Source organism: Podarcis melisellensis (genome assembly GCF_964234715.1).
Source record: "Podarcis melisellensis genome assembly, chromosome: 1".
Lineage (NCBI taxonomy): Eukaryota > Metazoa > Chordata > Lepidosauria > Squamata > Lacertidae > Podarcis > Podarcis melisellensis.
The window spans coordinates 92,678,045-92,750,133 of record NC_138528.1 but is presented as its reverse complement, the minus strand read 5'-3'; the positions used below and the strand labels follow the sequence as shown (position 1 = coordinate 92,750,133).

General features: G+C 42.7%; 1 protein-coding gene across 1 annotated transcript; it reads left to right on the top strand.

The window, feature by feature from the left end:
* Nucleotides 1-12,796: 12,796 nt before the first annotated feature.
* Nucleotides 12,797-39,154, top strand: MARCO (macrophage receptor with collagenous structure). The gene is made up of 18 exons (XM_081926590.1): nt 12,797-12,936; nt 15,983-16,326; nt 17,495-17,596; nt 20,640-20,864; nt 21,766-21,810; nt 22,657-22,689; nt 23,344-23,397; nt 25,251-25,295; nt 27,195-27,302; nt 29,881-29,988; nt 30,795-30,830; nt 32,395-32,487; nt 32,573-32,626; nt 33,883-33,927; nt 35,168-35,275; nt 35,767-35,879; nt 37,386-37,662; nt 38,861-39,154. Exons 2-18 carry the CDS (start codon nt 16,227-16,229, stop codon nt 38,989-38,991), a joined length of 1,677 nt encoding a protein of 558 aa, XP_081782716.1. The 5' UTR covers nt 12,797-12,936; nt 15,983-16,226; the 3' UTR covers nt 38,992-39,154.
* The last annotated feature ends 32,935 nt before the right edge of the window (nt 39,155-72,089 follow it).

Genomic DNA, 72,089 nt, shown 5'->3' with positions numbered 1-72,089 from the left:
GTTTGCACATGGTTTTTTGTGCGCTGATAGACTCTTTGGATAGCTAAGGTGGTGCCTCCAAATATTCTTTTGAAACATGGAATAAACTGGAACTTAGCGTCACAGCCTGGATACCGTGAAGTGCCTCTTTTGTGACTAGTTACTATGTCAGTGTGGGGTTGTGACTAGAATGTTGGACTAGGACAGGGTTTCCCAAACTTGGGTCTCCAGCTGTTTTTGGACTACAACTCCCATAATCAGGGATAATGGGAACTGTAGTCCAGAAACCCTGCACTAGGACCTGGAAGACCGAGCTTCCAATCACTGTTTGTCCACAAAGCTGACTGGGTGAGCTTAGGCCAGTCGTTGTGTCTCAGACTTACCTGCCCACACTGTTGCTCTGAGGGTAAAATGAAAATGGGGACCAATCTTGAGCTCCCTGGACAAAAGGTGGGGTGTAAGTGTAATGATTAGAATAAGTAAATATGAAACAACAATCCACATGCCACTACTGCTAGAGGTTCATGTAGATGAGCACATAGTTTCTAAAGACCTGCTTTGTTTTGCCTTTTGAATGAATAGCTTGCCCAACAGCACAGGCTTCACCAGCCAGTACTTTGGTTTCTTGCTGCTGTGAGACTTCTGCTTCATATTAAATAACCAGCAGGTTGAGATTAGATGTGTTTTCCCAGGAGAAGCAATACTTCTGAAGAGCACACCTGCAAGCTGTCCCCTCATTAACACACCTCCCATCTTGACTTTAGAAGAAGAGGGCTCTATGTTCCTCCTCCTCCTCCTCCTCCTCCTCCTCTTGGGCTCCTGATGGAAATGGTTATGGGCTGTTTTCATTGCAGCAATACCTTCACAGCTTTTATAGAAGCTTAAAGAACAGAAGGGACACAGCTGTGTAAATCGGGTGCTGGCTAGTTAAAAATCATGGGCAGCTTGTTTCGATATTAACGGTGAATAATTCCTGTTGGTCAGGTGGCAGTGGGCTCTGTTATCCAAACAAAACAACACTAGGAAGAAGCCGGCTTGATCTTCAGGTGGTGTCCATCAGCTAAGCCCCATAATATAAGTGTTGTTGTGTTGATTTATGTTGACTTGTGTCTGTAATAAATCCATTTCCAAAGGTCAATAGTTCTTTATCCATGGCATCTTTTCTGCAGTGGCGTATCAAGCATAGTCAAAATGGATGAAGTCTAACCAGTGCACTGTAAGTGGGGCCACCTTTGAAAAACAACCTGGAATCTTCAGCTTGTCCAGAACAGTGGTGAAAAACAGTTTACTGGGACTTGACGATTTGATCAAATTGCAACAGTGCTTTGTCTACAATGGCTTCCAGGATGCTCCTGGGCTGAGTTTAATAGCTTCCAGGATGCTCCTGATGCTGGTTTTAATCTTATAACATCCCAAACTCATATCATATCCTCCCAACTGCTTTAGATTATCTTTTAAGGCACTGCTCTTAGCTGTGCCAAGTGAGGTATAAAGGGCAGCTACTGGGATGAGGGCCTTTTTAATGGTGACACCCCAGTTGTGAAATGTCCACCCCAGAAAGCCTTGCCTATGCTGTGGTATCTTTGGCACAAAGAGAAGAACGTTTGGCTTTTTAAGGCTGGAAACAACCCCATTTAATGTTTTAAGGGCTTGGTTTTTTTAAAAAAAATAAAAATTTCTGAATGTTTCAAGATGTTTAGGCTTCTGTTGTGCTGTTGAGAATATTGATTTTAGTCTTTGCTGGGAGATGAGAACAGCAACAACAACAACTACTACTCTCCATGACATGATGACTGGGGGTCTCTTCAGAGAATACTGCCTCTAATGCACTGGAAATTTAGAGTAATCTAATTCATCTGAAAGTCTTTTTGCTAGAGGGAAAAGCTAGATGTAACTTGATTCATGAACTAATTTGAAATTGGGGTGAGGATAGCAAACTGTGAATTATTTGTATTACTTGAATTGTCCAAACTCAGATGATTAAAATGGTTTGATTTCTTCGAAGTCCATCAAGTGTACAGTCATTCACAGTCCTTCTGACTTCAGCTGAGCTTTTTCATGAGCAACTGGTTGCTCTTTAAATATCAATAACTCATGATCCCTATTATTTTAATTTAGCTCATCAGTACCAAATATCAACTTCTGCTGTACATTTTCAGATGAGGAATGTGATAGTTTTCAGGTATGTAGAAAGCTCAATTGTTTCTCTCAGTACAGTATTTGACCAACCACACGCTTCAGATATCATGTGGATTACTTGATTCATATAGCAGCAATATACCTTCAAAAGGCTCAACATTTATTTGTCAGCTTTACTGGTTATGAGGTGTTAAGAAAAAGCTTCAGAGATTCTTTTCATTGCTGATTTTGTTTGAGGAACAAGGGAGTCATTATTTGATATGGCACATGTCAATATTAGCCTATCGAAATATAGCGTTGCAGCAGCAGCAGGATCATGTGAATTTGGTAATAATCAACATGATACTCAGAGTGGAGGCTCTCAGCATCTGCTAATGCGAATCAGCAAGGGACAAGGCCCCAGTAATTTTCTCCTACAGAGCCAATGAAATTAAGCTGCAATCTGAAGAAGGACACTTCCTCTCCTCTCAAGTTTTCAGAAACTGGTTTGATGTGAAATGCAGGGTTTGCAGCTGATAGAAAGCAATCCACAGTTAAACCACAAGATGGAGATAGAAGGCCTTTTGCTAGGCATCCTAGATCTTCTCCATAGTGATGCAGAAAACGACCCAAAGAAGTGAAGGCCAGGGGGTCAATCTGGTTAAAGTCAGTAGTCGTTCACAGTGCAATCCTAAGCGTGTTAAGTTCAGTGAGGCTTGCTCCCTAGTAAGGCTATTTAGATTCACTGCCTTAGGCTGAAAATACTGTGCACTTGGTAGGATGTTCCATTGACCCAGGGGCTGGACTGCCTGTGGCTGTCACATTAATTTCATGCAGACTTTGGTCTAAGTTAATATGGGTGGCAGGAAGAGAGAGGGAGGCTCTGATCACACCCACTTTTGTCTCTGGCCCTGCCTACCCACAGTGTGTGGATCCTAACAGATTACCCCTGTGGGAAATCAGGCTCCAACAGAAGCGGGGGGGGGAGGTTGCCCACTTCTGCATTGGACTCAGCAGGACTTCTGTCTGGGAAAACATGCATCAAGCTGCTCTCTGCATGTCCCACTGAACCAATGAGTCGTGGCTATGGATGGAGGAGAAATTAGATTCAGTTCACATTTAAAGGCCAGCTTGGCAAAGTTGCACTTTCCAAAGCAATATGCGAATCAAAAGGCAGCCACCGTTCGAAATTTGTGCCTTTCTGAATTTTGCAGCACAGTTCTCCGGCAGACCATTATACACAAATATGCATATACTGGAGTAACACATGCATATGAATGCATACGTCAGTGAAAACAGCATACATAAATTCATTATATTGGGGAAGATTGTTTGCAAAAAAAAAAGTGTATACAAGGAGAAATCCACACTAAAAGGCTGGGGGTTTTTTAAATTAAGAAAAAAATCACAAATTGCTGCAGAAATGTGGAGAGCTGAATTTAAGACAGGTAAAATGAGAAACAGAGAGAAGCGATAATTGACAGATTTATCCATCCCAGTTGTGACAAACCTAACTCCTGTGGAGAACCTAATGAGAACTGGCTAGCATCACTTTCTCTCGATCTTCCCCACCCTTCCGCCAGTGAATTCAGGGTTATATACACAACCCCCCACCTTGTACTTTATCCCCATACCTAGAGGCAGAGAATCCTTCTCTCCCCTGGTGATCAGGCCAAAATGATAAAAGGTTGGGAGGCAGGCATCTCGTTCTCTAGGACCCAGCAACATGCTGCTGAGCCTTGTTCACTTTGCCTTGGAAGCTGTTTGTTTACTGCAAACAGCACCTTCAGGGACATAAAGCACCCATGGGGAGGTTTTTTTTGGCAGGAAACTGGTGTGGGGCCCTGAGTGGGAGCAGGACCATGATTTGGATTGGAGACCCATGGCTACTTTTTCTTCAAAATAAAAGTTCCCTGTATGATCACACTTTTGGTTATTATTGAACGTAGTCTGGTATTTTGAGCAAAGCTGAGCGAGAGATATTAGACTTCTTTCAGGCTCCAGTTACACCCAGCTGAGATTGATAGTGAGTTCTGAAAAGGGAGCTTCCATTTTTTTTACCAATCTATACTACTCATGAACTCACTTCTATCTCTTCAGTACCGTTGGGATCACTCTTGTTTTTAAAATAATATTGCCCCAGTTTACAGCTTCCCTCACCTTTTGAAACAGAGCAAACTTATTATCTAACTGCCTGATCCTAAGCGTTTTTATTTAGAAGAAAATTTATTTTAATATTAATGTCTGTGTAATTTATAAGAACAAGCCAATGCTTTGATTCCTTTTAGGTCAATGTAAAGAAAAAAGGGAGGGAGCTTATAATGACCGCTTCCCACATTAAATGGGGGGCGCCCTTTGTGTGGTCATGCTCAGCCCCTGGACCCTATGCAGCAACATTTAGCACAGGCTTGGCTTCGCCTTCCCCCAGGTGGGATACCTGGAGGTCTCTGCCTACCTCAGTCAGTTGCCCAATCCCGCCTGGGGAAGCGTTGCCAAGGTGATCAGGCCAGGTAGGGGGAGGGACCACCTGCCCACATAATAGAGGGAGGAGCTTACCTGGGAATCTTCAGTTGGCTCCAGAGCTCCATTATTTGCTTATCAAATAAGCAGGTGTGAATATGTTCCTGAAAAGCAGGCAACATTAATCTCCATCTATGACACTAATACACCTCCCCAATCTTAAATGTACTTCAGGGATTTGTGAACTTACAAGAACCCAGTGAGATGGGTTAGGCAGAGAGAGAGAGAGAGAGAGAGAGAGAGAGAGAGAGAGAGAGAGAGACTGGTTGGCTGCATGTCAACCAGTGAATTTCATGGCTGAGGCAGGATATGAAATGGAACTCCATAAAGGTGGGGTTGCCACGCTTAAACATAGATGACACTAATAGATTTGGGGTAAGCCCAAAGGAGTCTATGAAGAGTTCCGAAAGATTTCTCCAGACTCCAAAACCAATTTCGGGGAGAAATGAGATCCTCCCTCGATAGTGGACACAATAGCAAAGTAAAGCACATCAGGCCTACTTTCCTAAGTCTGTTCTTCATTTTTGTCAGTTAGGCAAATTATACGTTCTAGGCCACAAATGAATGTAACTTTCCAGATCTTCTTTCCCTTGAGGCTGACTGTGAACACGAATGACCCTTTGACCAGCTGCATAGAGAAGTGCTTCATTTACTTCATTTCCCCCTTACTTAAGAGGAAGGCTCTTGCCCATGCCTTCCTCATAGAGCGGTGGTTCTCAGACTTTCTACCCTTTCTACCTTGAGGTAGCTAAAAGTCATTGAAAGAGAATAATAGTCAGGGACAGGAGGACGAGGTCCTAACCAAACGGCAATGTGCAAATATTTCCAGAAAGGCCAACCAATTCCCCTGATCCGATCTGTGGCCCGTGTTTGTAAATACAGATCAGACCTGATCCAGCCTGGACTGATCCAGACCTCATTTGACCCAACTTGGATCTGAATCCAAATAAGACATCGTATTATTTGTGCGTGGCCCCCTATATTTCGGCACAGCAGCTCACAGCATTCTGCCGAGGATAAGCTTTCAGTTTTATAACTTTTATTATTTATTTATTTATTTTATTTTATTTTATTTTTGTAAAAGGACACATGTGCACTGGAACTTGTTCCCTTTTGGACAAGCTGCACTAGAATTCGTTTCGTTTCAACGTGAAATTTCCAAGCATTACTCCATTGTGAGCGCTCTGAAAGTCCTAAATTTCCCAGAATGTCTGTGGCGTAAGTGATTTGAGGACTGTTATTATCGGGAATCTGACAGAAAAGATCATACTGACTTCAAAGACTCTGCATCAAGCCCCAAATTTGTCTCGGAAAGGCAGCATTCCACACGGGAGTGTCTGCGAACATCTGCTAAGCTAATTTAAACAAAGGCATGGCTATAAATCGCCTTCCTTCATGCAAGGCCTCTTCATTCCATTAAGATTATTGCAGTGATTTGCAAATATTAGATGCTGATTAATAAAGGTAAACAATGACAGTCTAGAATGATTGCCTAGAGTTCAAACATTTTACTAATAAGCTGCACATTTGCTTTCCAAAATGTGTTCCCCTTTTCCACTATTTCATTGTCATGCCTTTTAAATTCATTCCTATCAAACTTTATTGGCTGTTTAAAGAAAGAGACCACATTGTCCCTGTCCCCACCCCTCCATCTCATCTGCTTATGTATGCTTTGTTCAACTTTGGTTTTTATTCCAGCATTTTAAGACACATACAGGTATGATATAAAGGCTTCTGAGTATCCCATCATTTGTTCTCATTCATAACAATTCATCTGTACTACCCTTAAGAGGCAATTTATTTCTAAGATTTCTTACCCACTTTTCACCATAAAGTCCCGGGGTGGATTACAACAACAGAATATAGAATTATAAAAACAGATGAAACCGTGATAATTATAAAACAAGCAAAGCTGTTCCAAATGGAATAGGGGGGTATAAATTCTTTCTTTTTAAAAAAATGCTTTACTGGTTGAAAACTTTATAACAGAAATATGCAATAGATGTTACAGGCAAAATAGGAAATACAAAATAAACAATTATTCATTCTTTAACTAATACTTACTTTGTACATCCATTTGTGCTTAGATTTGACAAGACCTCCAATCATGCCCTTGCGTTCCCGAATTAAGTTCCTTAAATACGTGCTTAAGCTTTACTTTCTCTATGTTCTTTGACTTACTATAAATTTTGTTTTATAAAATTATCCTACTTACAAACTGAAGCTCAATCAAGACCTGCCGACAGATTGATCTTTTGACTGTTCTTTTACATATACGCTGTATATATCCCACTCTCTGATAATTTTTTCATCTGTGATGTCTCTTAACCTTGCTGATAATCTCACCAGTTCAGCGTACTCTCTTATTTTGCTTTGCCATTCTAATTTAGATGGAATATCCACTCCATTCCAGCATTTTGCGATTAGAATTCTGGCAGCAACAGTAACATACATAAAGACTCCCCTGAACTTTTTTGGGGTTTCATTACCCACAATTCCTAGCAGGAGGGGGGTATAAATTCATCAAAAGAGGTGGGTTGCAGAAAATAAAAAGCTTTAACTTGTAAAAAAAAAAAGCCATGGTAAAGATGTAGTATCAGTATGGTTTTATTTTATTTTTAATGGACAAGCAAAATACATTTGCTAACAAAGCAATGATTAGATAAAGGATAAGGATATTGCTGATTCAGTGAGCTGACTAGAAACCTATCTCCATGATCAGTGGAATTCTTCTATGCACATCTGCCATATCAGATGTGTCTTTGAGTGTATGTTGTTGTTGTTTAGTCGTGTCTGACCCCATGGACGCCAGAGCACGCCAGGCCCTCCTGTCTTCCACTGCCTCCCGCAGTTTGGCCAAACTCATGCTGGTAGCTTCAAGAACACTATCCAACCATCTCGTCCTCTGTTGTCCCCTTCTCCTTGTGCCCTCCATCTTTCCCAACATCAGAGTCTTTTCCAGGGAGTCTTCTCTTCTCATGAGGTGGCCAAAGTATTGGAGCCTCAGCTTCAGGATCTGTCCTTCCAGTGAGCACTCAGGGCTGATTTCCTTCAGAATGGATAGGTTTGATCTTCTTGAGGTCCATGGGACTCTCAAGAGTCTCCTCCAGCACCATAATTCAAAAGCATCAATTCTTCGGCGATCAGCCTTCTTTATGGTCCAGCTCCCACTTCCATACATCACTACTGGGAAAACCATAGCTTTAACTATTCGGACCTTTGTTGGCAAGGTGATCTCTCTGCTTTTTAAGATGCTGTCTAGGTTTTTCATTGCATATACCGGTATATATATATATATATATATATATATATATATATATATATATGCTTTCGTAGATTTTCACGGGTACAGGAATGCAGGTTTTGGTGTCCTCGGGTGTCTTCCCGTGTAAAAGTTGGGGTGTCTAGGCGACGTTTCGACGAGGTCTCACTCGTCATCTTCAGGCTGGTGCTTTCGGCTTCTTGTTACTGGAACAGAGCAGGATCTCAGTGTTTGAGTTCCTATAAATACTGTTGAGGGGGTGTGGTGTATAGCCTCCAATGTTCTGGGCAGAGAGGAAGTTCCCAGGCTAGTGTGCCTTTTCTTCTTTTGTTCCTTAATTACTTGAGGGATGTGTGCATGTGTTTAGAATTATTTTCTAACTTCAGGACATTTGGAGAGGGGTTTATTGTTTTGTTTTTGTTCCCACTTTTGCTATATATTTTGTGTTTTTATTTTGTGAACTGCCCTGAGATCTTCAGGTGACTCCACAATGTGTGCTAGAAAATCAGCGTGCAATTCTTTAACTAGTTAAGCAGTTATCTAGCATGGATGGATCTGTTATATTGTGATCACCACCACCACACTCAGCTGAAACACTGGTCCTAACCACAAATACGATGTGGCAGAGAACTGAGGGACAGAACATAAAAATACCCGGATAATTCTTGTAGTTTCTGCATGCCGGTATAGAGTGGCAACAGAATAAAGCTGCTGAAGGGAAGTATTTCTTGGTGTTGATTCTAGCAAGACCCCACCCATCCTGGCCATCAGATTGAGCAACGAAGTTCTAAAACTCTCTTCCAGCCTTATAGGAAATGAGAACATTTTGTGAAATGTAAGTCTAAAATCTGCAATGGAGGATATCCATGCCCTGGAGGTCATCACAATCTCGTGATCCTTGCCTGAATTAGGAGAAAGGAAGGGAGGACAAGGGGCCTACCGGTAATAAGCAAAAACTGGAAGTCAAGAGGCAGTTGCACCATCATGTACAATTGCTAATAACTTGAAACTGCAAGAGTCATATAAAGGGGTGGAAGGTTTGCAAGGATTTCCCCATTTTCCTCAGTAGCACAACCTCTGAATTGGCAATTCTTGTCAATTCTTGTGTAAGTCTGGAAGAACAGAGGACCCTCCAGATTGGTGGTGGTGGTGTTTGTTGTTGTTGTTGTTGTTGTTGCTGCTGCTGCTGCTATCATTGTTGTTTTGCTGATGCATTCTGCAACATGTCACTGATGAATAAATAGTGCATTAATGGTGGATTGATGCTAGACTGCCCACACGTCATTCCACCTTATTCATTCTTCTGCACCCCCAATGTCATCAAGTTATTGCTGTCTTGAGAAACGCTCTTGTGCTCTAGTGCAACAAAAGTGTTGGGGGGGGGGGGAGAAAGCATGGGGTCTTAACACCACATTTGAATCCCAGGACTAAAAGCACCTTCTAGTCCTGACAATCCGTCAGAACACAACCTTGATATGAACAGCACCATATCTCTCCTATGTCTTCCTGTAGCATTATTGTGAACAGAGAATGGTGGATTTGGAAGGTGTCTCTCTATACACATCTATTCTCTCTATGTATCATATTCTTGATTGGCTGAGGGAAATAATATTATCTCTCTTAAGCTCATATGATATGGGGAAGATGACTCAGAGAATCATTTCTGTCAGACGTGCCTGCTTTGATGCAGATAATTTCTTCTCTTCCTCTCCCTTCCTCTCCGTGGTGGGGCCCCTTCCCACCCCACTGATTATTTTACCAGGCCACCCCAATTTCAGTTCAGTTTCTGGGCTGGAGTCTTCAAAACACTTTCCAGGTGGTTTTTTGTATTGGTAGCACAGCTGGGATTGGAATAGAAAGCACCAAAAAGTCCTAATGATACAGGAATGATCATAACTCAGAGCTTGGCTTCATTTTGTGTGATAAAGCCAAGCAACTTGTCAGGACTGGATGGAGATATGTCAGCTATTCAGCATCTGTTTTTTTACTGCTTTTCAGCAAGGATGTATTCACTGAGGCCAAGTAAATGTATGTATCTATTTTGCATTGCAGGGAGTTGGACCAGACAACCCTTTGTGTGCCTTCCAGCTCTACAACTCTATGATTCTATTATGGGGAACCAACAGAGACAGGGTTCCTTGCGCCCCAGGCCTAAGCCCTGACAGTGTCACAGATATGTTTCACACGATATTTTCATGCATGTTCCTGGATTACAAATCATGTCCAGTCCCAGGAGCCTTGGGAATCAAAATACTAAAGATCAGTGAGCTTGAAGAAGTATAGGTACTCAATCAAGAGTGCATTCAAAAGCTCTTGGTTGTTCCTTTGCAGCCACGGCTTTATCCATGGATGTTGCTTGCCCAAAACACCAAAGTGGGAGCCCTGGCAGGCTGAATTAGGCCTCTGGCCACCACTGCAACAGAGGAAAACAGAAAGGGTTGCACAGGGAAGAGAGCGCAGTTTCCGATCAAGTACTATTATCCTTGTGGCAAGTCCTCTCCCTTTCTTAGGACTACCAAACATAGTGTGGCTGGGTGTGCTGCTTTATTGAGAACAGTCACCTGTCTGAAGAAGTACAGTGGTACCTTGGGTTACATACGCTTCAGGTTACATACGCTTCAGGTTACAGACTCTGCTAACCCAGAAATAGTGCTTCAGGTTAAGAACTTTGCTTCAGGATGAGAACAGAAATTGTGCTCCGGCGGTGCGGCGGCAGCAGGAGGCCCCATTAGCTAAAGTGGTGCTTCAGGTTAAGAACAGTTTCAGGCTAAGTACAGACCTCCAGAATGAATTAAGTACTTAACCCGAGGTACCACTGTACTGCTTTCCCGCCTCTGGGCTGCAGCTACATATGATATTAATTCCTTAAAATACAACCATTCTGCCAACTATAAACCAGAATTTGTTCTACCTTCAAATCCAAGTATGACAAGATCAAATTCTCTTTCACACAAAAAGTCTATAAGGAATTTCCAATCCTTAACCAGTGTCAGTAATAATTTTTTCTCTAATTAAACATGTTAACTTGGCTATCTCAATCAGGTCCAATAGTTTTATCAAATGGTAGAGTTACAGTAAGCATTTTTTAATTAGCACCTGTGCTAATTAAGACATGCAAGCTGGTGTCTTCTTTTTGTGGTGATGCATTTCCTCATTAATTGATGATGCCTAAGTGGACACCCTAATCCAGGCATAGGCAGACTCCAGCCCTCCAGATGTTTGGGACTACAATTCCCATCATCCCTGACCACTGGTCCTTTTAGCTAGGGATGATGGGAATTGTAGTCTCAAACATATGGAGGGCCAGAGTTTGCCTATGCCTGCCCTAATCAATATCTGAAGTCACACTTTTTAACCTGAGAATGAAGGACTCCAAACTATTTTATACAGTCCCTGGTTTTATCTCTAAAATTCATAACCTTCCGAGCTTGGCCACCTGATTCATTGGAAAAGATACTTGTCAAGGTTCCCCACAATCTACTTCAGTTGAGCTTTTCCTCCGAAAGGGCAGAATGCATGTTTCAACCCAGTACAAAGTGGGTTATACAATTACTGTACTCAGATCCATCTGCAGGGAATATGGAAAGTGTCTCATAGTATTCCTCCATCAAAGCATCACGCAGCCCCTCTCTCTAATCTTGGAAATGTCGAGCTGACTATACTGTGTGCACAAATAAACAAGCTAAGGAAATGGGAATGCACACATCTCCCGAAAAATCAATGTGAGCTTCAAAAGCAAGTAAAAACCTAATGACCCTGGTAATTAACATTCTGTAAGAAGGTTGGTGAATTTCTCATACAAGCCTAAACAATGTGTGACTCGCTAAGTCTGGGGTCACCAACTTTTTTAAGGACCATGGCACATTTGGATTTCTTTTTTTAAAAAAAAAAATATTTTTATTAAAGATTCATTAGTTTACAAGAATACGTGCATTGTCTCTTCTTTCAAGTTGTGTTTTCTACAGATGTTACATTTGTTGTGAGACATTAGTGTCATATACAGTGTTAGGTTAGGTAGAAGAGGGGGAGGAGGGAATGGTGGGTGGGGTTGGTGGCAATGCTTCTATTCTTCTAATTAGTGTATGTGTGGGGTTTTGTGTCAGCGTCACTTGTGTGGGTTTTCGTACTATTCACTTGTATTTCTTTGGTGGTGAGTGAGGTTGGGGGTGGCCTAGGGTGTGGTTGGTTGTCTTTGATTGGCTGTAGTGAAATTTGTTTTTGTGTGTGAGTGGGGTATGTGTGTGTTTTTGGATCAGGTTAGCCAGATGGATTCATATGTTGTTGGCCATGGGTAGGCAACACTAAAGCCCGGGGGCCAGATCCGGCCCAATCGCCTTCTAAATCCAGCCCGCGGATGGTCCGGGAATCAGCATGTTTTTACATGTGTAGAATGTGTCCTTTTATTTAAAATGCATCTCTGGGTTATTTGTGGGGCATAGGAATTCGTTCATTCCCCCCCCCCCCCAATATAAACCGGCCCCCTATAAGGTCTGAGGGACAGTGGACCGGCCCTCTGCTGAAAAGGTTTGCTGACCCCTGTAATGTTGGCGGATTTGTCTTGTTGGGCTGTGTAGCACATTTGGACTTCTGAGTAAGTAACATCAGTGCCAGCACCTTGGTCACTTTTCTCCCACTTTGCCAGATCAACAAATACACACACACACCAGAGATGAAAAGAGAGATATTGCATGCAGAAACATTCACACTTTGCAAGTGTATAATATGTATAATATGTCCATACTGTTCATATTGTGTGTATGTCGTGTTCTTAGTTTACACATTTCTGGATTTCCCATGGACTGCTCCCTACCACGGATACTTCCTCTCAGGGGCTGGTTTTTGGTACTCACAGAAGATGCAGGAAGCTACGATGCTATTAATAAGCTTTCTGCTTCCACAAAACCCTACGCCTAAAATCTCAACCTGAGTCAGCACATTTTCTTCCTTTATTTAGCAACCCATTTCACAACAGCAGTCAATGAGTTGCTGCGAATGCTTACGAGAAAACAGATTGTCAAACCAGGCTGCAGAGGAAAGACTACACATGCAACTTGAATGTGAGATTAATCTGCTGATCTCTTCCTTCTCTCTCTTAGTGGAGAAAGGTTGTTTCTTTGGTTACATCTTCTTAGTATTTGAACATAAAGGTTGGTGTGCTATTCAAGCAGCTTCCATTGTATTACAACTTCAGTATGCATTTCTTAGTTGTCCAAGCACACATAGAGAGAGATTCCTTCAGTTCTGGCAACAGAACTGCATCTGCTTCAAGCCACGCAAATGCCACATACAAGCCTCATTTCTTCCACTAAACCCCTTTGTCAGATGCAATGTAAACAACAACTGGGTGCTTCCAGATTGTGTTCCTTGTGGGATAAGTGATCCTCATGCATGGTTTTTCTTCTTCTTCTTTTCAGCACCCACATGACACCATTGCTATCAAAATGCCAACCCATATTTCCCCTTATTTAATTGACATTTATCCTTTCAGACAGGATGGGGATCTGATAAACAAAACTACAACTGTTGCCAATGAACACTGTTTATGCATTGAGCTCTGTGAATGTAATAATAATAATAATAATAATAATAATAATAATAATAATAATAAATTTTATTTATATCCCGCCCTCCCCAGCCAAAGTTGAGCTCAGAGCGGCTAACAACAGCAAAAATAGCACAATTTACATAAAACAACATTCAATTAATTAAAATACATGTTGCTGCTTTTTTAAAAAATAGATTCCAGATTCAGCTCCAGCGCACAGGGTACCGGCTAGGTTTCTGCATTGCTTTCATTGTTTTCTATAGCAGTGATACCTCCTGTTGTGCTGCTTTTCATTGGGTTTCATTCAAAATCCACTTTGTTAAATTCTGCAAAGCTCACTTGAAAAATGGGGAAGTGGCAGGAAGGGTTGTGGCGGGGGATAAGGAAAGGGGCTTCCACAAATCACTTTCTTATTACATTTCTCCATCACTGTCCACATAACAGCCAGGTTTGATCAGCCTTCTCCTCTGTGGAACCGATTGATTTGGTTTATTCTCCAAAGGCCCTCTTCTAATTGTCATTAGTTAGTTAAGCAATTAATTTAGAGCAGTATTGGTCGAAATGTTCAGAAACTAATCTGTTAGAGCCACAGAGAGGAAGAGAAATCAGGCAAGGTGGTACTTATTAGGGGAGCAACATCTGTTGCTGCCAGGACACCAAATTACAAAAGGCAACATGGACACAATTACCTGAACTCCATCAGAAATAATAGGCAGAGGTAGCAGACAGCAGAGGTTGAAAGCAATCTGGTTTGACTTGGGGAGCCCTGCCAAACACCCCCATGGGAAAAGAGAAAGCAGAGCAGGGAGCCTTTTTCCACGTAGATCTTTGGCCTTCAGGAAGAGTTGAATGTGGGCTGCATTTGGGGAAAAATATAATGGAGGAAAAATATTAAAAATCTATAGGAAGCTAGTCCAGCTTTGGTAGCAGGAAAAGTTGGCCTATATAACCTATACATTTTTGGTATGAATTCTTATTTTGAATAAATTTTTACTATTTTGCAGAGGTTTAGTCTTCTTGTGCCATTTATAGGATGAGACAAGGAGGTAAAAAGGTTGCAGAATTCCCCACAGTCATACAGAAATCCCCCAAAGAATGTCCATAGCACAGACAGATGATGCTGGCTGGTACCTCTTTCTCCCCTTCTGCTTTAGCACTAAAATGCTAAATCAGCTGTGTAAGCTGTTGTTGGTTCACAGTCTTCCATTATGTGCTGTGGGGCTAGTTTGGCACACCCTGAAATTTGGAGGTAATGTCACAAATTCAGGAGTAAAGGATACGTTTTCAATTAAGGGACATGTAAGAAGTCCAGTCCCATGAGTCCGTTCTTTCAAATCCTCATTGATTCTATCATCAGCTCAGTCATTTTACAAGAAATGGATCATTGTCTGAGAGTAACCTTTTGCTCTAGCCATTGAATACTAAAATCTTTCACACATTAGTCACATGAATGTGGTTCCAAGTATAGAAAGGGGCAGGCACAGTGCCGGATTTATGCATAAACTAAACAAGCTATAGTTTAGGGTCCCACTCTCCTGGGGCCCCCCCAAAAAATTAAAGGGGGGGACACTGGATGTACATTTCCAATTGTATTTCAGTTCAACAATTAACTTTGATAAAATGCATATTATGTGCAAATGGCTTTAGATACCTATTAGGTCCATAAATGATCATATATTCAACACAAAAAACAGTGACAATTTGTTGTTGACAAAGGACAGCTGGACATATGAAGGGCCCCATTACCTTCAGTAGCTTAGGGCCTCATCAAACCTAAATCCAGCCCTGGGCAAGCAGACTGCCACACAAAATGCATGGACACGGCGGGGGTGGGAGTGAAGCAGGCACAACAGTGCAGCTCCCCCCTCAGCTCCCTCTTCTACATGTGGAGATCCCTTCACATAAATGGGGAGCCTCAAGTTGGGGGGGGGGTATGGCCCAGTTTTGCACCCTAAACGTTTTTGCCTGCCCCAAACAAAGCCCATTTATTTATTTATTTATTTATTTATTTATGCTAATTTCAACTAATAGTATTTTAATATTAGTTCAAAGGGTAGGTGGGCTGATCCAGAGGGAGCATAAATACCAGCCTGTCCGCAAAGTCTCTGTTATGCTACATTAATTATGTGAAACCTGCAAGTTAGGCCAATCCAGCAATAATGCCTTTTGAAATACAATATATAAATTGTCCAGTAGCACCTTAAAGACCAATTAAGTTTGTTCTGGGTATAAGATTTCATGTGCATGCACACTGTGTATCTGAAGAAGTGTGCATGCACACGAAAGCTTATACCCAGAACAAACTTAGTTGGTTTCTAAAGTGCTACTGGACAATTTTTATATTTGTTTATTTATATATTTTATATACATTACATTACTATATAATATTATATTATATTATATTAATTTTGACTGCATCAGACCAACGCGGCTACCTACTTGGATCTGGAATAATGCATTTGTTACCTGAAAGTTTTATAAAATGCTATTTACACTGAAAAATCAAATTCACATCACCGTCATTTTTAACACACATCTTTTTTGCTTTCTGTATTAAGACATGCATTGACCAACCTCCTTAGAAGTTTTGGAGGAAGTGCTGAAGACACCACATCAGAAAGTTGCTGGGTGTTTTTTTGTTTTGTTTTGTTTTTTGCAAGTCTAGTACAAAATAACCCGAAGCCAACAGAAAAGGTTTGCTTAATAGCACACATTCCCAGCAGATAAAGCTCAGAAACCTCTCCTTCTTCAGTGCCTAAGGTTATCCTGGCAAGATTGTAGTGTGGCTGTCAAAATTTGATCATGGACAACCTTGCTGGAAGTGACAATGATACTGGATCCTTTACATTTTCGGACAAGATGAAGTTTTCAGCATCTAGACTTACACCCCTTGAAATAGATGGTAAAGTATTTTCACTGTTTCATAATGATAGAGACTTTTAAAAGCACAGTATCTCAAGGCATTTTACTAGTGTTCAAAGGTGCTTTTCTTTTTAAAGGTTTAATTGGGATCAGTGGCGTAGCGTGGGTTGTCAGCACCCGGGGCAAGGCAAGTAATTTGCACCCCCTAACCCGTGGATTTGTGCCCCCTAACCCTAACCCCCAGATGTTGCGCCCGGTGCAGCTGGGGCCCCCCTGCACCCCCCACGCTACGCCACTGATTGGGATTCAATTGCATTAAAACCATTGTCTTATTTAAATTTGTGCCATTGACAAATTTAGCAGAATATGGCACTGAATGGTTTAACAGCACAACCCTAACCATGTATACTCAATAAGCCCTATTGAATTCAGTAGCCCTTACTTCCAGGTAAGTGAGGTTAGAGGATTCCTAGGGACCACTACTCACTTTATTAATGTCTATGTGCTTCACATTAGTTAAGAATAGCATGCACGTATTTTAATCCGCCCCTCCCCACAGCATAACACACAAAAATCACACTTATGCTATTTCTGAATATTTCACTAAAAAAAGTGTCAAGTTAAATGTGATTACACAGCATGCCAACTGACACAAGCTGTGTATATATTTTATACTGGGGTATTCCTGCCTGCAAGCAGATGTTTCACTGTGCTTTAAGGGAAGAATTAATTTGTCTTGCATTTCAGAATATACAATGAAGGCTATATGAAGATGGATGCTTCCATAAAACAAGCTTTTAGTTGCCTTTGTTGTATTTCTGTGACCAGCAAAGGGAAAGAGGCGAAGGACTTGAGTTCACACAATGGGTGTAAACATTAGCTAAACATGCTTTTCACTCTGCACAGCCCTATTTGCCGTTCTGAGAACCCAGCAAATGGCAAGTTTGTCTGGAAATGCAACCAAGTTGAACAAAGTTATTAAAAAGTACTATATCACAGCCTGCTTCTGCATGAATTCACTGTCAGCTCCAGCCATACAGCTTGATAGGATCCCTATTTATTCAGAAGCAAGTCATTGATTTTAACTCTCAGTACTTGTGCGTAGGGCTGCAGCCTTAAACAGTAACACAGCACATTGGTCACTCATTTGCAAGCCAAAAGGATGGAATATCAATTCTTAGTGTGTTCTTTCCTCTCCAAAACTTTAGAACCCAACGGCCAGAAAAAGACTTGCAAAAGGTACATTTCGGCTCTGGTTACAATATACCTGATTCTGCTCACTGCAGGCTTTGGACTGTTGGCCTATAAAGGTAATTGATTTTAAATGCTATTTCCTGTCCTGAATCTAAAGATAAAAGATTGTGCACTGGTTATATTTTAAATATCCATAAGTAAATTTGTTTCCAGAAAGGAAACAACCACCAGGACAAGAGGTTAGATGGGGATGAAAGCTGCATCATTTGCTGAAGACCTAAAATGTGTGTTCTCATTTTTAAAAAGAGTTTTAGTCAAACCTTTAAAAACTCAGAAAGAATGGCAGTATAAAACACAAACACACACACAAAAGAGTTGTTATAAGGGTTGCACCCAGGCACTCACCCAGGGTCATGTTTCCACTGGGAACCAAAACACAGTGGAGACTGTCATGTCTTTAAGAGATACGGTTTATTAACACGTATTTACAACCAGGGTACAGGTGGAGGGAGTGCAGAGTTAACAGCATTCACATCCCAAGAAGGGCTTGTCCTTCACAGCAGCTGGGCATTGCATCCAGAGGCTTTCTAAGCACCACCTCTGTGCCTCTGCCCCACTTGTCTCCAGCCAGCCCCTATGGCGCCTGCCTTTCAGCTCCCTCCCCAACATAGGGTTGTCCCCACCTCCTGCTTCTCCTTCCCAGAAAACCCCTTGCCAAGCAACTCATCCCCCTTTCCCTGCTGTTCCAAGCCTAGTTTTAAAAGGTGATGATTTCCCTGTATCCTATGTGATCGGTTGGCAAAGACCCATCAACATCTTTTGTCATGCTTAATGGCTTCCATCCCAGATGAGGCCTTAGCCTGGAAAGGGAGCTTACCTTGTATTTTCCCACTGGCCTGCATCTTCCCTTCAATACTTCACAAACCAACTAATTCTTACCCCTTAATTAATTTCTAACATTCACTAACTCTAGCAGTTATGGGTTCCCTTCCACCCTCAAACTCTTGTTACCCCAGATCTGTAACAATATATTACAACTCTAAAAGTCCCAAGCATGTAACGTGTTTGTGAAAAACAAACACAAAGGCTGCTCAATTCACAGAGGCCAAATTCTGTACATGCAAGTAAATAACCCTCAGACCTTTTGTCTCCCAAGCTATTTCCTCAGATGTTCTCCCATCCAGCCACATGTTGGACAAATTTGTCATCTTAAGGACCCTGGTGACAGCTTGGGTAGAAGTGCGTTCAAGTGCTTCTTATCCTACAGGTTGCTAGTGACTTCTTCATTCTAATGCAGAGCTGTTCAGAATATACTGCTGGGGTAATTAGGAATTACAATATTGTAGAAGCCTATTCATCCAAATGGCATTAGGCACTGGTCTTGAACTGGTGGCTTCTGTGACCAGATCCTATATCATAGCTGGATATAAAGTGTGTCAAGGTAGTGATATCACCAATTTTTCTTTCTTTTTGGTTGACTTTTTTGAAATAGAAAGAGGGTGAGAGAGAAAAGAACACGGGGAAGAGGGAGAAAGGAGCAAGGAGTAAAAATGATGATGAACAGAACATGCCTGTCTTGCCATATATGGTAAAATAGTCAAAGAGGACCCCATACTGTGGGTTGAGGTTAAAGTTGGGTCATGGGACTCAAAAGGTTGAAGGCTGCTTACCTCGGGGACATTGTAAATGTCCATAAAGCCACACAAACAAGAGCCAGCCCCAGCTGCATGTGCTTCATTTGATTCCTTACCACTTAATGCCTCACGGCTGAGGCCTGGAGTATCCGTCACTTGCAACAGCAATGTGGCTGCTCCAATATTGCTGTGGGTAAATGTGTGGAACAAATCTATCATGTGTGTGATGGGGATGACCATGTGGTTTTCTACCATGCCAGCATCTGGTACTTGAGGGGACTGAAAATGCTGGTGTGTGTGAGAGAGAGAGACAACCAAATTGCCAAATCTGACCACAAGATTGTTGACCTTCAAATGTTACCTTTGCACCGCAGTGGGTCAGAGTGCGTGAGGTGATTCACGGTCCGAAAGCATTGTGCATGGGGTGCTATGCAAGTTCTGTCCATGGTTCTGGATAGAGCACAGATGGAATCCATCACTGGATGCTCTGTTCCTCAAGGGATGGGGTGTGCATGTGTTCACTTGGTCCCAGCTGTGGAACAAGTGGCTTTGGGCTGCCACTATCTGGTTATTTTATAGGTCTGAACAATCAGAGAATGCCTGCCCCCAACTACGTTATAGCTTTTGCATGATCGCCCCCTCCTACGTTAATGAAGTCATAGCCAGTCAATAGCAAATGGATTAAGGAAGGGGAAGTGGCCTTCTTGTGGTGTGCTAGCCCTACTACTGTGTGGACACAAGAAGTGGGGGAATTTGTGCCGCCCGTCATCATTCACACTATAAGCAATAGGCAAACAGTTGCACAACCATATTTTACATGGCAGTAGTAACAATAATAGATGTGCTGCTGGAGAGTGGGGTGGAACCACATTTTCCCAGGTACAAAACATTATGACACCGAGGCTCACAAAATGTAGTATCTTTGCAATCGCTAGAAAATACATCTAGGCACATAGGAGCCTGACTTATAACGAGTCAGAACATTCTTGCTCAGTATTGTCTACCCTGACGTGCAACTGGTCTCCAGGGTTTAAGACAGGGAACATTCCCAACCCTACCAGGAGATGGAGCCTGGGACATTCTGCATACAGGACAGGGGTTCTGCCTCTGAGTTATGGCCCTTTCCTGTTGCACATTTGCTGCACTAAAACCTGGCTCTTGAGAAGACCTTGTGACTCTTAGATTTGGATAAAGGGGGAAGTTCTTCACTTTAAAATGCAATCCTATACATGTCTGCTTAGCAGTATGTTCCTTGGCGATTGGGTTGCAGTCTTAGTATTGCATTACCATATTGGGAAAATAACAAAATGAGTGTAGAAGGTTAACATTTGATTGGCAGCTGTTAAGAAAGAGGCGATGCACATGATTCACTTCCTCCTGGAGCCGGATTGGGCGGCTCCTGCAGACTAATCTGGATGCTGCCTTCTAGGATCCTACTTGCCTCTTATTCTAGGATCCAAGCTCAGTACATAACACAAAACATTGTACTTTACCTATGTCATGATTTTTTCTCCTCTACTTTCAGTATATGAGATGAACAAAGACTTGGAAAAGAACAAAGTCAACTTACCTTTAGCAGAAAAACTGGCAAGCTATTTTGTCAATGACAGCATGCTTGCCAATGATATTGAGCAAATGGAGGCAAGCTCACAAAGACAAGGAGACAATTGGATCAGAAATCTAAAGGAAGAAATTCACATAATCAAACTGAGCAACCAACATTTACAATGGAGAATGACCAATTTTACAGGTATTTTCTTGCTTCTCCTTGGCTGGACATCATTTTGGGGGGCAGTTAATGTGTGAATAGGCATTTCAGTAACCTTCCCATCCAATCTTACATGTTTCACATGAACTACACAAAAGACAGGGTGGGGTTTTTTCAACAAAAAAGCAAGGGAAGGGAAAGAGAAGGAATCAAGATGTGAGGAAACAGTATATACACACACAACGGGAAGGTAAAGCCAATAAAACTAATCACCAGTGGTTATTGAGTCCATTACAGGAGCTACTGCCTTGGCTGGCAATTAGGTCTTCCGTCTTATTGAATAAGTCATTAATGCAATCTATAATCGGTGTTTGAGCCTCTCGGAGAAGGAGCCGGTCTCTCTAAGACAATTTGTAGTGAAGAGAAATGCATTAACGGCTCATTCAATAAGGCTGAAGCTTTCTCCAAATGGTACCTTTGCACTGCACGGCTCTCTGTCTTCACAGTGAAGGTATGTATGCTGAAACAAAGAAAGAGCAGTGCTCTGATGCAACCCAGCCCATAGTCAGGAGTCCAGTCCTGTTTCTAAAGCTGAGCTTGTCAGTAACAATAGCCTGCTACTGTCCAAGGTATGAACTGCAGCATTAAGCAGTTTCATGAGAAAGTCCAGCTCACTTACTCTAAGCCTGTACAGCATCCTGAGGACAAGCATGATCAGACTAAATTTGGGGGAGGGGAAAACATTTTTTGGACTCCCCATTAAAACAATTGTCCTCTTTTGCTACAGTTTTCACTGAAACTAATGAGCTGGTGGAATTCTGCCTAGAGTTTGTTCTTTTTGAAGAAAAAGTGGTCATCTCACGAGATTAAAGGTTACATTTTAACTGTAGACTTCTTCCGCCATTGGTAGGAGATTTCTAGTAGCTATCAATATCTGTTTCAGAACAACTGGAAAGCCGTGCACTTCAAGGGCCTCCGGGACCTCCAGGTGGGTGGAAACGCATCATTTTGAATCTCTCCATCTACAGCTCTTGCCCAAGTCCTACAAAGCAGCTGCAGATGACCCAACAGCCCTATTTGATTCCTCCCATTTATTTTATTTTCATATTTTATTATTTACTCTCAGACAAATATATGACAAATAACATAAACAGAATGTACAATTACAATCATAAAATTTACAAACCACAAAAGCAACTGATATGAGAGTAACTAAATTCGGCATTCACCAACACAGAAACAAGTACCCGATAGGATTGCAAATTCATATGCACAACACAGTTTCATGTGACATTCAAACCAGGAAACTGTGGTTTAAGGACAACTTCCAAACCAGATTATGAAATCCAAACCAGGCTAGGAATGAGCACATGGCTCATTTTTTTCTACTGTACAATCTTGTGTTAAGATTGTGGTGCCTGAATGGGACCACCGAAAGATGCAGAAATATATTTGATGTCACATCTTGATGAGTGAAAATTTACATCTTCAATAAAATGAAAGAACAGGCAGGCAGGCAGGAAGGCAGGCAGGCAAACAGGGTTCAATGTGAACCCCATAAAATTATGTGGCTAATATGTGACTTTAAGTGAGGAAAGGTAAGGTAGGAGCTTCAGCCATTTGCAATAAGTACAGTGTATTCGAGTTGCAACACACACATGTTCTGGACATCTTTCAGGAAGTAAAGGTGAGAAAGGAGGCATCAGCTTAAGAGGAAGCCAAGGAGAGCCAGGACCAAAGGACAAGCAAAGAACATGAAATCTCAAATCTTCAAGGAGTGGAGGGGGATGGGGATCAATATTTAACATTTTTGACATGCTGTTGTTGTTTTCAGGTGCAGGATTGCCTGGACCAAAAGGAGAAATTGGTAATGTTGCTTGCCCACTTCTGTCACTATAATACCTGTAAACATTTGGGCAATTCCCTTGAACCCAGAATTGAATGGAGGCACTTCAGATAGTTTTTACACTGAGTCTATGGCAGGAATTGTCAAAAGGGATGAGCAGCTCTTCTGTGCCCCTATAATGGAGATGTGGCGCCTTTGCAAGCCTGTAAGGAGGACATACATTTTAAAATGAATCAACCGTACTTCCTAAATGCTCCAGCAGAATCCAAGGAGAGTAGAGGGTGCAGTTCCTTTGAGTTTAGGAGGGAAAGCGATGGGAATTGCATGCCCACACCTCATTCTGGATAGAGATGTTAAACTCAAGATAGGAGCCCTTCTTTTAAAGAAGGGGAGGAGAAAATTGGATGGAACTGGAGAAAAGAGTCAGGGAATATTGATACTTTGCTAACTCCTCCACTGTTCTACTGCAATCCTCGTTTCTCCCATCCATGTTTCTCTCTTCAGAGTTCTAGGTGTGTGTTTATATACTGACATGTCCTTAGTGATATTTGGAAAGGGTCTTCATATCCCATTTTCTATATATGTTTTTTGGTAAGTAAATGCTACTGAAGTCAATGGGACTCGCTTCGAGGTAGTTGCAAAGAGGACTGCAACCTCAGTGTATTTATATTTTAGGATCTCCAGGGATGAGAGGACCTCCAGGTACCCAGGGAGAGAAGGGCGATACAGGTAATGAAAGAAGAGCTGTAGAAACAAATGTTGAAAAGCAGGTGAAATTCCACCTCATTTGCTTTTCAAGCTTACTATTATTTATAATAATTTTTATTAAGTTTTCAATTTTAAATTTCAAAATAAACATTTTACAAACTTTAAAATATCCAATGACATCCATTCTTCTTTTTTCATGTTTCATTTTACGTATCATACATTCCTGCTTATTTTACTATCATCATTCAAATCAGTTTTCCACTTTTACATCCCTCAAAAATTATTTACTCTGCTGAATTGATCTTAGTGTTGCCAGCATTTTCAGCTGTATAGTTATTTTCCATATATTCAACTCCTTTTTCCCCCCATTTTGTAATACCATATAATTTAACCTCCACCTAAATGAAGAACATTTCTCACCTGTTAATACTGTTATCAAGATGGCATTGTGATCAGATAATGCCTTGGGTTGAATGTCTACCCCTTTTACCATACTTGTTAATTTTTCCAAAGCCAAAAAAAGAATGTACAATTACAATCATAAAATTTAAAAACCACAAAAGCAACTGATATGAGAGTAACTAAATTGGAGATTTGGTGGCGAAGGAAGGAGGAAAGTGGAGGTTAAAACCATATGAACAAGTAAAGGAATATGTCTATGATTGGTTGCACTACCGCCAAATAAATGAAATGTTTAAAAAGGAAGAGAAAGAAAAAGGGTACAAAGAAAAAGATTCAAAATTCCAAACAGAGATTGTGAATAATGATTGCAAAATAATTTCTAAAATGTACAAAATCTTGCTGGAATGGCATACAATGGATGAGGAGGTAAAAGTAGTTATGATTCAGTGGGCCAAAGATCTAGGATATAATATAGAAATGGATGATTGGCAAAAAATATGGAATGAAAATCTGAAGTTTACTGCATGTGTCACATTAAAAGAAAATGCAATGAAGATGGTTTACAGGTGGTATATGGCACCGGTAAAATTAGCAAAAATGTACAAAATTTGTAACAAGTGTTGGAGATGTAAGGAGAAAGAAGGTACATTTATGCATATGTGGTGGGATTGTAGGAAAGTAAGGGGGTTCTGGGAGATGATATATAATGAACTAAAGAAAATGCTAAAATATAGCTTTGTTAAGAAACCAGAAACCTTCCTGTTGGGAATAACAAGAATGGATATAAGTAGGAGAGACTGTAAACTATTCCAGTATGCAATCACCGCAGCAAGGACATTGTTGGCCCAAAAATGGAAACAAGAAGAGGTTCCAACTTTGGAAGAATGGAGGACAAAATTAACAGATTATGCAGAATTGGACAAATTAACTGGGAAAATTAGATACCAAAAAGACCAAAGATTTCTTGAGGACTGGGGGAAATTCACGGAGTACTTGAAAAGTATATGTGAGGATTGTACAACGCTAGTGTGTTTTAAAGAGGCTTTGTGAAAATATAAGGAAATATTACCAAAAGGCAAACAAGAATAGAAATATAAAATTTAATGGAAATATTAAAATAAAGGAATGTGAAGATAGGATTTGAACTACGAATGATTGTCAGAGAAGTTGAGGGAGGTCCAAATAAGATAAATTATGTGATATGTAAATGGATATGTTTGGTGTTTTAATGGAAAATTTTAATAAAAATCTATTTTTTTTAAAAAAAGAGAGTAACTAAATTCGGCATTCAACAACACAGAAACAAGTGCTTGAAGAATTGTTTGCATTTGAAAAAAGTAAATTGGCAATCTAATGGATGCTTAAGTCACCATATGTCAGTTAAGTCAAAACTGGACACCATATCAAAAAAGGCAGTTGATAATTTCCCTTCTTCTCTACTTTATTATTATTTCTCTGTATTTTTATTTCAGGAACCATGGGGCCAAAGGGTTCAAAAGGAGAGCAAGGACTGCAAGGTGAGGCCCCTTCCACTGGCTTGCAATGGATGAAGGCATATTAGATGTAATGTCAGCAGCATTCTGATGCACACTGAGAAATCTTCTTTGCATTACACCACTGGCGCTACCAGAGTAACTGAACCAGCATTATGGCAATAATCCAGAACAGGGTAGCCAATGTGGTGCCCTCCAGGTTTTGCCAGACTACAACTTCCATCAGTCCCAGCCACTTTTGCCAATGATCTGGGATGATGGAAGTTGTAGGTCAACAGCATCTATCCCTGATATTGATTTACACCAGCCTTCCCAAACTTGGTGACCTCCAGATGTTTTTCACTATCATTCCCTGCATTCCTGACCATTTGGCTATGCTGACTAGGCTGGCGGGATTTGTAGTCCAAAACATCTGGAGGGCACCAGACTGGGGGGAGGCTGATTTACAGCAATCTACCCAGTTGTAGAATGCAGGGGCAGGAAAGGGGGGCAGTGGGGGCGGGCCACCCTGAGTGTCACCCCTGAGGGGGGGTGACAAAATGCCAGGCGGCACTCACCACAGGGCCTGCAGTGTGCCTGAGCCATGCGTCTCTCCTGGGAGTGACACAGTGGCTTGTGTGACTGCAAGCTCCCCACTGCCCAAATGGTCCACCTACCACCTTCCCCTCAGCTGTAGGGTGGCTGAGGGGAAGGAGGCAGGCAGATGCCTTAGAGGCCCCATGGAGCATCCTGCCCTGGCTTTCCCCACCCCCATGGACAGTTGGCCCCACCCCTGGGCCCCACCCTGCACACCGCCCCAGGAGCCCGATCAGCTTGCTCCACCGCTGGTAGAATGTACCATTCTTATTGTTTTTTCTTAAAATAAACCCCTCCCCCCCCAGTTTTGTATATGCACATAAGAACTTTGCTGGATCAGACCAGAGGTCCACCTAGTCCAGCATTCTGTTTTCAGCTGTAACAAGCCATATGTCCCTATGAAATTCACAGATCTGGCATGGAAATGATAGATATCCCCTGTGCTTTGTCCTCACCTTTGGTAATCAGAGGTAGCTACAATTGTCTCTGAACATATAAGTCCCCTCTGGCTTCCAGAGCTAACAGGCATTCCTAGATCTACCTTCCATGTGCACATTTATCCAAATGCATGTCAAGTTGAGAGTGCCAGTTTTTCAAGAATTAAGGCCAAGCTAGAAACCAGTAAGGCATATTTACAACCACCCAGCTGGCAGTCCTGCTTTGAGCGAGGATTCAGACAACTCAACCAAGGTGATAGAACAAAACACACAGTGGCTTAAACTAGTAGAAAGCAATGACTGGAAACTAACCGTACAAATTTCAGATGATTTAGAAAACTCAATGGCTGTGTGAGGACCCAATAAAAGGTCTGGCTTCTGACACTCAGTATGTCATAAGATGCCATCACAAGTAAGCCAGTTTCCTCAAATTGCAGCTTTCATGCATCCTGGGAAGAATTAACATGTACATTTCTGATGGCAAGGCATCCTGTGACCATTGTAAACATTCTGCAATATGCGCAGGCAGAATTGTTTTAAGACCTGAAACCACTTACATCAAATTACAGTGGAACCTTGGTTTTCAAACTTAATTTGTTCCAGGAGTCCGTTCGACTCCCGAAACCATTTGAAAACCAAGGCACAGCTTCCGATTGGCTGCGGGAGCTTCCTGCACTCAAGCGGAAGCCACGTCGGGTGTTTGGCTTCCCAAAAAAGTTCGCAAACCGGAACACTTAATGGTTTGCGGTATTCGGGAGCTGATTTGTTCGTCAACTAAGCCATTCAAGAACCAAGGTACCACCGTGCTTCCAAAAGAAGGCGGTGGAATCACTAGTGTAGCAACTGTGTTGCTTTAAAACAAACAAATAAATAAATCAAATTTTTTCGTGTGTGTTTTTTAAAAATACAGGTTTAAATGGACTTGATGGTGAAAAGGGATCTGAAGGAAATCTTGGGCCGGCTGGTCCAAAAGGTGAACCAGGAACAAAAGGCGAAATAGGAGACAGGGGACCTCAAGGTACGTCTTTGCCAAGAGTGTTAATCTTTATGATATTTAATATTTGGAGAAATTTGCACTAAAATGCTGATGATTTTCATGAGGACTTAAAAATAAGAATAATTGCAAACTGATATGGAAAAGTGGAGACTTGAACTTCAGACTGGAGAAATGGGCAGATTCACCCATTTCTAGATAGGACTGTTCTCCTGCTTGCTTGAGTTGATCCAGCTTGTATCAGTTGGTCACCGCATGCAGTGGTGTGGAATAGTATGAAGATTATCACTGTTGCCCATATTATTAATCATTATACTGACTTCCCTAAGATACTGGGAGGCAGGAGCAGAATTGTGTTTTTCTGAACTACTGCCTGTAGACTGTCCTGTATATCTCAGAAACTAAACAGGCGGTGGAGTTACCTTTCCCCCTTTGAAATGATCGCTAGCAATGTGGACCAGCTGCTGACCAGGTAAGTGACTTAGAGGAAGGTCAGCACCCTAATGCATGTTGGGAGCAGGGCACTTCACTAACCTCCTATTGTTGACCAACTTGTGTAGGCTCCTTGGTTTGGTGCTCTTGGGGCCTGGCATGTGGTACCTGCTGAACAATGAACAGTATAATGTCCTATTTTCTTTATACACTGCGTCACATAATCAGGCACTGGAAAAGGGAGAGTCTAATATTTCATTTTGGGAATATGTGTATGCAATACAGGCAATGAGTATTTAATTATCTTTCTGTCTCTGATTAATGCAAAGGTGTTTATAGTAGGATTTATCTGGTACAAACTAATACAGTGTAATTTATATGCATAAGCATGTGTGTGTTTGGCTAGTTGGAGATATTGTGAAGTCGATTTCTGAGTTGTTTGTATCATGTATAAGCCAGAGTTTTGTCTTAGTTAAACAGAAGAATTATGCAACGTGTAACTTCCATTAAATTGGCATTTGCAAGCCTTAACAGGGGCATGCATGCTAAAAAGAGAAGGCAAAACCCTCCCCCCAAAAACCAGAGCATCACCAATGCAGAAAAGAGCCAAGATAATGCATAGAAGATTGAGAAATGGATCAAATTTTCAGTAGACTTTTCTTGACAGTAACATTTCTTAAAAGTGCACGCCAGCTAAAAGCTAGGTATGAAACCATTAGCCTCTCTAGTGAATTGGCATTTATTAATTAATGTTTCCATTTTATGTAATGTGCTTTACAGGAATACAAAGGAATTTAGTATTATTATTGATTTATTATTCAAGGCCGTCCCCCTCCCTCTGCATCCCTGGCACTAGAAGACCCTCTTTATCTTCAGCAGTTGTGTAGAATGGAAAATCCAGCAGGCATAGCTTTTCTTGTCCTGTTTAAGAAGTTATAGCAGACCAAGTTCCTTCTTCCATTGGAGCCCTGGCTTTCTTGCTTCCTGAAACCTAAGAGAGAGAAGAAAGGCAGAGTTCATACCCTCCAACATTTCTCCAATGAAAATAGGGGCATCCCATTCCATAATGATAATTTTACTGTTTATACCCCACTCATTTTATTAGGTTGCCCCCACACTCTGGGCAGCTTCCAACATGTATAAAAACATAACAAAGCATTAAACATTTTAAAAAAACCTTCCCTATAGAGGATTGCTTTCAGACAGCTCAGGAGGTGGATAACTCCATACCCCCCAACATTCCTCCAATGAAAATAGGGACATCCAAAGAAAAAGTGGGACATTCTGGGATCAAATCAGAAACCAGGATGGCTTCTCTAACTCAGGGCCATCGCTGGAAAATAGGGACACTTAGAAGGTCTGAGAAATAGCAAAACACACACACACATAACACACAGTTAAAGGAGGGCTTTATGCTCCATCTTATGAATAAAGGTGAGGAACCTGTCTTAAAAAGTGGAAGTTCATTGTTCTGAAAGTGTGTCCGTAAGAGAAGGCAACTATCGCGCACAGGAAATGAGGACTGGAGGAGAGAGGGAGTTGCAAGCCAGGAAAAATTACTGTGCTGTCAGCTTGTTCAGCAACGTTACATGAATGTTTAAAGTAGCTGAAACAGTTAAATAGGGAGCAGCAGTAGAGACAATACTGGCAGACAGACTCATAGAATCATAGAGTTGGAAGAGACCACAAGGGCCATCGAGTCCAACCCCCTGCCAAGCACTTAACTCAAGACTCAGCATTGTCTCTCCCAAGCCTAAGCTCAGCCTGAAAAGTTTTATCGCCATACTTGTAAAGGGGAAGCCCATGGGTTGTTTGACTGGGACCTGGAAAGGACACTGCCCGCCTTGTACTCTCAGGTTGAATATCAGTTAGGTTGGGCAGCCTAGTGCAGCTCTATACAGTTTAGCCCTCAGGGTTTGTGTTGGTCACCAAGCAACAAAATATTGACCCCGTCTCTTCCAGGAGCTTTAAAACAAAAGCCGCATAAAATCAACATGCATTGAAAGCTTCTTCAGTGTTTGGAGTGGTTAGGGGAGAGGTTATTAAGAGTTTTATTGTTTCCTTTGGCAACACTTACACATTGTTCTAACTTGGGAGTTTATGGGCAGATAAGGAATCTAATAAATAATATATTGTATGTGCTAACGCCTGAAACAAGCTTGTTCTGTAGGTCTTCCAGGACTCCAAGGACCAGCTGGTGGAAAGGGGGATCTGGGCCCAAGAGGACCAGTTGGTCTCACAGGAGAGAAGGGTGTGCAGGGAGAACGAGGCCTGCCAGGTGAGTGGACACAGCAAAGTGCCAAACCTAAACAACATCTGCCATGTTTTTAGGCTTGAGACTAGCCTTACTGACTTAGCCCAACACTCTCTGAATCTTCATCTTGTCAGTGCTGGTTTCAGAAACCGTAAGAGAAGAATATAACCAGAGAAAACCATGCCTGGATCTTGTCACTCTTAAGGGTAAAGACAGACAGGCATTCTAAGGCCTGGTTTGCACAACAGGGGAAGCTAAACCATGGTTTATCAAGATCACACAAACTGAATAGTTCTTCCTTCTGCGTATTTCTGTTAATCTTCTTGGAACCCAGTGATACTGTTTGCCACAGTTACATGCAGGCGTGCACAAATAGCTGCTGCTTTTCTCTTTTCATCTTATATTGAAAGTTCAGATGTCTCATCATCATCATAATCATTTTTTGTATGCCGCCTTTCTATAGTTAAAACTATGTTCAAGGAGGCTTACAGCAGGAAAAGATTTACATGATTACAAACATAGCAAAAGAAGTAATAAACAATAAATAAAACACAATGAAAAGTACACAACCAAATCGAACAATTTCCACATAAATTATAAGATCAAAAATTAATATCAATAGCAGCAGCAGCAACATTACCCCTGCTAGTAACACCCCCTATGCCCCAGTCCAAGACTCTGTTCCCGTTCCTATTCTCATGCCTCCTTATATTCTGTTAGCCATTTGTAATTTAGCTGCAAAATAAAGATAGAAGCATCCCATATACTAGCAATTTATGTTCTTTTGTGTTCATTTATGTTCTCTTATGTTCATTTATGTTCTATTTCAGGTACACGTGGTCCCCAAGGACCTCCTGGACAACCAGGTATATTGCAATTAACCTCCTGGACATCCAGGTTAAATGCAATTTAACACAAATACTTCCTACCATTTGTGCTTCATTTAAGGTTCTATTTAGACTGCAGTGTTGTACACACTTACATGACTGTAAGTCAACTGAATCCAGCAGAGCTTATTTCTCAGCAGATATGCCTAGGATTGAACAGTTAATCAACATAAATTTCTCTAACTGTGTAATCCTATACATGTTTAGGGACGCAGGTGGCGCTGTGGGTAAAACCTCAGCGCCTAGGACTTGCCGATCGCATGGTCGGTGGTTCAAATCCCCATGGCGGGGTGCGCTCCCGTCGTTCGATCCCGGTGCCTCCCAACCTAGCAGTTCGAAAGCACCCCTAAGTGCAAGTAGATAAATAGGGACCGCTTTATAGTGGGAAGGTAAACGGCGTTTCGGTGTGCTGCGCTGGTGCAGGCTCGCCAGAGCAGCTTCGTCACGCTGGCCACGTGACCCGGAAGTGTCTCCGGACAGTGCTGGCCCCCAGCCTCTTAAGTGAGATGGGCGCACAACCCTAGAGTCTGGCAAGACTGGCCCGTACGGGCAGGGGTACCTTTACCTTTTATACATGTTTACCCAGAAGTGTAACTCTGTTCAGTGGGGCTTACTCTGAAGTAAATGTGATATGGATTGCACACTAATCATACTTACCCAGTGGTACCTACCTCTGAGTAAACATGCCTAGGATTTTACTAGTAAACTGCTTCTGATTTCACCAACCTGGAACTAACTCTTAAGAATTATTTAAAAAGACAAATATTCATTGAAACAGTTCCATTCTGGGGTCCTAAGGCAAACTACGACTGACCTATCTAGTGAAATACTGCTGGGAAGTTGCTGTTTTGCTTTCTTCAGTGGGTTTTGGGGCAAGAGGTTCAGGATTAATTTGTGCATCACTTGCTACAACAGCAAAAAAGTAAATGCTGATCAGCTGCCATTGGTTGATCAACAGATGCCTCTACGATCATTAAAAGGCTTTTGTTTTCCTCAGGTTTGTCAATAAGTTTGGTGGTGACTTACCAGTAATAATAGAAATGAATTCTGACTCTCTGGCCATGTCCATTCTAACTATCATGCTACTCTATAGATTTGCAGCCAAAGTCTGTGGTTATACACACAAACGCAAAATGATAAATCAACAAGGAAGCTGGTGTGAAATGACTTCCCCTTGTTGGAAGGCAATATTTAAGAGAGAGGAATCTGTGGAATGCAAGTGCTGTGTTGTTCTGATACTGTGTTGTTGTCAAGGGATGTCTTGTCCTGGGCCTTTGAAAGGATGCGGAACAAAGGAAGCTTCCTGATTCTGAGTCAGACCAATTGGACTATTTAGCTCAGTGTTGTCAACACCGATTGGCAGCAGGTCTCTTGGGTTTCAGGCAAGGGGCAGTCCCAGTTGCCAGGGATCGAACCTGGAACTTTATTTCTGCAGTCCTTCTAAACCTTCCCTCGTTCCCCAAATATGAAATATACTTCAGTGCTTGATTGCTCTCTCAGTGTCATTCTGGCTTTGACCAAGCTTCTTTGGTTCACTTACAAGGTCCTGCAGGCAGCATGGCACCACCAGGAAGTCCTGGCCCAAAGGGAGCGCAAGGGGAGAAAGGACAGAAAGGAGAAGCAAGCACCTTTCCAGGTATACAAATGGTAATGTTGCTCAATCTGTTGAAATACTGATTCCCAAGACGTTTCTGACCTGACCTTCCCCTTTATTCTTTCAGGAGTGCCAGGAGTGAAAGGCGATCGGGGGGAAAGGGGTTACAAAGGCGATCCAGGTATAAATGGAAGTGGAAGAACCCAGTGTGTGAGCAAAACACATCTCATTCAGAGAGACGTGAGATGCCATAAGGCCAGGACAAACCCTTTGCTGTGGTATCTAAGTGTTTTACAGAGATGTATCACCAATGGAAAAGAGTTTATATTCAAAGTCGGTCTGTTAGTTCTCCAACATTCCCCAGGCTGAATCTAGCCTCAGAGCTATCTGATCTCTGGCAGCCTGGTCAAAAGCTGATCAAGGTATAGTTGGCATTTCCAGTTCTGGAAAAATTACCAGAGATCTGCTGGTAGGTTCTGGTCCACCTTCTCCCCACCCCAGTTCTAGCTAATTCAGGATTCTAAGCTGCTTTACAGAAATCAATGGGACATAGTCTCTCCTGTGAAAATTCCCTGAGGAAAATAGCCATGGAGTGGTGCAATACTCATTCCTAGCATGGATCTCCTGTCCTTTTGTGTGTGTGTGTGTGTGTGTGTGTGTGTGTGTGTGTGTGTGGAAATAAATCAGACCACTGGTCCATCTAACTCAGTATTCAATGTGGACTACAGCTCCAGTAATCTCTGACCATGATTCACGTTGGCTGGGGCTGTTGTGAGTTTGAATCGAGCCGTGTTTGGAGTGTACCATGTTGGCTACATTGGCCTATGATGACTGGCAGCTGCTCTCTAGATTTAGATGGGATTTCTCCCACTTCTACCTGCAGCAGCAGTGCATGAGGAGGGGCACTCCTCTACGGCCCCAGCACCCTGCTGCCAATCACTGGGACAGGAAAAGGGTGGGGTAAGGCAAGGCAGCAGTGTGATGGGTGGTGTTGGTATGCCACAGGTGTGCACTGCTAACCCAACTTGGCCCTGCGACCGTGGGTGCCTGGGGCTGTGGGTACCATGCAGCGTGCCTGGCCCTGGTACCAAAATTTGTGGGTGCTCAGTCCTTTCAAGGGGAAATTTTGTGGCTGCTCAAGCACCCAGGACCCCAGGGAGTTGGCACCTACGTAACCCAGCGTTCCCCTGACCTCTCTGTTGTCTCTCACCCTGCCCCATTCTGGTTAGCAGCTCCCAATCCACCTCCCCACTCCTCATGCATCACAGCTGTCTAGATGGAGGTGGCAGGGCTCTTTTGCCTCCACATAGTTAAAACTTTATCTAAATACATACATGTAGTAGAATTTTGAATATTAAGCAAAAGTTTGAAATTCCCATTGTCTTTGGATTTGCCACTTTATATTCTTTCCCCCTCCCTCTGCCCCCATTATTTTAGGCATACCAGGAAGTAAAGGGTCGAAGGGAGATCAGGGAATGACAGGTAAGGCATTTGCTGGAGTTCCTAAATGAAAGTGATGACTCAGTAGAATCAAAGCTGTGTACTCCATACCTTCGGCCCAGTATACTTGAAGGGGCATCTCCACCCCCATTGTTCAGCCCGGACACTGCGGTCCAGCACTGAGGGCCTTCTGGCAGTTCCCTCACTGTGAGGTTGCAGGGAACCAAGCAGAGGGCCTTCTCGGTGGTGGAGCCCGCCCTGTGGAATGCCCTCCCATCAGATGTCAAGGAAATAAACAACTATCCGACTTTTAGAAGATATCTGAAAGTTACCCTGTTTAGGGAAGTTTTTAATGTTTGAAGGTTTGTTCTGTTTTTAATGTTCTGTTGGAAGCCACCCAGAGTGGCTGGGGAAACCCAGTCAGATGGGCAGGGTAGAAATAATAAATTCTTCTTCTACTTCTTCTTCTTCTTTATTATTATTATTATTATTATTATTATTATTATTATTATTATTATTATTATTTTCCCCAGAGTGACTTACAGTTAAAACATAATGCAAAAATACAATGCAATGCAGTATTAAAATGCAGCAAAGCTATAATAGTGACATGGGCATATAAACTCTCAAGAGGACAAAGCAAAAACCAGTACCCCAACTACTTAAAAAGTTGCTTTAAAAGCTTGGGGAAATAAAAATAGCTTGAGCCTCCCTAGAGAGAGCAATCATGAGATCGGGGAAGCACTACTGAAAAGGATCTGTCCCGGTTGCTACCTGGTGAACATCAACTCTGATAATGCCTCTTTTTTGACTGAATGGAGGATAGAGAGGAATATGTGACTGTGTGCAGAAATTAGTCTACAGTACAAATTCACATTCCTTGCTCCGCTGAGTTTTATCTGAGGGCCACATTCTTTTCCCTGCAACTTTCCAGGGGCCACATGTCAGAAATTTGATGGATTGCTATGTTATGTTCTGAAATTATTCGACCTTTGACTTCTATTGTAATGATGTAGTGATTTGCAGTTTTGCTGTTCTGTTGTGGAAAGTGGCATACAGATTTAAATAATAAATAAATAAAGCCCACTGTGTTCCCCAGGGCTTACTCTGTGTTTAGGACCACAACCCTTAACTTTTATTTCTGTGGAAAAGGCAGAGGAATGGCAGGATCCATTTGGTTATTGCACAATAATGGTTTCATGGCTTCTGCAGGTAATGCCCCTTGTGCCGTTTGCTGTTGTTTTGTCCCTGTGAAATCGAGACACCCACCTTTCTTACTTAGGGAGCAAAGGCATGCCTGGTGAAAAAGGAAGTAAAGGAAGTGCCGGATCTAATGGGGAGAAAGGCGAACCAGGAAGAAAAGGAGACAGAGGCATTCAGGGATATAGAGGTAAAAGAAAGAAGGCAAGACAGAAAGAGACGACTGATTACTATCTGATGTGCTTTATATTGGCACCAAGTTCATGGCAGAGATTACTTCTGAACTGGGAATTTTCTTATTCATAGTCCAGTTTCTTAGCCACTATATTCCAGCAGTTAGCTCCAAGCCACAGTTTGCAATGATCATTACACTTGGTTTTCAACCTGTGGTTTGACCTAACCATGGTTAGCAATGTTGCACTGTGCTTAAAGGAGTGAAATTGAACATGAGAAGGCAGGAGAAGGAAGAGGAAGAGGGCATGTCTGGATTGGGAGGGGGGGTGTTCCCCATCTCCTGAATATGATTAGGAAACTTGGCAGCTTTTGCACTAGGCAAAAACCAGAAATACTGATATCTTATGCAGTTAAGGGAAACTCAAAAAAAAATTCATTTGAACCTAATTAATACAAAAAATTATCTAGATGTGCCATCAATCATTTATTCATTTTGTGTTAAATCAGGAGCAACAGGAGCACAAGGGATTAAAGGTGAAAAGGGGGATTCAGGCAAGTATGGTCTTTTTCTCTACAAGTATATAAACTTTTCCAAATCCAATGTTCCATGGAGCTTCATTGTACATATGGAGTACATTAGACAAGGGTGGCTGAGCTTCTTGGGCTTGCCAATCAGAAGGTCAGCGGTTTGAATTTCCGCGACGGAGTGAGCTCCCATTGCTCTATCCCAGTTTCTGCTAACCTAGCAGTTCAATAGCATACCAGTGCAAGTAGATAAATAGGTACCACTGTGGCGGGAAGGTAAATGGCGTTTCCGAGCGCTCTGGTTTCCATCACAGTGTCTCGTTGCGCCAGAAGCGGTTTAGTCATGCTGGCCACATGACCCGGAAAGCTGTCTGTGGACAAACGCTGGCTCCCTTGGCCTGAAGCAAGATGAGCGCCGCACCCCATAGTCGCCTTTGACTGGACTTAATCATCCAGGGGTCCTTTACCTTTTTACCTTTTTTATTGTACATATGGAGCCCCACATGAAGTGAGGCTTCTCTGTTTTGTTTGGTGTCTGAGAAGAACACTAGAGGCACAATAACTTGCTTATCAAGCTTTCTCTGTTAGTGAAGCAAATGTGGGACAGCTTCTCCTTGTGTAGGGAGTCCTATTAGGCTTGTAAGAAGGCATCGACTTCTGTTCCAACCCACATTCATTGCTGTTTCTGTCCCACTGCACTTCATATTCTGACAAAAACTACATTACTTATACAGATAGGTAGCCGTGTTGGTCTGCCATAGTCAAAAAAAAATAAAATTCCTTCCAGTAGCACCTTAAAGACCAACTAAGTTAGTTCTTGGTATGAGCTTTCGTGTGCATGCACACTTCTTCAGATACACTGAAACAGAAGTTTCCAGACCCTTTCCCATTCCCTCCACCCTTCTGAGTAATACCCCTCCCCACCTTCTCACTATATAGAAGGGTCTGGAAACTTCTGTTTCAGTGTATCTGAAGAAGTGTGCATGCACACGAAAGCTCATACCAAGAACTAACTTAGTTGGTCTTTAAGGTGCTACTGGAAGGAATTTGTTTTGTTTTGTTTTGTTTTTACATTACTTATCTCGCTGTCTGCCATGGTGGAATTTTACATTGTTAATTCCTTTATCATTACATTATTCTGCACCATTCATTTCAATGCAAAAGAAACACAATGCAAGGTATGGGGGGAAGAGCCATCAATTACACATTATTTGTGGACTGAAAACAACAGTGAACACCCAACAAATCAACTTTGGCCATTTATGTTTCTGTTTCCATTGGAAGCCTCCACCATCCGTGATTCATTTCCATGCACACCAGTCAGTAGGGTCAAGGAAACAGCACTCTAAAGTGCAGCAATGCTACTAGTAAACACATATGTGCACATTATCATTTTTATATGTTTATCACAGGATTAGGCTTCAAGTCCCAAGTGATGTCATGTGTCCTTGTGTTACGCTGCGAGTTGGCAGCTACTCAGGAACGGCTTCCCTTCAAACCACCATCAGAGTTGATTTGGAAGCTTACAAAGAAATAGGCTGGGCCTCATTCTTGGAATGTACAACACATATTTCAGCAACCAAAAAGGAGGGGATGTGTAGAGACCACCTCTGCCATCATTTACTCACACCCTGCCCCAATTCTCGATGTGTTGCCTCTGTCTCCTGATATGCATAAATGTTGCCTTTCAAAAACATCCAACAGGGACCAGTTCTGTTGTAAGACTTGTTGGAGGACATCAGCGTGGTCGAGTTGAGGTTCTGTATTCAGGAGTATGGGGTACCATATGTGATGACAGCTGGGACACTAATGATGGAGCTGTGATTTGTCGGATGCTGGGATTTAGCCGAGTAGTTGAAACCTTCACTGCAACTGCAGGTAATTTATCAGTTCATTCCCTGGCTGATTTAATCAAGTCGCAAAATGAAAGATTCAATTGTGTGTAATATGACTGTGTTCAAAAATAGCAGGGAAGGGGAAGGTATTTCTCTTTGTCATCCAAAACATGTCACTAGAGTAGAACTAGGCAAGCAGCCTTATGCTGCTCCCCTCTGAATATTCAGTTTGAATCCTTGAGACCCCTTAAAGGGAGTTTTCAAGTGCTTGAAAGACTCTGCCACTCCAAGAGGGGGGGGGGGAAAGGTTGGCCAATGTGATGGGGTAGAAACTCCCTTGCAGATGGTAAATTCCTGCTGGGACTCTCATCCTTCCCAGATTGTTTGTAAAGAGAAGACTCTGTTGTCAGGATCTTTTATTGCTGGGGGTCATGGGAGTTATAGTTGAAGTACAGTTCCCATGACCCCTGGTTGAAAAAGAGACTGGCAGGATCTTCACTTTCCAAATAGTTGGGGAAATGATGAGAGGCTGAGTAGGGATCCCTTCACTTTGAGGAGCCATCTAGTACCTGGTACCCCATCCCAGACCCACAAAGCGAGTTCTTTGCTCCTTGGGAGATGGGGTAGCAAGCAGTGGAGGTGTGATCAGAACCTCAACAGGCGCTGCCTGCTCACAAAAGGCTCTGACAGCCTTGGCTTCTTCTCAGAAGAATGTGGAGTGTTCACCTAATAGGGGAAGGGCCATAGCTTAGTCGTAGAGTGTTTGCTTTGCATGCCAAAAGTCCCAGGTCCAACTAGGAAGGTGTTTCACCACTGGAACCCAGTGTCCAAAGTGTACTAAAGTCTGCGGGAGGCAGTGGAAGACAGGAGTGCCTGGCATGCTCTGGTCACGAAGAGTCGGACACGACTAAACGACTAAACAACAACAAAGTCTGCATGCTTGCTTTATGGCGTTACTGCTTTAGAAGTTGCTGCTGTCTGAAATTGTTTGCTGGACAATAGGATGGTAGAAAAGAAAAGAAGAGTGAGATTCTCTTCCCAAGCAATTTTCATTCTGGAGTAGTTATGCCATTGTTATGCAGCTCCAGAAGCATTTCCTAAAGCAGCCTCCCCCACCCCACTTTCCTGGTACTTAGGCATAATGAGATATTAGCATCTGAGTCACACAATGGATTGTTGCTTTGTTATTTTTCACCCTTTTCCTCCCTGTGCTAACTTGTTACATGTCTGTTTGACATCAGGCTCCGGAAAAATCTGGTTGGATGACGTGGAATGTACCGGAACAGAAGTCTCCATTTATTCATGTAGAAAACGTGACTGGGGTATAAACAACTGCAGTCATAGTGAAGATGCTGGGGTAGAGTGTGCCTAATGGAAAACAGTTCTGCTCCGATGTCTGAGAAACAATACCTTAATACTGATGATTCCACGAAGAAGTTTGCATGGCACTGTCCTTCAGAGTGTATCTCTTGGCTAATTAGAGAATGGATTATTTTTGTTTGACTCCTTTAATTCCACTGTACCAACACATTGGTACAGTCCAAGGGGGTTGGACTCGATGGCCCTTGTGGTCTCTTCCAACTCTATGATTCTATGATTCTATGATCTCTACAATCTCCTTTCCTGATCAAGGCTATTCTAATTGGGTATGTGAGGAATCAACATCAGTAACTGGGCTCACTTTATTAGAAGACCAGTAACTGAACTATTATTGCAAGGGAAGGGATGTAGCTCAGTGGTAAGAGCATCTGCCTTGCATGAGGAAGGTTCCCGGTTCAATCCCTGGCATCTCCAGGTATGGCTGGGAAATATCCCTGTCTGAAACCCTGGAAAGTCACTGCCAGCCAAGCGTGGGCAATGCTGAGCTAGATCGACCTAAAGTTTAACTTAGTATAAGGGCACTCCCTGTGTTCCTAATCATGAAACTGAACATTTAAACAGGAACTACATCCTAATCACATTAACTTGGGAGTAGGGTCTTTAGAAAGGCCTACAATCTTGACTGTTTTCAGTAGCCTTCTCTTGTGTAATGATTTATCATGCTCTTTTGCTGTTGATGGTTTTGGCTGTAGTCCCGTTTTGTTTGGGCTGGGAGAGCTGGATGTGTTTTTATAACTGATAGGTTTGTTCATGGTTTGCATTGGGGAAGTTTGATGCTTGTATGTTGTTCCGTTTTTGTGGAAGCTGCCTTGAGAGAAAATGAAGGACCCATTGAACTCAGGGATGCTGACTTCTGAGTAAGGATGCAGAGGCTCCAGATAGAGGAGGGTGACTTGAAAAAGATGTGCAGCTGGCTTTTGTAATTCAAACATGCCAAATCATTTTCCAGGTGTCTTCAGCTGGATATTGTCCATAAACCCATTGAAACGTACCTCACGGAAAGACTTCCGAAAGCAGATGAGACTTGAGGCAACACTTACAGCCTTTGTCTCCCTGAACCTTATGAAAGATAATGCCCATGTTTATTTAGTCTACCTTTCTGTGCCTTGTTCATAACTTCTTCATTTCACTATTTTCCTCTTAGAGCTCTAGCAGTGTTTGGCTGAAGTCACATGACACTTTCCATGATCCCAAGGAAGGATCTGGGTGTGGAGGAGAGAAATGAAACTGTTTCTATTGCCAAAGAGGCAAGCTTCTCCTTTAGAGAGAGAGAGAGAGAGAGAGAGAGAGAGAGAGCAGTGACTTGCTCCTATTGCTGGGGGCAAAGAAGAAAAGCTGGATGTGTTGATTTATTTCGCGATGCCGTGATAAATGTTGAAATGTCAAAGCTCACAATGGCTTGCATAGCCATGGTTTCCAAGGGGAGTGCCTAGACTCAATTTAGCCATCCACGTTGATTCCTTATAGATACATACCACAAAGCACATAGCAGATGGTGCCTTCCAAATGTGCTGGACTTCAACTCCCGTCACCTCTGACCACTGACCATGCTGGTTGGAGCTAAAAGGAGTTGGTAGTCCAACAACAAATGGAAGACACCACATTGGTCTCCCCTGCCATACGGCACAATAGGCATTATTTTAGGATCAGCTGACAGTCCTGTAATAGTAAGTGTAGTGAGTACCATGTTAAACTTTGACTTGTGAGAACTGGGTTCATATTCCTGATCTGCCATGAACTTCACTGGTTGACCTTGGATGAGTCATTGTCTGAGCCTAGCCTCCATAACAAGGGGATCATGTGCCGGACAAGAACTATCCTCCAAACTCCCAAGCTTGCAACACAGGCAAATAACCAATCCAGCAGTTCACATCATCCCTCCTCCTGTGAGTAAAAACTCTGGTGCTGCACTCCCCTGTGTTCCTGCTCCACTGTACCAATGTTTTTATGGTCATGGCATTCCTTTGGACCGTGGGCATTGGTTTTGCTGTCTGATTGGATGGCGGCAATATTGAAAAGATGGCCAATGGAGAGAGGGAGGCGGGGAAAGGGCAAATGAACTGTGGAGTGATTTCTCCAGATTTCTAGTCTGTATAATGAGAACCCTGCTGCATCAGGCTAAAGGCCCATCCTGTTCTCACAGGGGCCAGCTAGATGCCTGTGCCAGTCTCCCCACTGGCAATTCCCAGCAATTGGTATAAAGGTAAAGGTAAAGGTACCCCTGCCCATACGGGCCAGTCTTGACAGACTCTGGGGTTGTGCGCCCATCTCACTTAAGAGGCCAGGGGCCAGCGCTGTCCGGAGACCCTTCCGGGTCACGTGGCCAGCGTGACATCGCTGCTCTGGCGAGCCAGAGCCGCACACGGAAACGCCGTTTACCTTCCCGCTGGTAAGCGGTCCCTATTTATCTACTTGCACCCGGAGGTGCTTTTGAACTGCTAGGTTGGCAGGCGCTGGGACCGAGCAGCAGGAGCGCACCCCGCCGCAGGGATTCGAACCGCCGACCTTTCGATCGGCAAGTCCTAGGCGCTGAGGCTTTGCTTCAGCACTGGAGGTAATACATAACCATCATGGCTAATAGCAATTGATAGCCTTATTCTCCATGAATTTTGTCAGTCTGTATACTGGTGAAAACATTCCTGCAAACAACATAGTCGTGCATTGTTTTATTTTAAGTGCTGAGTGCTTGCATTTGGAGCCAACAAGGTTTACATGATTAACTTCCCACTGGTTTAATAATGATATTGTGTAAATTTCAGAATGTGCAGGTTTTAATTAAATACTTAGGCTTCCATTCACTGACGAATAAACCTTACATATACTTTACTAAATAATACCTCTCCTGTACCAAATGTCTAAAGGCAAACTCATAGTGCCCAACAGAAAAGGTGGATGATATAAGTAAAAGCCTTTCATAGTCACTTCCTGGGAGAGCCAAAATACATGACTGATCAATTCAGAACTAAGGTCATGTCTGCGCTACACCTTTAAACCCATTTCAAATATTTTAAGCAGTCTGAGGCCCCAATCAAGGAATCTTGGGGACTGTAGTTACAAAGGATCTCTGACAAAAACTTCTCAACCATCTCACAAAATTAAAATTCCTAGGATTCTTTGGGGGAAATCATAGCAGTTAACTCAGATGTCATCTAGTTTAAATGTATAGTGCAGATGTGCCCTGTTATTCCAGTTAATTGGCGTACATCCATGAATGTGTGACACTAAGGAAAGATTCACACCCTACATTTAAAGTACGATTTCCCCAAAGAATCCTGGGAGATGTAGTTTCTTAAGGATACTGGGAAATGTAGTCCTGTAGTGGGAAAACTACAGTTCCCAGGAATCTTGGGGAAGTCATGCACTTTAAATGTGGATTGGGTGGCCTTTATTTGTAGGGTATGGATTTGCCCCAAGTTTTAGTGACTGTATAAAGATTCTTGGGTCTCATTTGCATGAGGCACCAAAATTAATAGGGTACCTCTGCAAATGGTAGAAATATATTCATACGTAAGAAAAGAAAATGAATCCTGGTTATGAGAAATTTCAGTTATCTTTACATGCAATAGTCAAAACATTGTGCTCACCATTTTCCCCATGGAAATAGCTAGCATTGCAACAGTACACAAGCATGTCAGACATGGAAAGGGACTGGGGAAACCCATTTTACACCCCACAGCTAGCCTTAGGCAAAGGTTGGGGGATTTAAACAGACACCTAGAAAAGTCATGCTGAAAATGGGCCAGGCCACACATGTAGAGGGAAAGAAAGGATTCTGGAAGCTCCTAAATGACTTGGTGAATGACGAAAGCTGATTTCTAGTAGCAGGTCGGGACCTATATCTAGATTACAGTGCAGAATAAAAGAGCAGAATATGAATGCACTGTGCTGCCATTTTTGAGTTTCTCTTAAGGATTGAATGAATGAGGTGTCCCTACCGGGCAGAAGAAAATCATGATGTACCTAGCTGAGCAATTCAGGAATTTCCAAAATCAGCACTGCCAGCTGATGTCTCTCCTATATTGGCCCTACTTATGCCCAGGCATGCCAATATTTGGTATTTGGCCAAACACTCAAGGGAAAAAAATATCATTGCTATTTCAATGTTGAATATAATTGAATGCTAAGCACTATATTTTTAGACCTTTGTTTTTATGCAGAATTTATTATTTCTTCTAAAGCGCATGTCATTTTAGTTGAACTGCAAGCCTAGCAAATGCTGACCTGAAGGCATTTCTGTCTGAAGAAATACAGTGGCACAGAGTCTTGTAATACTTTGTCCTTTGCACAAGAAATATAGAAGAGTGGGCTTAAAACACACATGTGCACACCATAATATCAACATGTTTGACATAGCCGGAGAGAGAAAGAGACCAGCTTTAACACAGAGTGCATATATATACAAGATCTTTTAAATCATGCAATCAGAAAAGCAAACCATGCTGAATAATCTTCCTCGCTACTCTAGGGTTGCCATATTTCAAAAAGTAAAAAACACGAAACCCCCAAAGTTGTCAAGCTTTTTTAAAAAACAACAACCCCCACAAAACCCCCCCACAAATTTTCAATTGACTTGTCTAGGATCCACCACCTTTTGGAAATCCCCCCCTCCAGATGTCAACTCCCCCACCCCCTGTAATGTATTGCAGCCCTATACTACTCATCCCTCACCACTCTCTGCTTTAAGACACGAGTCCTGGGAATGCCTTCAAGCTTTAGCTCAGAATCCTGGAGTCTGTCATTAAGCATCAGATGAAGCTTCCTTTATGGATACAATCAGATCTGGAAGAGAAGATAGGGAGGGTCAATTAAAAAATATATTTTCACCTCTACTGATATGTGCTGCTTTAATGGTTATCTTAAGTGTACACTTTAAAGGCAATGTTTGGAGGTTTGGAGTGCCAACGCGGCTGAAGTCAGATGAACAAAATTGACTTAAGCCAATAAGTCCACATCTTTTCCAAACTTGTCCCACCTTCTGAGCCACCCAGCCTACCAGCAGCCAAGAATCATCACTGCATCAATGTAGCCTGTTGCTGTGTGTAAAGAGATCCCTGGGAAAGCACTGGCATTCAGCAAGAACTAGAAAGAAGAAGGAGTCTCTGGATCAACAATACATTAGAACAGCTATAGGAAGCTTGTGTGCATGAACCCAGCACAGTGGCGTAGCATGGGTTGTCAGCACCCGGGGCAAGGCAAGTAATTTGCGCCCCCTAACCCATGGATTTGTGCCCCCTAACCCCCAGATGTTGCGCCTGGTGCAGCCGGGCCCCCCTGCACCCCCCACGCTACGCCACTAACCCAGCAGCCTGGCTAGCAGGGTTGGGCCAAGGGGGGTTGCTACTGAAATGCAGAAGAGTGAATGGTGTGTCCCCTTCCCCACTCCAGCTCAAGATGTTTACTACCCAGGGTTGGCCAAGTTATCACAGAAGCCTTTTCCTCTGCTCTGGCAGCGGAAATATACCGTATTTTTTGCTCTATAGGACGCACCCGACCATAGGACACACCTAGTTTTAGAGGGGGAGAACAAGAAAAAAATATTCTCTCCCTCTCTGTGGCAATGCCCCTTCAGCGAAGCGGCAGGAGAAGCGGAGCCCCTTCCATTTCTCCTCCCGCTTTGCTGAAGGGGCGTTGCGCAGAGAGGGAAAGCTGTGCAGCGCCTCTCCAGCGAAGCGAAGCCAGGAGAGCAAGAGGGATCAGTGCACACCGACCCCTCTTGCTCTCCTGGCTTCAGCAAAAGCAACGTGAAGCTTTCAGAGCGCAGCAGGAGCTTCCGCTGAGCTCCGGAGGCTTCGCGTTGTTTTCGCTGAAGCCATGGAGCCTGCATTCACTCCTTAAGACGCACACACATTTCCCCTTAATTTTTGGAGGGGGGAAAGTGTGTCCTATAGTGTGAAAAATACGGTGACCATAAATAAAGCTGGAAGTCTGACCACCCCTGCCCTAGAATATAACACTGACATTTCAGAAGAAAGCCCCACATCCATATCATTTGGGCCGTGTGGTGCCTTGCTACATATGCTGTGGATGTGAAGAAACATCCACAGACACCTCATTTGGAGATTTAACATCTAGAACAGGTAGGGAGGACCTTTGAGGTTGTTGGGCTCCAGCTGTCATCATCCCTGATCATCGTCCATGCTGACTGGAGATGGTGGGAGATAGGTCTAGCAATGTCTGGAGAGTCTTGGGTTCCAAATACGGTATATCTGTTCTGGCGACCCTGGCAAAGGAGCTGATCCCTGCTCTAGCAGCTCACACAAACACAATTTTAACAAGGCATCCCTGAAATGACAAAAAAGATGGGGAAAGGACAGCAACTTACCTAGAGATCAATACTAGAAAGCAAGGACTACCCCTTCTAAACATTCTGCAGAACAGCAGAAGGATATGCACCCCTTCACCGTTGGCTGAAAAGAAACACCTTAACATATTTCTTTATGTGGATAAACTTTGTTTGCTGTGTCAGGCATTGGTCCAAAGCCTAGGGCATCAGTGTCTAGTCCATTCATCAATTAGATTAATTAATTGAGCACGAATCAAACATTTAAAAAATGGCTTTAAAATAGTGCCCTCTCTCCGATTTTGTGAGCAGCAGTTGCTATTGCTGTTGCTTTTTGATTTTTTTTTAAAAAAAGCTTAATTGTTTTTAAAACATGCACTTCCTTAGAAGCACCATTTCTCCTCCTTTGCCACATTGGAGACACATTGGCTGTTGTGACATTCACATCATCCAAAAACAAGATAAATGTCCTTTGTTTTTTCCTTCCACAGGTCTGTTTTAGCCACATGCAAATGCATATATACTGAATTGATTTATCAGCTGAAACCCTTACAGTGAATCAACTTTTTTCTTATTGTGTGACGAAAGACAACACAATCCACAATAGAAACAGACAACCTTGTTGCTTCTTCTAAGTGTTTTGTCTCTTTTCGGATCTTTTGACAAATTGCTCCTTCCCAGCGCTAGGTGGAGCTCAAGGTCCTCATCCCCATTTAGAATAAAGATGTAGTCCAGTGTCACGAGAGAAATATAGCAAGGAGTCACTGACAAAAGTAATCAGTGAGTCTAGGACATTGCGTTGAAATAGAAACCGTCTTACTCCAGGTGTGTGCCTAGGCAGATAGGCTACTTGATAATTTCCAGTCATTTTAGCAATGTTTAGATTTCATTGCTTCAAATCTTCAAAAAAAAGAAAAAGAAAAATCTTGCCTCTTTTCACCTTCAGAATTTGCATGGCTGTGCCTGACAACTATCCATTAGAAGCAAATTGGCTACGCATCTGAGAAGGATCTGATGGCTGCTCCCTCCCTCTTTAACTCTGTATCTAACAATGGGTGAATCCATCAATTCAAATTTCTCCCAGTTTTTCCTTTATCCAGTCATAGGTGCTGTTCACCATATTTCCACACCACTTTTCAATTTCGTGCAACTTTTTCTTAATGTGCACATTTTGGTATGCACTTCTGCATATTATGCACATTCTTGCAAAATGATATAATGTATTTCATATGTTATTTTCACCAGTAAGTGCATTTCTGTGCATACCTTACCCTAGTACGTACATTATAATTTTTTACACATTCCTTGTCTGGAGTACTGCATGGCAGAATTCAGAGAGGTGCAACTTTCAAAGGATGACTGTGTTTTAATTTGCTTTTTATATATTTATTTTATTTATTTATTTATTTATATACCACCCTATGCCAGAAGGTCTCAGGGCGGTGCACAGAACAATGTCAGAATATAAAACCACAAAATATATAATCAAAATAACAACAACAACCCAATAACCCCCCCAAAAAAACCCCACACACATACCTGTTTTAAAAAGGCATAGGATGTCAGTCAAAGCAAAGGAACATAATTTGCCTGAATTTCAGAGGTTCGTCTCTAAATGCAAACTGAATCGAATTTCTCCCCAATTCCTACCTGAATCTGAGAAAAGGGGGGGACGTAGTACTCTGATTTTTCTAGGTCTGCCAGAGTGCAACGTGAAATTCCTTCTTTCCACTGCCTATGTCCAAGGCAGCTTACAAGTAACATAAGGATACACTGACGAAAATAACGATAATAGTAAACTGTAACTATTCACCTGGATCTTACTCATAGGACAATTGAAGGTAGATGATCCTGAAGGAGGGTAGGGGGCCCTGATGTCTTCTTTGCATGGCCCACACTCCTGAAAATCCTGACATTCCCATCATCCATTGTGGTACAGAAATATCTGAAGTTGTCCAGGGACTAAGAGAAGACTTTGGCAAAAGCAGGAAACATTGTCCTCTTGTAACCGAAGGCATTTCAAGTTTATTGTACATCTTTGTGACTGATCATCAGGCTTCTCATCTCCGCAATCCAATCAGGGCTTCAAAAAGTTTTTAGGACATTGCTACAAATTGCATGGTAGAGATAGTGGAAAATTTGCATTCCGTTGCTGTCAGTGTAGAACAGATGTAAGGACCATTTGGCAGTAGGGCATCTGCTTGGCAAAAGGTCCCAGGTCCAATTCCCAGCACTTCCAGGCAGGACTGGGAACCAGGTTGGACCAGGTGTTCACTGCCTGGGGCAAAACAGGAATATTCCTCCTCCCCTGGCCACACACCCCACAGCCCCACCACCACCACTTATGTGGCTTACTGGGGTCCTGGCCTCAGTGGCAGCATCAATTTCCAGGAGCCAGACCACCACAGGAAAAATGGTAATAAAATCCAAGTGGAGAGATTGCTGTTGTGCTTAGATTCCATTTGCAGGCTTCTCATTGGGGCACCTGGACTAGATGGGCCTTTGGCCTGATCCAGCAGGATCTTCTTATGTTCTATCTCATTGGCTGTATCAAAGCCTAGTCTCTACACTGGGCCCCTGAGCTTCGTGTAAAACCTGGATTGGAACTGCTCCAGACTCTGGTGTACAGGAACACATAAAACATGGACTGGATTCCCTTAAAATCACACCATATTGCTGTGACTGTTACTCTGATGTACACCATTGTGTCCTCTGAACGATTGTATGTATAAGATAGCTAGTAAAGAATCGTACAGCTATGCTTATCATTACTTCACAGCCCCAATTAAGATTTAGTTAAACAGAATGCAATTACATTGTCATGGATAAAAGGGATACCAGTAATTAAAAATGAATATTTGCCCTTAGGAATGGTTATTATTTCCAGCTGTTTTCCCTTCTCCAGCCTTGATCCTTTTTTTTAATGATGTGAGGCTAAGCTTTTTGAGAACATGGACCGATTGATTACAAAGAAGGACTAAGTTGTTGGCGTTTTAGGGAGAGAAAATGATTTCCCATAATGTCGACTTTGTCCTCTGTCTCTCCCCTCAATATTATATGAGAAAGTGTTGGACAAGCTTCCCTTTATCTCCCAGATTCCTGGCTTTGTAGACCACGAAATTCAGTAAACTTAGCAATCACCTATAGAAGGCTACAAATAGGAGGTGTTACAGCAGGTGTAGGAAATTTGGGCCCTCCAGATGTTGCTGCACTATAACTCTAATCAGGTCCAGCATGCATGGCCAATGACCAGGAATTACGGACCAAATGTTATTCACATCTGCACTAAGGAAAGGCTAGGCAGGCACTTGTTGGGTTGAAGGCAAAAGGGGGTGGTAGGTGTTTCTGGACAACATAGAGCAGTTGACCTTTTTAAGACTTTCCCATCTTGTTGGGACAGTTCCATTTTGCGCTTAGCTAGCTGTCCACTCTATTTCCATCAGATGTGAAGGACATAAGTAACTACAATATGCAACTTTTAGAAGACATCTGAAAGCAGCGTTGTATAGGAAAGCTTTTGATGTTTAATGTTTTGTTCTGCTTTTATATTTGTGGGAAGCCATGCAGAGTGGCTGGGGCAACCCAGTCAGATGGGCAGGGTAGAAATAAAATAAAATCATCATCATCTGGTTCAGTGGATTCACAGCTTATTCCTTCCAGTGCAGACTTATTATTAATTGATGTGTGAGGTGTCTGGTTCAATTAATTCTTTGTAAAAAGCAAAAGGAAAATCATTCATAACTTCATGTGGGCCTTTTTATAGTGCATTCACAGCACTGCATTATTCTAGTATGTGAAGGGGATCACTGATAGGATATGTTGAAGGCCAGGGATCTTAGCTCAAAGGCAAAGCACACACTTTGCATGCAAAAGGTCCCAGGTTCTCTCTCTCTCTCTCTCTCTCTCTCTCTCTCTCTCTCTCACACACACACACACACACACACACACACACACACACACACACCACCACCACCACCATCTCCAGGCTAGGCTCCTGCCTTAGGATCCTGCACCGGCCACTGCCATTCGTTACTGACAATCTTGAGCTAGGTGGACTGAGGGTATGACTCAGTGCAAAACAGCTTCCCAAGTGAGTAAACAATAGTTTTATGATTGTATCATTGCTGCTGTTAGACTAGAGAAACAAGAGTGTAAGTTTTCTCCCACGTGGAAAATGGTCAAGCTGCATGATCTCTGGTGTTGCATCCAGCTTAAAGGCTGATCATTATAGTATTAAACGTCAAATACTAAGGTCCTACTTTTAAAAAAGTAAATCCATTTCTTCACAGGGTTGGATTTCATGCCAATGCCTGCAACTGCATTTCTGTTTTTGCTTATAAGCAGTCAGTTTAGAAACAAGGGCATCTGGCAGCCCCATGGATAAGTGACTGGTGGTTTTTCAGTGCCACCAAAGGCATTCTGGAAAATGCCCTGGAGATTCAGATTTAGATACACATTATTTAAATGGTGAAGGTACACATCAGGTTGTAGCTGATGGACATAGTGCACTTTTCTGTTGACACCACTTGTCCTGTTGTTATCTGTCTCCAGGAAAATATTTCAGCTTACTCAAGTGACATGCCATAACATAACTTTTCTCTGTCTTCATTACAATGGATCTGTGTTACTGTTGCTACAATTTCTTCCCCAATCCTGCCCCTACCCACCCGGCCCAGAATCTCTCCATCAAATGAAAGAAACTGGTTAGTTTCATCCCCCATGCTTAGGTTAGTTACCAATGTTGCTGGTAACTCATATTAGAAAAGATAGAAAGCTCAGTCGTTACTCCTTTCAAAAGACTGTCTTATTAATTTATTAAGCTGATGTTCTTCCAAGAACTTATTAGCAAATTAAAGAAGATGAATTTTACATGAAGTAAATCAACCAAGATCACAGCTTAAATATAAGACCTTTTAAAAGAGCACCCATGTAAAAATTGGCAAACAGTGGGAGGTTTTATTAGGATATAATGCTAAACTATAGCTTAGCATTACATGAATGAGCCCTGGGTTTGTCAACTGTCTCCTCCCTTCTTCTCAAGTGCAGTCATAAGGATATAACATGCTTTCATTTTTAGCTAACAGCGGTTTGGTGTTATGTCTGAACTTGGACAAACTGTGGTTAGTCTTAACTTAGGTTTACTGAAACGAGACAGCTTCAGACTGTGGTGTATGTAAAATGAGCCTACTGAAAATCAAAAAATGGTATAGGTAACATGATTCTAATATGTGTGTGAGGTGAGGTGAATTAGTATGAAAGATCTGGCTGGTATTGATTTGAAATAGTTCGTTTACATATGCAAACCACCACTGAATGCCACAGTCGTCACGTTGAAATGCATGTGACAAACAGCCACACATATTAGAAGATTTATGTCAATCACTCAAGCAGCTACACATCATATCACACTAGCTCACAACCCAGGGATTTCTATCAACAGTAAGTATAGCACAGAGAGCTAGATAACACAACCATATTACACAATTGGAACTTCCTATAGAACCGGCACACCAGACTTCTTTTAGATAGACTGATGTAAATCATGTGTAATCCTAATAAATTCATTTACTTGGCTATATACTGAATTCAGAAATGTACCCTGGCCGGTCGGGTGGGGGTGGCTAGCAGAAACTCTAAATGATTGTACCTTTTATTTAAATATTTATCTTGTTCAAATTTGACTTAAAATCTATAAGTAATTAGATATTGTACTAGCTACTTCCCCCCTCCCTTTTTTATCTTTTTGCAAAGTGCTTCCCTTAATTTCTTATTCAGGCTATGAGTTACAACTCTAAAATCATTCTAGTCACACCAGGCATCAAAGGTCTGAATGGGAGGAGGTAGGGGGAGGGAGTTAAATGCCTTAATATCTTTGAGATTTGCAAAGATATTTGAGGATTTGCTAAGGGATTCGGTGTAAGATGAAGAAAGAGTTTTTGTAAGCAACTCGAATAACTTTTGGCTATGGCTCAAAAGGAAATATGCATCCAAGTGCACGGAGATTATTTAGATCTGAGCCCCCAATAATCATTGTGATTCAATGACTGCCTCTCACTTTTCTGAGCCTTGGGTTAATGCTAGTTCAGATGAAAAAAACACAAACAGCTCTCCCTCTCCTTTGTAGCTGGTAAATGAATTTTAGCAGTACATGTCCCAACGTAAGAAGAAAATGCTCCCGTTAATTACCAGGCATCAAATGCGATTAACTAAAGGCCAGAACTATAAAGTGTATTTGACTTTTTGAGGTGTTGTCACTAGAGAAAGGGAAGGGAGGGAAAAAGCAGGGCAGCGGAACTTTCACACAAAACTGAGAAAGGACAAGAGTAGCAAAGAGCCTCAACTTTCTGTCCCAGTTTGAAGGACACCGTTTGGGTGCCAGGACCTCGAGGCACCAAAGCTCTGCCCAACACCTGCAAGTCCCATTTACCTGGCATTCGTCATCAACCATTTGGTCACATGCAATGCAAAACAAGAAGCGCTGATCAAATGCATAGGGGCAGCAATTGCTCCGACAGTCTTATGATTATTTTTTCGCATGTTAATTTATTTATTTTTTAAAAAAGTCCTTACCTTTAAGTTGTGATCTTACTTGGCTTACTGCTGCCTTCTTGTAAAAAGCTCCTCTTAGTCAATATGCTAATGAGCTGTTCGAAGACGATTAGCATTTTTTATATATATACATATATACTCCAGCCTTTAAAAAACACACACACCCTAAATGACAGCTGAATCTTGGAGGGAGGCATTTTGTCCCAGCTACTACAATGGTGTAAACTTGCCCCCCCAAAAAAATCTGACCTGCAGACCCCACACAGAATATGGAACACCCAAAAGAACATGGGAAAGAAAAAGTCCCAAGAAATCCCCCTGCTGCCTCCTGTGTTTGCTGTGCTTTGTTTGGGCCAATGGAAAGTATTAGGATAAATATGGGAATAGAGTATTCCACATAAAATCTGCTCTGGGGAAGCAGACTTAAGTGACTTTCCTGACACCAAAACATGCACTACCCTGAGATGCATTAGAATTTAGATTGGGGTAGGGAATTGTCCCCAACAACATTTCTGGGAGTATTTTTTAATGGTTATAAGGTTTTTAAACATCCCTATCTCTGTGGTTATGGTCTGAAGCTCAACATGAAAAAAAACCTAAGGAATTGATGCTTTTGAATTATGGTGCTGGAGGAGACTCTTGAGAGTCCCATGGACTGCAAGAAGATCAAACCTCTCCATTCTTAAGGAAATCAGCCCTGAGTACTCACTGGAAGGACAGATCCTGAAGCTGAGGCTCCAATACTTTGGCCACCTCATGAGAAGAGAAGACTCCCTGGAAAAGACCCTGATGTTGGGAAAGATGGAGGGCACAAAGAGAAGGGGATGACAGAGGATGTGATGGTTGGACAGTGATCTCGAAGCTACCAGCATGAGTTTGACCAAACTGCGGAGGCAGTGGAAGACAGGAGTGCCTGGCATGCTCTGGTCCATGGGGTCACGAAGAGTCGGACGTGACTAAACGACTAAACAACAACAACATCTCTGTGGTGGATTGTGGGAAATGTGCAATCTGGATGTGGTACAGTTGCCTCTGAACAACAAGTTTGAGACTGGGGGCACTAAAGTCACATCCACGTTATACATTTAACCTCCTTTTATGGTACCAGTCAGGGCTTCTCCCTAAGAATCCTGGGAACTGTAGTTTGTTAAGGGTGCTGAGACTTTTTCGGAGATCCCTCAGCTACAATTCATTATCTTGAATGTTTTTTGAAAAAATATATTGCATTTTTAGTTGCATTGTTTTATCACTTTTGTTGTGCTTCCTTCCATGGACTCTTTTGGGAATAAAGGACAGAGATACCTTAAAAAAATAAGTAAATAAGGCTCTCTGTATGAATGCATATCGACATCTACAATGGAATGTTCAAATGGGTCCCAGAGAACTGGCCAGACTAGCCTTTTAATGCAGATAATCATTTCGACCCAGGGCCATTTAGTTGCTGTGCATGACCAGAGATGGAGTTTTGCTATGGATGGATATGTAAAATGGGTAGAGGTGGGGGAGTAATTCAATTCAGTTCACATTTAAAAGCAAATCTATCAAATTTGCACTTTCCAAAACAATATGACAACAGAATCACAGTCATTCTTGAAAATTTGCACTAATTCAAATTTCGCAATGCAATTCTCCAATCAAAGAGTGTTTACAAAAATGTCAATATATGGCAAAATTGTACATAAGCATTATCTATGAAAATGACATATGATCATTCTTAGCATTAGGAAAAATTGCTTACCAAAAAAAGTATGTTAGTCAGAACTGCACAGAAAAATGTGTTTATTGGCAGAAATTCACACTAAAATGCTAATGAATTTTCACGAGGCTTTTTTTTTATAATGTAAATCACTGCAGAAATCTGGAGAACTGAATTTAACTTTCAGTAAATGATAAACTGAGAGAACCAAAAATGACAGATCCTTCCATCCCTAATAATGGGTAAATAAGGCTGTAACTGGGACACGGGTGGTGCTGTGGGTAAAACCGCAGTGCCAAGGACTTGCCGATCGTATGGTCAGCGGTTCGAATCCCCGCGGTGGGGTGAGCTCCCATCGTTCGGTCCCAGCTCCTGCCCATCTAGCAGTTCGAAAGCACCCCTAAGTGCAAGTAGATAAATAGGTACCGCTTTATAGCGGGAAGGTAAACGGTGTTTCCGTGTGCTGCGCTGGTGCTGGCTCACCAGAGCAGCTTCGTCATGCTGGCCACGTGACCCAGAAGTGTCTCCGGACAGCGCTGGCCCCCGGCCTCTTAAGTGAGATGGGCGCACAACCCTAGAGTCTGGCAAGACTGGCCCGTACGGGCAGGGGTACCTTTACCTTTAAGGCTGTAACTAAAACAAGTCATAAAATATCCCTGGACTAGCCTATTCAGAACAACAAGCAGCATGTTTTGTTCCCTGGGAAGAGCCAAGTTTCTGTGCCCACCCGTTGTGGACCACATTCCAGTTCATCTTACACACATTCTCTCTAAAGACAAGAACCTTCGCTGCTCAGCCCCAGTTATACTATCATGTGGTAAGGATCAATCATTTATCTCGGTAAGGATCACAGGAACGGTAGGTTTTCCGGGCAGAGCTATAAACGGTTCATCTTCCACAAAGTACTCTGAAACTTCCTCTGTAATACACAAAGATAGGCTCCTGCAGCGAGGCTGGGGGAGGACCCAGTCAAAGGCTGGAGGATGTTGTTTATTTCAGTGGAACTATAAATATGAAATATCAACTTACATGAGGTCTTGGAGGGAGGGAGTAGGGAGAGAAGGCGATCAGGAGAGAGATGTGGCAGGACAACTCTGCATTTTGTTACATAACAAGGAAAATAAAAGTTATTGCTGTCCATTATTTGGGATGAAGCTGAGAGAATCTGTACCCATGTATTAGGACTCAGTTCCCCCCTTCCTTTTAGGCTCATGACTATTCTTCTGATGGGCCTGCAAGGCTCAATGACTTTCCACCGTTTGCATTAGAATATGTAAAAATAACACTTCCTACGTTTTCACTAAGTTGCTTCCAGACATTTGGTGCCACATGGCATCACATCCCTGGCTGTCATTGATGGTCTACCATTGTGTGGCACGCATGACCCGACAGAAATAGATACAATGAGCGGAAGACGGAAAAATCAATAAAACTTCATTTTTATTGGGTCAACACACAGAGCTCTGCAAATATCCATATAGGGAAGCCACCAGAAGAATCTCCAAAGTCATGTTTATTTAATGGAAAGAAACTGACTGAGATGTTTAGGACAACCCATCTTTTCAGGGTGGTTTCTGCAGGAATATTGCAAGGACAGGAAACTAGTCCAACGAACAGTGAAAGCCTGCAGTGAAATCACTACATGTAGCCAGGTCAGGTTCTCACCTCTAACATCACAATCTTATATGTTTCTCTTCAAAAGAAGTCGATGGGACCTACTCCCAAGAAACTGGATACAAGATTATAGCCTTAGGCTTCAATTCTATACCTAGCGCAACAAGACCTCCCCCCCACCCTCCCCCCATAAGCCCCGGGAACACACACCAACATCAGCTCTGGGGTGGGGGCAGGGAAACCTCCAGAACAGTGTGCTGGTATCATGGAGGAGAGTTTGTGTCATCTGTCAATCAGAAATGCTTTCAGTGGCAGACCCATTTTATTAATGTCACGTTGAATCCCACCCAACGTATTATATATAGAATCACCTTTTACATGTGTGACAATGGGATTTTCAAGCATACCATACAAAACACCTAAAAATAATGTACAAAAAGTAATGGAAGATAGGTTTCTACAGGGCTCTCTCTTTCTTTCAGCTGGAAATCACCTTAAATCAGTTCTGGCACCTCTCAGGTGGGCGCCATTGCCATTGTAAGAGAACAAGGGAGGCATTCATGGTGAGTTCCAGCACCTCTTTTTCTAGAAATGGCACAGGGTTTAAAAACAATCCAAAATGAACATCTAAGGGAGATAAACCTTTTCATGCAGCTGGAAAAAGCTTTTCAAAATGAAAATGCCCTCAACTGTTTCCGAAAAGTACAGATAGCAAGCACCTGCTGTATCTCCACATGAATGCTGCTCCATGGAACAGGGGCAACCACGTAATGAAAATCTCTCAGCAGTTTACGATAAAAATATACTTCAGTATATATAGGAATGCATTACATGGGAGTCAGATGCGATTGCATTCAAAGGATTCACACTGGAGATCTTCACTACTGCATCTTGCTAATTCACAATGCATAATTTGCACTGGCTAATTGGCAGTTCTTGTCTTCATAATTCATGACTTCACAATTCATAATTCATGACTTCATGAAACCTCAGTGGCACAAGGAGAATATTTACATTTTTTAATAGCTGTTAGATGATTTGTACAGTAGGTTGGCATCCAGTGGGGTCAAGAAACAGTCTTCCCAATGGCCTCTTGAGTCACAGGAATAAAACTACAGCCAAGAGTAAGTCCCATGGAACTCAGCAGGTTTCTTACATCCAAGGAGACACGCATAGAATGGGGCTGCACATTTTCATAAAATCTGGTAGTTCTCACAGGTTGCAGGTGAAAAGCTACACAGTTCCTGAATTACAAGTTAATTTATGAGGAAGTTGTCAGTAAATTCTGCCCAAAATGGAATTTGGAATGAAACTGAGAGCTCTATCAAAGCAGAAAAGTGTTCTAAAATGGCAAGCTTACCTAAATCCACATTGCTTTTGGCACATGTTTCACATTAATTCTAGATTAATTTGTGCTAAATCTATATACATATCCATGCATGAGAACTCCTAAATGGGCAACTTGGTGCCCTCCAGATGTTATTGCATCCCATCTGTCACCAGCCATAGCTAGAATGGCCAGTGGTCAGTGACGATGGGAGCTGCAGTTCATCATCATCTGGAACGCATCATGCTGCCTACCCCTGATGACCTGAAAACCATTAAAGTGCAGTGTGGTACGTACTCCCAGTTCACAGACTGGGAACGGAGGCAGAAACTTGCCAAAGGCCACTCAGTGCCTCACATTGGATACACATGCACACATGCCTCTAGCCTCTAGGCAGCTGTCCCCAGGTGTAGGCTCTGCAGAGCAGCTGCAGCAACAGGAAGCAACAGGCTTATATACCCTCCCTTGACAGGTTGTGCACCCATCCTGACCTGTCTATCAGCTGACCAGCCACCTTTTCTACCACACCTGGTGCACCTTTCTTCGTCTCAGACTGCCTTGACTCTCCTTCCTCCCCTGCCCTGTCTCCGGCCTCACGGGTGGCATCAAACCCCATAAATTGCTGATCCCCTCTCCTGGGTCACTCCCCTGGTCCCCTGCCTCTGCAGCCCATTTCAAAGCAGTTCAGAAGCAACCATTATGGGGTTCAGTGTGCATTGCTCCCAAGGGAATATGCATAGAACTGCAGTCTTAGAGTGAAATCTACTGTGCATGTCCTCCACTACACACAATGGGTCTACTTTGAATGGAGCACTGGAGCAGATAGACCTCTCCATGAGCCTTCCTTCTACCTATCAAGCATCACTTAAAGGACTGCTCCTTTGAGCCTTGTTGAGACCAGCTGGGGCTCGACTTGCAAGGGGCTTCCTTTTGTGCTCCACCACCCTGTTCTCCCCACCCGAGTTTCAGCAGCTCAGCAGCATCCCCAAAGTAGAGCAAGCATAGCCTCAGGTTTGCCAAACTGAAGGAAAGAGTCATGAAGGCACGTCACCTCCATTTTTCAGTACTGGGGAAAAAGAACGCCTGCAGTTTGTCATTCAAGATGTTTCAAGCCATTGCCTGCAGGAAGGTACTGGAGGGGTAGCAGATCGTACAAAGATCCCTGGAAGGCAAATAGTCATTTGTGGGTGTAGATAGGAAACACGGCTGTTGGTTTACAGCCATGTCTTCCCGCTTTGAACTGCTATTGCACGACACAAGCCGAAACCACACAAAATTAGGGACTCATAGGAAACTTCTCCCCACCCCGTTTGAATGCCGATGCTTTGAAATACACCCACCGATTCCTTCCCTGCCCCTTCTCTGTTTTCAAATGCAAGCCTCAGCGGCCTCCTCCAGATTTATCTTTTGCTTTCAAAGGACAGTGCAAAACTCATCAAGAAGCAAACAAATCAGGCACTTGAATAAGATAAGCAATTTGCCGCTCTGTAAAATGTCAGCGCGATTCAATTTGTACCATTTAGGACAACCCAACACTTCTCCCATTTATTGTTTCCCTGCATAACCAGCACCCCCAGAAGGTAATGCATCCCCCCCCCTTTTGCTCTTTTTCAAGGAGGACAGACACGGGCGGCCCATTTAATGTATGACCTTCAGGAGCTTCAGACAACAGTTACAAATGGGAAAAAATGGCTGTGAATAATCCCATTTGTAGTCCATATCATATCATACTGCAGAGGTTTGTTATAAATCTCCCACTCAAATGTAGCAGATGATAAAGCAAACTTCTTTCCGTGTGGTTTTAAAAAAAAAAACTAAAAAAAACAGGTCATTTGGCATTCCAAAACATTCTCTCTGTTTGCTCAGAAGAGATCGTTAGTTTTCATTTGATTAGATGGTTTCAAAGTACCTGTGGCTTGGCACTCAGATCTTGCTTCAATGGTAGCATTATTATCATCCGTATAATATCTGTATCTCACAGGTTTCAGTCCAGAGACCTTTGGAAATCTCAGGATAGGAAATGTATCATTAAACTAGCAGAAATACAGGAATGGCAGAACAGTGCTCAGTGCTGTCTTTCCTATTTGCCACCCACCACCAGGCACTGGAAAACCCAAATGGAGAAGAGCCCAAAGCACCATCCTTGGATGTGGTGGGACTTACTTCTGAGTAAACATGCTTCCGATTGAGTTGAAAGGCAGACAAGCAGAGTTTAACTTCAGTACTTCTTGCCGTGGACATCCATGCACCTCCTGGACCATAAGGTGTGGGAGATCTCATTTCTGCAGACTCAGCAGCACTCCTAATGCAGCACAGCTGTTATTGGATGCATTTGCAGCAAGTAATTTTGTTACCATTGCAAAATTCACATTCAAGTCACGTTGCATTGCTTTAAAAAAATAAACCAGAGACACTAACAATTCAGATATCAATCTTGGAAAATAACCTTGGTACATGTGGACGATTTCACAGGAATCTGACATGACCATGGAAAAAAGGCGATGCAGTCTTCACAAGTAAATGGCACATAAGCCCAGATGCTTGTGCTGTGGCAAAATCAACTAAAACCCTTTAGTATGTGAATCACAAATAAGGCCACCTTGGGATGCGATGGGTGAAAGCCAGCACTTTTGAGCAAACTCCAGCCTTTCTCCTTCAGCTAGTGCAAGCAGAATCCTATGTCTTGGTTGGAGACTTCTTGACTCCTGAAGTATCCGTGAATATGTTAGCCCTCTTTTACAGTCTGCAGCTGCCTGTTTCAGAATGGCAGAGTACGGCTGTTGCTTTAACCATTCATAAGGGTCAAGGCAGAAGGGTTGCTGCATATAAACTATGCTGCCCACTGCTGCACAGGAACATAGGAAGCTCCCTTATGCTGAGTCAGGCCACTGGTCTGCCGTGCTTAGTACTGTCAGTGTGTCTCCAGGGTTTCAAGAAGAGTTTTCTCTCAGCCCTGCCTGGAGTAGGCAGGGATTGAACCTGTGATGTTCTGCATGCAAGGCAGATGCTCTATCACTGAGCTACAGCCCTTCACAATAATTCATTTTTCTTCATTCTGTATGTGTACCCCCTGCCCTGCCCCATACACACACACTGTGGAAAGCAAGGGTACAGTTCTGCCTCACAAAAGACAAAAGAAGAACAGTGAGGGATGAGGGACTCTGGGTCTGCTGTCACCAGATAGCTGTTTCCACTTGTCCTAGAAGCCTTCATAAGGAAGCTACCAACAGAAGAATTCAGAGGGGGCTCCCTTGCCTTTTCAGCAGAGGAATGAAAACAGGGGAAGTGCTAAGGACAATCATTTTCAGTATTGGGGCTACATTGTGTTTAAAGTTATTGGATCATTTTACTTGACTTACTGGTGAGCTTTACTTGAGGAGGAAGTTACATATGCTTCAGGTTACAGACACTTCAGGTTACAGACTCCTCTAACCCAGAAATAGTACCTCGGCTTAAGAACTTTGCTTCAGGATGAGAACAGAAATTGCGCGGCGGCAGTGCAGCAGCGGCAGGAGGCCCCATTAGCTAAAGTGGTGCTTCAGGTTAAGAACAGTTTCAGGTTAAGAACGGACCTCCGGAACGAATTAAGTACTTAACCCGAGGTACCACTGTAGTTTTCAGCACTGGGACTACATTGTGTTTAAAGTTATTGAATCATTCTACTTGACTTACTGATGAGCTTTACAATCACTTGAGGAGGAAGGCCAGCCCCCAGTTCTCTATCTCTTCCGCAGATCAGAGAAGTCTGCTTTGCTTTAACACCCCACATCTCAGATCCAGCAGAATGCACCCACTGGTTAGACATGAATCCTAAAATTAGGAGTTCTGTGGCTCTGGTTGGACTAGGTGATCCTACTCTACAATTTTATAATTCTATGAATCCCACCCAAAATTAGTGACAGCTTGGAAACACCCAAAGTGTGAGAAGTGTTCACACCAAGGCCACAGCTAAATGTGTCTAACACTTGTCTACTTTGTTTCAGTGGTAGTTTGTACAAAAAGACTCTCTGGCTGATGATCGAAAGCCCCTCTTAGATTGGATGATACTTACATTAGTCATTGTTGAAAGAATGTATTGGCAATTGTTTTCACAAATAGGGTTCCCTTGTGGGATTCAAGCCACTGTGTGCTCCTACTGAAGGCTGATGATGCTGCAAAGTGTGTGATAAGAATTCCCATATGGAGAGGGGAGGAAAATCTATCTGAAGCAGGACCTTTCAGACAACTATGACTGAATTTCAGGGTTTCTTCTCACACTGACCTTCATGGAAATGGTTGTGTATTCAGAGATGAACAAAGTCTTTGGCTGCCGAGATGTTATGCAGAAGAATGTTGAGAGCCCAGTCTTTCTGGCAATTACAAACCCCTGTCTCATCTGCTGTCTGGAAGGAGGAGAAGAGATGTTGGAGTCTCTGAAGGAGAGGAAGGCTCCTCTGGAAACCAGAAGCATAGGTGATAGGCCGAGCAGAGAAAATGAGAATCCACAGGTGGACTGTCATGAGCAAATGGATCAGAAAACTGTGCAAGTTTTCACAGGCTGCGAATAGAGTTTATTTGTTCTTGCCAGCCTCTTATGCTTTGCTATTTTAATTAGTTATTCTCTCCCCCCCCCCAATTTTATGTTCTGATGTATTTTTTTATAGAACTTTTCTGCTGAAGGGTGACATACAGGCAGTGTCAGATCAGCTTGAATTTGACCTATCTGCAATGCAAATCCATACATGCCTTATTCAGAAGTAAGTCCCACTGAATTAAATGAGGCTTACTTCCAGAGACTGGGTAGAGGGCTGAAGCATAAAAGACTGCATTGTCCTGTATCTCTCATTGCATTAGAACTGAGAAGGCTTTGTGAAGTTTACCAGCTGCATGCCTTATCAGGACAGTTCAACAGAGCACACTGAGATCCATTTAAATGGCTGCTTTACTAGGGCTGAATCTTCACATATATAAAAAACTCTGTGAAAATGCTTTAAAAAATTTTAAAAATATATATGGAATTTGCCATTGGCTCACCATCGCCGTCTAGTGCACAATGCACTTAAGAGCACTTAAAAATTATATTTGCAGCTGTATAGCTGAGTTGGAAGGAATCTTCCCTGCAGACACACTAAAGTTTGACCCAGCATGTTTTGGAAGGTTTTCATGATATCTTTTGGTTTGTTGAATGGAGGGGTACGAATTTTAGTGTCTGCTATGTTTTCACTAAAATCCAACTATAAGGCATACTCACCTTTCCAGAGCTACCGAGTTTAATTGGTCTATATTCAGAGGTTCCACTCTTTTCAAGGGGGTTTACTCCCATATATGTAAGCAGACCTGGCTCAACCATAAGGCAAAGTGTAGCAGCTGCCTCAGGAAGCAGATGAGGATGGCCGGGGAATGGTAGTGTGGTGTGGGAGAACAGAGTATGCGCCATGTACGCTGGCCTACACTTTTTAAGCTCCTTTGCCACCCTGAGGTGCAGTGGAAAACATTGTACACCCCTCAACCATCCTGGTAAAACTGGGACATCCCTTTTTTGTCTCGCGAGACATAGAGGCTATTTTGGGCACCATGATCTTGCACAATTTTTCAGAGTCACTTTTTCAGAGTCCTGCCTTTTTGTCACAATGTATTGGAGGGTATGGTATTGTCTTGTTGCCAGTGTTGAAGTAACATCCACTTGCCGGTCTGGTCAGCTTTTATATGTGGACTTCACAGTGGGGAAAGATGCCATCTTGTCCCTCATTTCAGAGATCATAATGTCTGAGGTCAGTCTCAGAACTGCAGTCTCAGACTCTTAGCCACTTCACTATACCAGCGGTCAGTAAATGGAATGAAGGGCTCTAGCTCAGTGGTGGAGTATCTGATTTGCATGCAGAAGGTCTCGGGTTCAATCGCTGGCTATTTCCAGGTCGGTGACAGCAGTCATGAAATTAAAAGATGCCTGCTCCTTGGGAGAAAGGCGATGGCAAACCTAGACAGCATCTTAAAAAGCAGAGATATCACCTTGCCAACAAAGGTCTGTATAGTTAAAGCCATGGTTTTCCCAGTAGTGATGTATGGAAGTGAGAGTTGGACCATAAAGAAGGCTGATCGCCGAAGAATTGATGCTTTTGAATTATGGTGCTGGAGGAGACTCTTGAGAGTCCCATGGACTGCAAGAAGATCAAACCTATCCATTCTTAAGGAAATCAGCCCTGAGTGCTCACTGGAAGGACAGATCCTGAAGCTGAGGCTCCAATACTTTGGCCACCTCATGAGAAGAGAAGACTCCCTGGAAAAGACCCTGATGTTGGGAAAGATGGAGGGCACAAGAAGAAGGGGACGACAGAGGATGAGATGGTTGGACAGTGTTCTCGAAGCTACAAACATGAGTCTGACCAAACTGCGGGAGGCAGTGGAAGACAGGAGTGCCTGGCATGCTCTGGTCCATGGGGTCACGAAGAGTCGGACACGACTAAATGACTAAACAACAACAACATTTCCAGGTCATGCTGCCTGAAACCCCAGAGAGCTTCTGCCGGTCAGTGCAGAGAATACTGAGTCAGGTGGACCAACAGTCTGATGTAGTCTAAGGCAGCTTCCTGTTTACCTAATTTTACAAATGTATCTGGCCGTACACCATGTTTGTTCTAGACTGCGCCCTGTGGTTTTGAATGCAGCATCTAGTTAGGTATTTGCAGTCACAAAGGTTTCTTCCCAATTAATAAAGACATTCCTGAGAGAGAAAGGAGAGAGAGAATAACAACGAACAGAATATGCCTACTCCAAACTTTTAGAAACAAAAGCAAAAACAAAAGCTAATCGATAATAATCAATGAACGAGTGTTAATTAATGTCTCATTTTTTGAAGCTAAACACTGTCAGGCTAGCAAGCCACTTTTAGCTCGCCTCTGGGTAAATGATGTTTGGTTGCCCTTTCGCGAGACAGCCCCAGTATACAAATGAGCAGGGCACTCCCAGCAGACTCACCTGAAAGGTTAGCAGTTGTGCACAGCATCTGAGATGAATGTTGGAAATCTATGCAATACAAATGAGGATTTCAGCAAAGAGCACTTATATTTGATTAATAGGGACAAATTTTACTTTGATGAGAGTATGTGATGCTGCAGTGGCCAAAAAGGTTATTCATCAACCATGCCAAGACGTCAGCCATTAAGTATCGGTGCTGGAACTATTGCTGTGGCATCAAAAGTGTGGGGGTGAAAATGGATGATCTCCACGCTGTGTTATGTTTAAAGATAAGCATGTTAAATGTGGGAGGTGTAATGAGGGGGCTCGTCCCCTCATTTGCAATCTTTCCAGTCTACAGACTTGTCAAAATAACTTGTGACGGGTCTGTCAGGTTTGTCACTTTCCCTCCCCTGATGCTCAGCTGTTATTTAATTATTGATGCCACTGACTTCGTAGTTGTTTCAACAAGAAAGTATGGGGGAGAGAGAGAGAGCTGGGGTAGTAAAAAATAAATAAAAGTTTCCCAGGAAAAAAAACCAGGAAAGTGGTTGAAAGATCCAGTCGCTTAATATCTGTGCAGTTTTCTGCTGCCATAGCACTGAATATAACGAAACATCAGGAAGCTAAAGACCACCCTGGATGGAAATGAAACACGAATTTGGACTCATGAGGGCTTGGTTTTGTTTAAAGCACATTTCAAACACATTCCCCCCTGAAGTATCCTGGAAACTGTACTTTGTTGAGGGTGCTGGGAATTGTAGTGCTGTGAGGAGTAGGCTACAGTTCCCATGGTTGCGGGGGGTGCTTTAAATGTACGGTGCAAACACATAGCAACTGGTTGAGGAGAGGCCAAACCAGATCTGAATCACAGCAGACACAAAATGTTGCCTCCTCTCTTCCCCCACAGCATAGTCCTGATCTGGATTGTGGCTGCTATATAGTAAAGAATAAGCAAGCACACATTTGTCTGCCAGTTTCGCATTGGCATATCAAATTTGCTTCTGGATGTGGAGTGTCCGAGCCTGGCAGGAAGGGTTCATTTGCCAGAAGTTTGTTTAAACATTTCCATGCCACTTTTCATTCAGAATCTCAAAAGTGGTTTACAGTAAAACCAGTGAAACAAAGCAGCACTTTAAAATATCATAAGACATCTGCATTTGTTGTTGTTGTTGAGTCGTTTAGTCGTGTCCAACTCTTCTTGACCCCATGGACCAGAGCATGCCAGGCACTCCTGTCTTCCGCTGCCTCCCGCAGTTTGGAAGAACACTGTCCAACCATCTCGTCCTCTGTCGTCCCCTTCTCCTTGCACCCTCCATCTTTCCCAACATCAGGGTCTTTTCCAGGGAGTCTTCTCTTCTCATGTGGTGGCCAAAGTATTGGAGCCTCAGCTTCACGATCTGTCCTTCCAGTGAGCACTCAGGGCTGATTTCCTTAAGAATGGAGAGGTTTGATCTTCTTGCAGTCCATGGGACACTCAAGAGTCTTCTCCAGCACCATAATTCAAACATCTACATTACAGCGCAGAAATTGGTGACCACCCATGCATAGAAGTTTTGCATGGGAGTTTCCAGAGCATTTGCAATAAACCTGCACTAGAACAGACTGAGCCCTTAGCCATAGTTATCTATCACACAGAATAGCTATTCTCACCATTTTCACTTCCCCTCTGCCTTGCCCTTCCTTCTCTTCCTCCTGGTAGGCAACAGTGACTCATCTGCAGGGAAGGGTCTGGCTTAGGGTAGCCATATGGGTGAAAATTGCTGAAATTTCTGGGGAAATCCGGACATAGGGCAACCTATATTGGACGTAGATTTTGCCTATCCCCCCTTCCCCAAAAGCAAGCTCAACCAAACAACTCTGCCTAAAAAAGCTCAACAACTTTTCACTTTCTGAAATATGGCACCCCTAGTCTGGATCCAGCCCTTTTGCCAGAGCAATGCAGTTTAACTGTGTTGGAAGTTTGGGGCAGGGGAGAAGGAGACAGACAGACAGACGACAGCAGTTTCTAATCGGCTGGATTGTTTTTTCCCCATTATCAAGCAACTGAAAGCAGGTATCAGGTGTCTATATGCATTCCGAAGGCACCGCAAGGCCACTTTGGAAGGCAAACCTCTCTCCATGTTAACAAAGAAAATCAGGATTTGCTTTGGAAAGTGTTTTGCCAGTAAGTGTTAAGTAGCTGACTGATTGCTCCAAGGCAGATAAGAGACCAGCTGCTGCAAAAGTAAAATAGTTCCATGCAGAGCTTTCCTGTCCTTGTGGGAAATTAGCACCGGATACAAAGAGCATGAACAGAACCTAATCATTCATTCTACAGCCCCCTCCCCATTCTGCTTCAAGTTTGGAGTTCTTATTCTTAGCAGAATGAGCAGGAGGACACCCAAATGCAATCACATTACCATCGAAAGGGTACCATCTATAAAATTTTGCGAAAGAGGACCAGACTCCTGCAAATAGTAGTGCAGAAAAGAGTATTTAAGCAGGAGTTGCTTGCATGGCGTTTATATGACACTATCCTTTGCTTTCCTCTCGCATCTTCCTTATGATTACAGCTAAAGGGAAAGGGAAAGGGACCCCTGGCCATTAGGTCCAGTCGTGACCGACTTTGGGGTTGTGGCACTCATCTCGCTTTATTGGCTGAGGGAGCCGGTGTTCAGCTTCCGGGTCATGTGGCCAGCATGACTAAGCCACTTCTGGCGAACCAGAGCAGCGTACAGAAATGCCATTTACCTTCCCGCTGGAGTGGCACCTATTTATCTACTTGCACTTTGACATGCTTTCGAACTGCTAGGTTGGCAGGAGCAGGGACCCAGCAACGGGAGCTCACCCCGTCACAGGGATTCGAACCGCTGACCTGATCAGCAAGTCCTAGGCTCTGTGGTTTAACCCACAGCACCACCCGCGTCCCTATGATTACATCTACCACATATTTAAAGGCTATTTAAAGCACCTGACTTCCCCCAAAAAATCCTGGGAACCATAGCTTGTTAAAGGTGCTGAGAATTGTAGCTCTGTGAAGGGTAAACTACAGTTCCCAGGGTTCTTTGGGGGAAGTCAGGTGCTTTAAATGTATGATATGAATGTGACCTCAGACTGCACCCCTGAACCAGCAATTTGCATAGGAAGCAAATGGGAGGGTTCTCCCCCCCCCCCCACACACACACATGCAAGTTACCAGCTGCAGATGCAATTTAAATCAGACTCTTAGCAGGGAACAAAGGGTTAAGACCTCCTTAGCTGGTCTCCATGCTAGGTCCCCAATTCATCCTTTGAAGCCCCAAATGGCCTTGGCCCAGTATACCTGAAGGAGCATCTCCACTAGGGCTGCCATACGTCTGGAATTTCTTAGACATAGCTGGGATTTGTCCGCCAGAAATAGTGTCTGGGTGGATTTTGCACAAATCGGCTGAAATGTCCAGGGGAAACCCAGGCGTATGGCAACCCATGTCAAAAGTGTAGGGTTTTGTGTCTGGATTTTTACTTTTTGAAATACAGTATGGCAACCCTAGTCTCCACCCACATCGTTCAGCCCAGCCACTGAGGTCCTCTTCCCTGGGGCCTATGGCAGTTTCGTCACTGCGAGAAGTTACAGGGGACCAGGCAGAGGGCCTTCTCCCTCCCTGTGGAACATCCTCCCATCAGATGTCAAGGAAATAAAGTACTGCACAACTTTTGGAGGACATCTGAAGGCAGCCCTGTATCAGGAAGTTTTTAATATTTGATGTTTTCCTATATTTTATATGTACTGTAAGCCACCCAAAGTGGCTGGGGAAACCCAGCCAGAAGAGGAGGTTATAAATAATATTTATTTATTTATTTATTTATTTATTTATTTATTTATTTATTTATTTTTATCCATCCACCTGGCAATTTGTTGTTGTTGTTTAAGAAAAAAACACGCCTTGTACTTAAAGACACAGATATGGAGCTGATGTAACACCTAGTTTGGTCCGCAGTCTTTAAGGCAACACAAGACTCATGGCTGTTGTTACTACAACAGGCTTTTATTATCTGTTTACCCCTCTGATGATCTGATCTGCTGTTGCTGTGAAGGTCCCTCTGGCCTTCAGTGGAGGCCATGGCTTAATGAACTGAGAAACAGCTTCTAATTGACAGGATTTTATGGCATGATCACTTAGATTCACTAAAATTCTGTTCCATGCTGATATTTTGGAAGACACCCTGCAAACTAACAATGCCCCAAGCTCCTTTAGATTTTCTACTTATGTCTCACATGACCTTGGTTATCGTTTTTGGGTTATGCTGGGTATGCAGCTGATTTCAGAGCTGCACATCCTTAGGCTGTGCCAAGAGCCGCAATCTTAATAATGAAACATACATTGTAGATATTTTTCCACATTTATTATGCTATTTTTGTGATATATGAATGACATGAGAAAACTTGGTATACTTATAGGTATAACATTATTCTTGTTTATAAAACCCAAAAAAATAACGGAAAAGAAAAATAATTTTTAAAAATTGTTTACTTGCAAAAGAATAAGATTTGCTTAACCAAAGTGATCTTGAATCTTCTTGCCAAAATTCTGAAAATTGTTCGTACTGTTTTAAAATAGATAGTAAGCATTTTTTTTGTTTCCTCTAAAAATAACCAAGATAAGCCCAAAATAGTTGCAGTGCCTTTATTTGTAATGAAACCAAGCTCTCCATTCCACACCTAAGTGCTCAAAAGCATCCATGCTCTAATGTAAGTTTGTGAAGCAAAGGTATCACACTACCCATCATGCTATTAGAATGACACAATGTAGGCTCACTAGTCAGTTTGTACAATTGGTAGCAATGTGTCCCTAAAAAGTCTAAAAAAATCAGAAGCCATGTTAATCAAACAGAGCCCAACTCTACAGGTGGTATTCAACTAAATTTTACTCAGAGTAGACCTGTTGAAATTCATGAATGTAACTTAGTCATATTCATTAGTTTCAGTGGATCTACTCTGACTAAATTTTAGTTGACAACCACCCTATATCTATTGCACTAATCCTGTTCCTCATTTAACATTTAAAATCTCTGGATTTTTGTCAAAGTTGTGAAGAGGCTGTATTCAGTATATTTCAGATTACAAATGCAACTCTCCTCTGCAGCCTCTGTGTGTAATGGCTAATATATTATAATAACCATCATTTTCCAGAGGGCGTGGCTGGCTGCCCTGGCACCGCTCAGCAGGAATGTAGCAACTTTCCCTATTTCACAGACAACTGATGGTAAGAGTAATTATATAATTGTTTTAATTACTTTATACTTCAAGCATGCCTTGTCCCAGGCGTTCCGGTAAATATAATTTAAGAACACATATTAAATGGCCAATTAAAAGTAATGAATATTAACTCATACACCTTGACTGATCCTTGGCCTTCGAAAGCTAGGCTAAATAAAGCAGTTTTGAAAAGGCAGGCAGAACACAAGAACATAGGAAGAGCCCTGCTGGATCATCTAATCTAGCACTCTCTGTCAATGTGGTAGCCAACCAGATGCACATGGGAAGCCCACAAATAGGACATGAGGACAACAGCACTCTCCAGACCAGTGATTCCCAGCAACTGGTATTCAGAGACATATCACCTCTGACAGTGGTGGTAGAACATAGCAGCCACTGGTAGCATTATCCTCCATGAATGTGTCTAATCCTCTTTTAAAGCCATCTAAATTGGTGGCCATCACTCCATGTTTTGGGGGGGAGCAAAATCCTGCATTTAACCATGTGTTGTGCGAGGTGTTTCGTTTGAGGCAAGTGAGATTCACAAGCTGAGCAGCAGCCACTGAGAAGGACACCCTGTGTTCTCTCCACTGGTGAAGGAGTGAAGCTCAGCCACCCCAATAACGAACTGGACCCCCTATGCTCCTCATCGTTACAGGTGGTTTAGCTCCTTATATTCACTTCTCCAGGGCTTTATTTTGCTCTGCACGCCCCCAGAAGAATCCATTTAACAGCCAAGTGAATGTGCAGTTGCCTCTTCAGACAGCAGCCACAAGGTTCCATGTAATTGTTGGATGAATATCATTTTGTTAGTTGCTTGCACAAGCATTCCAGTTTGCAGAAAGGTGGTGGACCATGTGTTGCTTAAACATCCTTTAGGAGAGGAGAACCTCAGGTGGAGAACCCTATCTGGCCCCCGGTACTCTCCTCAAGCCTCAGCCTCACCATCCCTGTTCTACCAGCTCTTCAAGTGCTTTTATCTGGCTGGAATGCATCCTTGGACTGTGATATCTCTTGCTTGCCTAGACGCAAGATGGAGAGAGGCGTCTGTATAGTGTATTGAACCCTCTGCCTTTGTGTGGCTGACATGGAGCTTATGGTACAAAGGAAAGAGTCACATCCATTGCTCTGCCCACTTTCCCCTTTTAAGGGTTTAGGGATCTGATCAAAGGTGTTCGTTGATTAAGTACCATCGTGCCAAACAAACTATCATCATTTGATGTTTTTTTTTTTTGAGGGGGGAGGATTGCTTACACATACTCAAAGGTTATTGTTGTTGTTAATTAAATTAGTTAGTTTATCTTGCCCAAGGCAGCCCAAAGCAACTTGCAACCAAGTCCAGCAACAGCACTTCTGAGATAGGCGAGACCAGAGGATTCTTCCCATTCCCAAATTTTGCCAGGGCTAAATGTGCAGCTCATGCTTTCTAATACCTCTCCACTCACTCTTCCTGCTTCTTCCACGATGTCAGGGGGTCATGCTTTCTGCTGTTGATCAGTGAGCTGTCTGCCCATTGACACCCGTGGCACTATTGGAGGCCATAGTCTCCCTCTGCAAACAGTGACAGGAGGATTTCCAGAGCACGCTCTGACCTGCTGCACCTTTCTAAAGAAAAGGAAGACCTAAGCAAAATGAGAGACACACAGAGAGAAGATTGGGGAACAGGGCGGAGGAGAAAGTGGAGTCACAACACATACTGAACTTCAAAATTAATGGGCTTGGTCATACATATGAATAAAAGTTTGGGGCAAGGGAAGGGATAGGTTCTCCTTCTTCTTTTTCCCTCCCTGACCTGGTATGCCCTTCATTTATGAAATACTACTGCCCATTCTTAATATACAGGAGAAATAATAATCTGCCAAGTATTTTGAACAGGGTTCCTTGGGTTGACAACAGAATGAGCAACTCCAGCATGGCTGGCAGAACATGAGCCTCATTTGTTTTCCCCCTATTAGGTATTCATGGAATGGGATTACCAACTGGCTAAGCAAAACTTTATAGGCAAGAACCTTCCCCCACCCCCTGCAACAACCAAAAATACCAGGAAGCAAGACACTTAGTAGAATGATGTGCACTCCCACTGCTGCAGTTTGCTTTAGGTCAAGATGTTATTTGACTATTTATTATTATTATTATTATTAATTATATACTGCTCAACGCCTGGGTCTCCAGTGACAGAGTTGACTCTATGAGCACTCCTGGACTGCATACCTGTTCCTTCAGGGAGAGTATGACCCCACCCAGAACAACCCATTCCTCAGACCCAGGAGCTACCACTCACAGGTTCTCTATCTTGTCGGGATTCAGTATCAGTTTATTAGCCTTCATCCATCCCATGACTGCATCCAGGCACTGATTTGGGATGTGCATGCCCTCTTCTAATTCAGATAATATAAAGTAGTAGAGATGGGTGATCCAAATCTCCCCATGAGTATTCTCAATGGCTCCATATGGATGATGAATAGCATTGGAGACAAGAGAATGACTTTGGGCACCTTGCTGTTCAACTGCCAGTGGCCCAACACTATAATCTGGAACCAAACCTGTAGGTATGAATGGAACCACCATCAAAGTGCCATCGTCAAGGAGATGGCATGGAAAATATGATGGTCAATGGTGCCAAAGGCTGCTCCGAGACTGAGAAGAAGCCACAGGGTTGCAGTCCCCCATCCCTCACCCACAAAAGGTCATCCATCAGGGTAAACAAGGCTGATCCTGTCCCTGAACCCAGGCTGAAATAGATCAAAATAATCAGCTTCATCCAAGAGCACTTGCTTCTGAACTTCTACCGTTGCTTGAGCACCTTGCCTAAAATGAGGGTATTTGTGACTGGGTGGCAGTTGGCATAAACCTCCAGGTCCAAGAAGGTGGGTTTTTTCCACAAGTGCAGTGAGAACAATCCCATCATGCAAATATGTGTTCCCCACCCTGGAGGGGTAGACTGTCCAGTATTGACTCTCCTGATATAGGATACAGACCGTGGTTTGCTGCTTCCATTCTATGTAGACAATTGAAGATGGGTGGAGCATTGGTCTGACAGTACAAAGAAGTTTTATAGGTTCCTAATGGGACTACATTGGTCTTCCAACGGTTAGCCATCCAGCCATGCAAACAGACACATGGGGAATCAATTGGTGTACATGAGTGAACTGACCTGAAGAATTTGCATAACGTGGAAGCTACTAACAGTAACAGATCCCACGAAAGTTACCAGCTTCTCTGTTTTGTATCTTATTTTCTCTATCATTAACCAACAGCAGTAACCAACAGCTTAGCTTTCTTTCTTTCTTTCTTTCTTTTCTTGCCTTTAAATTGTTTTTATTAGCTTTCTTTTTTAAAAGAAAAAGAAAAAATAATCCAAGATGACAATAAAAGTATGAGAGAAATAGCTTCTGTTTTAGGGGAGAGGGGCTTCATTTGTGTTCTAACAAATCATCATAAAAATAACATCTTATCTTGGGTGAGGGATTTGC

Excerpts from the sequence above, each read along its gene's own strand:
- MARCO (XM_081926590.1), top strand. The coding sequence starts at position 16,227 with ATGGACAACCTTGCTGGAAGTGACAATGATACTGGATCCTTTACATTT. Across the intron at positions 35,276-35,766 it reads AGGCATTCAGGGATATAGAG|GAGCAACAGGAGCACAAGGG; the intron begins GTAAAAGAAAGA and ends GTGTTAAATCAG. Across the intron at positions 35,880-37,385 it reads ATGTTCCATGGAGCTTCATT|AGACCACCTCTGCCATCATT; the intron begins GTACATATGGAG and ends GGGGATGTGTAG.